This window comes from Cyprinodon tularosa, unplaced genomic scaffold (genome assembly GCF_016077235.1).
Source record: "Cyprinodon tularosa strain WSP-4 unplaced genomic scaffold, ASM1607723v1 ctg310, whole genome shotgun sequence".
NCBI classification, from domain to species: domain Eukaryota; kingdom Metazoa; phylum Chordata; class Actinopteri; order Cyprinodontiformes; family Cyprinodontidae; genus Cyprinodon; species Cyprinodon tularosa.
The window spans coordinates 707557-768504 of NW_024039020.1; the positions used below are offsets into that span (position 1 = coordinate 707557).

A 60948-nucleotide genomic window follows, 5' to 3' on the forward strand; every position below is an offset into this window, starting at 1 on the left:
AAAACTCTTGTTAATACTATTTAACTATATATAATAGTTGCATAAAATAGTTGAAGGAAGTGTAAGCTGATAACATGAATATTTTTTTGTTTGACTAGGAAATTATTAAATGGAATACAGAACTGCTTCCCAAAGTTTGTTGCTTTTTTTCTTTGGTTTACAGGAAAGTTTGGGCTGAACAAAGAAATGTAAATTCAAGTAAATATACAAAGTATCTCAAATTGGGTCAGTCAGTCCCCCACCCCACCTCCACACACTGGATAAGACTAGAACCACTGGATTAGAGTAATCTTGCTATCAAAAGTGTCATTGATACAGCTAATAGTTACAGGTAAACGTATAAGATTCATGTTTGAAAGAATCCATCCACTTAGCAGCCTTTTTTGCAACACAAGTAAAGAGCAAAATTACACAATGCATTTCTGTGTTAAAAATGATCTGATAAAAAAAAAAAGTATTTTAACTACACTATTGAATTGTATTTTAACTATCACATTTGAACAACAATATTCCTTTAGCACTGTATATAATTTTAATGTTTATGCCAACTTTATGACCAGTTCTTTGCTGATATGCTAGGTAAACAGTAGGTGAAAGGGTAATGTTTTCTTAAGTGAAAAAACACATCAACTGGAGTTGGCAAAAGAAAGTAACATACATTTACAGTACTTTACAGCAGAAGTTTTACATTCAAAACATTTCTTAGTGTATATATTTCTTTTTTTTTTTATTCCGTTATTTAACCAGGAAAAGTCCCATTGAGATAAAGAATCTCTTTTTCAAGGGAGTCCTGGCCAAGACAGTGGCAAAAGAATACATTACAAATTACATTACAGTTTACAATTACATCTATCTATAATTAAAAATTCATAAAACAGTTACAAACCATAGATCTCATTTCCAAACCTTTGAGCAATCGTTTAAAATGTCTGATTGGAATCCAATCCTTCAACTTCCAGTCTTTCTGAAGATTGTTCCATGCTGTGGGGGCAGAGTACTGAAAAGCTGTCTTTCCAGCTTCAGTGCGGACACTAGATACAGACAGAAGCAAAGACTCTTGAGAACGTAGAGAATACAGTCCAGCTGCTCTTGGTTGAATGTACTCTCAGAGGTATGAGGGGAGCAGACGCAGAATACCCTTATAAATCATCATATACCAGTGAGTGAGTCTACGAGTCTCTAATGCTGGCCAGCCCACACGTATCTAAAGTTCAGAGTGGTGTGTGCGAGGCTTACAATTTGTGATAAATCGTAGAGAGGCATGGTAAACTGAGTCTAAAATTGTTAGAACTTGATCTGGGGCATTGATATAGATTGGGTCACCATAGTCCAGAATGGGTAAAAACGTTGCAGCTACCAGTCTCTTCTTCGAATTAAAAGAGAAACAAAGCCTATTCCTGAAGAAGAAGCCAATTTTCAGTCTGAGTTTCTTAATCAATTGTTCGACATGAGGTTTAAAATTTAGACTTTCATCAATTAAAATTCCTAAATATTTAAAAGATTGAACCCTTTCTATCTCTGACCCATCCAAGGTGATAAGAGGATCGCTATTTTGCAATTTTGTCTTTGTTTTTGAAAATGACATCATTTTAGTTTTATTTGAATTTAAAGAAAGATCTAGTTTTAAAAGCCTGTGCTGAACCAAAATAAAAGCTATTTGTAAAGTAGAGACACACGCACTAGGGTTTTTTCCAAAACTGTAAAAAACCATGTCATCAGCATAAAAATGGTAGTTAGTGTCTATAAGATCCAGGCCAACATTGTTCACATAGATAGTAAATAGTAGAGGCCCCAAAACGGAGCCTTTGGGCACTCCTTTAGTTAGTGACAATGTACTAGAACAAATTTTATCTTTTTTATTTTGTCTATTTATCTAAAGCTATCTTAAATCTGTTCCTATATCATAAACAAGTACAAAAAATATGCATATATATATATTTCCCCCAAAAAACATACATCTTTTTAATGTAGATTCTCACATTCAAGCATCTTTATTTTTATCAAGTAAAGGTGCATTTAAAAAATCATATTTGTTTGTACATTATTTTATACCCTCAAGCTTATCTGCTGCTTTGCATCCTCGGTTTACTTAGTTTTTTGCCACTGTACAACATAAGATCTTAAAAGTTTATTTGTCAGCATTGCTTGATTCTAAACAAAGTACCTTTTTTGTCTTCCTCCATAGCATTGTGTGCCATTGTGCCAACCATCTGGTTTCCAATTGGTGCCAACAACGAGGTTCCCCTCATGTATTTCGGTTTCTCCCTCTTCACCGGATGGGTTGGCACTGTTTTTTGCTTACTGGGTGGCGTGATGCTAATGTGCTCGTCAGATTCCTCTACGTCCTCGTCTCGCACCTACCAGGACAACAACCACTTTTACTACTCCAAACAGGGAGGTGTCAACCAGCCAGCAGCCTCCTCCAACAATCATGCCAAAAGTGCCCATGTCTAAGGATGGAGATCCTGTGTGTACATTTCTATTTACAGACATTTGCACAAAATCAAACAAAGATTCATGATATTCATGTCGGATGTAAAATGTAAAGGACAGCAGACACAGAAAACTTGAGTTATTACACAACCGAATACAACATTTAAAAGCTATTTTTTTGAGGAGTGATGTTTTTTTTCCTGAAATTCCAACTTAAATTGACATTTTACATTTATTTGTAGGAGCATTGCTTAATAAGTACCCTAAAGATGTAATCTTATGATGCCATTAGGGCACAGAAGAATTACATCTTAAATCTTTGTCAGGGTTATATCTTTTAAACCTAAGTATAATTTTTGTATTTTTTGATCTAATATGGCTTTGAAAGCATTAATCTTTGTGATATTTTATTCTATTTTTTTTTTTTTTGTGTATTGTACATAGGTTGATTTTGTCAGTATTAATGATTCAAATGTGAGGGATTGGATTCAAGCGATGTAGCACAGCTTTTTTTAATGAATTATGGTAGTTGCATTGTACCATAGATGCTTAAGCAAAGTTTTACAAAGCAGTGTTTAATTATCTCTAAAAGAATCACTTTTTGCACTGTAAAAACTTTTTATTGTATCAGTCAATTAATAATTAAAAAAACTTTAAATGTCACAATAAATATTTTCAGGCATTTTTTCTGTTTTGCATTTAACTAACAACAGTTTGGCATTAAATATTTTTCGACAGCCTATTCCATTACTGTAAATTGTGAAACCAATATTTTTTTAATATATTTAACCTGAACTCAAATATAGTCTAAAACACTGTCATCTATACTTTTAAAATTGTTTACAAATGCAAATGAGATAAAGCTATGCAAAAATTGCAGGCCTAAATATTTTATTTAATGCTGATTATGATTTCAGGCAGAAGTTGGTTTAAGGTAAGCCTAAAACAATTTTGAATCAATCTGACTGTATGATCTGGTTGAACTGTAAAGTGCCTTGAGATGACTTGTGTTGTGAATTTGGTGCTATATAAATAAACTGAATTGAATTGAATTGAATTAAAAAATACTAACCATTCCTTATACCGTCACCATTGCATATGTAGTATTGGCAAAGAAGCAGGTGCAATTTAATATCTTCATAATCTCTTCATGAATATGTAAAACTCAAAACAAGGGGGTCAGTTTCAAGTTGGAGAGACAGTTAGGTTTCACAAAATGTTTATTTAAGACGGAAGCGTTTTCGTCTAAGTAACCTATGCAGTAGGAGAACACAGGTTAGTGACCACGTCTATCTGGCAAAGGATGTTAATTACTAACCTGGTTTTACAGTTCAGTCCATCCCAGAAGACGAAGCCAGAGCCGGTGTCGAGGACGTGTGCAAGAGTCAGAACCAGGAGATCAGAGATCTGAAGAGGTATCAACGGGAAAATCCAGGAGGGTGTCAGGAATCACCCAACAGCAGCTCTCAAAGAGATATAGGTTAATCCAATGCAATAACATGAGACAACTACAGTATGCATGGGGGGTCAGTTTTATAACTCACTTTGGCCTGGGACATCTCCCTTTAGCTGCACTGTAACTTTGTTTGCATTTAACATAATGCCTTAGTAGAATAATTTTCCTTAAAAATATATGAGAGCAAATTATTATTTCATTTTTCTGGCTGGTAAAAATATGCGTGGTCAATAAATATTTTTACCTTCAAGTCCACTTGGCTGGTGAGTAAACAAGTTAATTTTCGGACCCTGGCTACCCGCTTACGTGGCAGGTAGATTGATAGTTTCGCTCGCTAGTCACAAAACTTACCCACATTTGGCGGGGTCCATTTCATGCCCTTAGCTCTTCCAAAAACAAAATTAGGTCCAGTGGTTTAAAAAAAAAATTTTTTTTGGAATGAGTATGACCTGGATGACTGATAATCTCCACAAGCACATGCCCTGAACCCATACAAATCTGTTTTCAATAATTTCAGATTACCATTTGTTGGGGGGGGGACAGTTCCTCATACCGCCCTTATTGCAAGGTAATCAGCCCTGTTCTGATCTGGACAGTGTTCGTTCCCCCTTACTTACAATAAAACAAAACAAATTGCAGACACTTTGGTTAAACAGCAACATGTTATAAATAAAGCTTAAGATAATATCTGGCTTGTTATGGGAATAAGTATATCTTGTCTACAAACATCCAAAACTCAAGCATTGTGTGGCCAGATGAAACAGGCAGACTGAACTTTTTTCAATGAGTAAATAAGCATACATCAATATATGAAATAAGAGAAATCAAAATTTTCCGAGCACACATTTGAACCATTTTAATAGTCATCACCTGGATACTGGATGCATAGAAATAAGTCTCCAAAGATATATTCAAAACCTTAAAAAATCTATAATGGATAGGTAGTTTTGTGGACTGCGATGAACTGGCAACCTCTCCAGGGTGTACCCCACCTCTCGCCCGCAGACAGATGGGAATGGCACCAGCACCCCTCGCGACCCCGCTTAGGATAAGTGTGATGGATGGATGGATGGATGGATGGATGGATGGATGGATGGATGGATGGATGGATGGATGGATGGATGGATGGATGGATGGATCCTATTCAGTTCGCTTTTAAATATATATTTATGCTGAGTTTCATTCATTCAGGCCTCAGAGCTGTGAGGCTACAAGGTGTCATCGGCTGTAAATAAAAATGATTCTTTCTTAAAAACCAAATCAGCACAAACAACAGTTTTACCTGCACAAATGAAGCAGCACTGAAAAGGTAGATGATTTTGATTAAATTCAGAGCTTAATGAGGGATAGGTAACCGCTGGATGACCTAAAAATAATCTTTAATATCTCCGAAAAAACAGCAGCATATGTGATATTATTTTTTTGTAATTATTTTTCATTTTACAAATGTCTATTTTAAATTCACAAACCTGCACTAATGAAGCACTAACCATTCAGTCTCTATGCTGATTTTATTTTATTTTTTCCATCAGTGGGGTATCAGCTTTGATCCTATTTGATGATGCGGATCAGGGTGTAAACACTGCATTTGAAAAGCAGAGTGGCGAAATACCTGCATGGACACCATGTTTGGTCTGATTCCACCATATAAGCTCTGCATGGGTCTCTGTGTGTAGGTGGATGTGTGGGTTTTACATGTGATACAGGTTGGAAAGTCTATAACGTAGAAACATCCAAAATAATGAAAAACGGGAAGCTTGATGGACCAGTGCTTAAAGCATTGTAGCCTAGCAGAAAGACTGGCAGCTATTGATAGATCTCCTCATGTTTGGTGGGTTTTGCCCGGTTGCTATGGTTTTTAACTTTAATTTGCTGTTTAAAATATCTTGTGTGAGTGAGTTAATGTTTCCTCTCTGGAGAGTCGCCAACTTGTTATGGTGGAGAGGCTTGGGTCCAAAGCTCCTGCTAAAGTCAGTCATTGTATTGAGAAAACTAATTTTTCATCTCTTGTTTAATAGCAAGTCTGGTTTTGTCTATATTGATTCAAGAGTTCCACTTGGTTAACAAAAAACTCAAAGTGGGTTGTTTTTAAATGCACAATTTCTCAGAGTGCATTTTTTTTTAGCTTTATTTTACTAATTCTTTTTATGGTTATGAAAAATCACTTCACAAGCAGGCTGAAAGTGACGCATGTGTGAGCAGGGTGGCCAGATGTCCGGCTTTAGGGTGGACAGTCCGGATTTTCACTGCACTGTCCGGCGTCCGGCGCCGCATCCAGCCGGACGTGTATTTGCCCTCCTTTACCCCCAGATTCCACATACTCCGTCAGTGCTCCGCTCCGCTCAAGTACGTCGTGCGGAGTACTTGTCTGTCATGTAAATCAATGAGAGCTGTTCCACATCCTCCACTACTCCTTCGCACGTCTCTGTCCACGTACGTCTTCTCCATCCTTCACCGTCAAAATACGGAACTGAGCTCTTTTTGGCTCCGCTCCCGTCAGTCCAGATCAAGACCCGCAATTGCAATCGCACCAAACAGGATAAAGAATGTAGAGAAGACCCGGTTTGTCAAATTAAATTATAGTAAAAACAGGTCGGTTACTAGAAATTAGAGCATAGTTCGTATATATTCCCAAAATTAAGAGCAATTAATTAAATAACTGGATGCAGACTATTGGTGCTTCAACAGACCAAAAAATTCTTATTGCAGGAATGGATGAAGAGATGATGAGTTTGGAAGCGGAGAACAAACATAGTTCATACAAACTATGGATGATCCTGTTTATTCCTGTTACAAAAATCCACAACAGAAAGAAAATATTTGGGCAGAAACTGAACATCTGCTGGATGATGATGGGGATTTTTTTTAATATGTCATATTAAATTAAACGTTCACAGGGTTTATACCGGAATGAGGAACTCTACTTTAATGCTCTTTTAATGCTATTAGAAATAATTTTAATTTCATCAACAAGTATCATGTACACAAGTTATTAGTATACATGAAAAAGGAGCTGTAAGCACAGTTCCATGACTCAAGTTTGTGTATATATATATATATCTATATATCTATATATATAGATATATATATAGATAGATAGATAACATGGTGAAATCATCTTTACTCTCGACAGGCTGCAGCCATGTCACGAATTCCTCTTTTCCAGCCACTTTTTGACATTTGTATTGTCCTATTCTCTAGCTCTCTCTCTGCCTCAAGCTTATTTTCCATACAACTGCTTTATGATCAATTGCAGCAGTTCTGCTCAAATTAATCGTGTCAAAAAATAGTTTTTAAACACCACAATGTATTAAATAAATACAAATGCTGGGAACCAATTCTTTTTTTACATCTCTTTAATATTTTGTTCTATTCAACTACACAAGCATCATCTTTAAACTACTAAGAATTGTACTATAAATGTGACTTTACCCGATTCTTATGTACACCGTAGTAATTTATTGATATGCCGCACAATGTCCTCCTTTTTGGTGCTATAGAAATGGCCACCCTATGTGTGAGACAGGAGGTAATGTGACGTGCTATGTCATGTGATAAGTGTTCAGCTGCAGCTCAGGGTCTCGGACTGATTGTCTTACCATATATTGGTGTTTGTGCGTATATCAGCAATGTGGAGTCAAGCTGAAACAACAAGAAAATATGTGTTTTGCTAAAATTATCTCTGTGGCCTTGACTAAGATAAGGACAGAATAATCTGTCCCTCGCACTCAGAGAACCTCCCATTCTCTTCTGGTAACCACACACAGACACAGTTGGAGATAACTGTTCCCAGTGTGTGCAGTCCTTTACCCAAATCAAGGTTGGTGAGTCATAGCACAGATTAAAAGGAAAACATAAACAGACACCAACACACATCTGATCTGAGCACCTCATCCAACTGTGATTCATTTCGCCTTGTCAGATTAACTTCCTGTTATGCATGTGACTGCAGCTGTGTCATCACCATGCTTAGTGCGAATTACCTGAAAAGGGACGCTGTTCCTGGTAGAAGAAATCTTCTGATGGAACGATACTAAGCAAATTAGCTGTTCTGTATTGACGAAATATGACAGCATTACCGTATACAGTATAACCTATAATAAAACATCTGATAGAAACTGTTCTTGATATTTCTGCTTGAGTATACAGTATCCATATGCAAAGGTTTTTATTTGTACTGCATCAGAAAAGTTACTCACTGGTCACACTATTCAACCTATATGTCATTTTGAAGAATTTACATGCTTTCTTATTCTTATATCATTTACTGTACAGTGTTTTGCTAAACTGTTCAAACACTGTACCAGTTCTCCCCATCAAGTCACATTACAACCACCATTTTCCATGAATTTATTTAGGAATTTATGTGACAGGTCAACAAAAACAAGATCATTATTGTTAGATGTAAGAAAATGTATAACCTTTTGAAAATGATTTGAACAAATAAAATGTAAAAACCCATCTTCAGCTCCCAAGTCTCATTACTTTGTGAAGAGTTTTTAAAGCAAAGTTTTACAGCCTTCGGAGTAATTTTCTACTAGCTTTGCACATCTAAAGACTAGAAAATTTTTTTAGCTGAATTCTTTATTACATGTGTTTCATACCTAGTTTCAAAGGGCAAGAAGCGTTCATGTGAACAAATTCCTTCCTAAATCGTTTGTACTAGTGATTTAGAAGAATCTTTCGCATTCACCATTTGTCTCCTATTTTAATCCTCTCTCAGGTACAAACACATTTTAAGAATCCTCCAGACTTGATGTAGGAGTCTCAGTCAACAAGTCAACCTAGTTTTTCACAAAATGACTACATTTGTTGATTAGAAGCAAATGGAGATTTTATTACTGTAGGCTACGGCATTATATACTATGCAATTCTGTAATTATAAATTGCATTCTTATTTGCTGATGACAGAATTATCTGTCACTACACCTGCAATGTCCCCTGTATACAGGAGACACGGGATTTGTTGTTGTTTTGTGAAAAGAAAGATCAGTCAGTGAGCTCTATGTGAGATTAAGTCCCTATTGAAATAACATCTGTAGCAGAAAATGGATCAAAAGTTAAGAAAGACATAAGACTTTCATTCATTTCACTTCATGGCGCTGCCTCCGCTTGGTTTTTACATGAAATGTGGACCATTTGGGTTTGGATCTGTAAGAATTTGTCCAATCTAGTTTCTCCGTTAACCTTTTTTATGTTTATGTATGAGAGAGATGGAGAGTGCAATGAAGAGATGGCAGATATGGTCTGGAAATGTACAGCATCCATGCAAACTAAAAGGAGGTTTAGTAGACTCATTTTACATCACATGTTGCACCTCTTTCCTCCACCAGTAGCCTGAATTTTGGTTCAAAATGATTTTTAATTCCATTATAATTATTTTATTTCATTTTTTTACATCTGTAACAGTGCAATTACGTAATATATGGCTCTTGTAATTTATTGCTCACTACTTGGCTTTTACTGGTCTTCAAATTCCCCTGCTCAGCTCTCAGAACCTCAATCTCTGAACTAGTAGTTTTTCTTCATTTTCTGTGCCTTTTGGGAATGGCAAGTAAAAAGGAAAAAGAAAAAAAAGGAGGAGCATGGTGGAATTTCTTTGTTTTTTTTTTTGGAAGCATCCATAACCTAATTATTATAGTCTATTAACCTAAAGCAATATGCATAGTATGGTTGTTACTAGGGGTGTAAATAATAATCGTTTTGTATCGATGCATCGATCCAAAAGCCGACGATCCGATGCATCGACACGTCCGCAAGATAATCGATTCATGTTTTTTTTTTCCTCCGGTCTATTTTTATCCATTTACTCCTGGGCGTAATTCTCCCTCCCGTGCTGCGGTGCCGCTAAACCTATTTTGCCCTCCTACCGCGCTTCCTGGTTATACTCTCACAGCAGTGTGTTGCAGCAAGCTTCACACAGACATTTTTAAATTATGCTCAGTATTGAAGCGTGGTCTGGGCTACACGCTGTGGGTCTACATACGGCCGAGGCGATGAGGAAGTGGGGGCGAGTTTAGTCCGACGACGGAGGGACAATGGGGCAAAAAGAGCGGAGATCCAGGTGGAAAAAGGGTCCCAGCGTTCTCGCGCACCTCGCTCTTCTAGCGGGTCAAACTTCACGAGTTGTTTTCCGCAATTTCGGTCATAAAAACAAAACAAGCCGGCCTCCTGTCTGGTGCACTGTTTGCGGTCAGCTACAATCTGGGAGAGGTGCAGCGGAGCGTCTCTCAAGGGGGCGGTGACGTCAACACTCTGGAGCCTTCTTCTTCTTCTTTTTTTTAATGGCGGTTGGCAAACAACTTATAGGTGCATTACCGCCACCTTCCAGAATGGAGTATGGACCAGACAAACTATTATATTCTCCCTAAAATACCCGCTCTTCTTAGAAAATTAAAAATACTACCAAAAACTACATCCCCAGATGACCTTTGAAACAATACCCTTATATCTAGTTTATTTTTATTCCTGTCTAACTCTCTACACAACATCTCTCTTTCCTGAGTATATTTATTACATTCTAAAAAAATATGTTGGACAGTTTCTCTGGAGCCAAGGTATTGCATTGAACTCATTACACTGATATTGTGCAGTATTTTTGCAGTATTTTTTGATGCAACTTTTCTTCTGTTATTTGCTGTTGTTTCTAAAGAAAATGCATAATGATATTACAGCTTTCATTGATTTATTTCAAACTTGAAACTTTGTTTACCCTGTAAGGTGTAAAAAAAAAATTATAATAATAATAAAAAATTAACCGATTAATCGATTAATCGAATCGTGGTGTATTCTTGAGTATCGAAAATAATCGAATCGTTGGGTCAGGAAATCGATACTGAATCGAATCGCCATGATGGATGTGATTTACACCCCTAGTTGTTACATGTCAGGTACGCCGGTCATTGACCTTGACCAAAGCACCTTACAATAGAACTGCAGTCAGTCCCTGGACTAGCATGGCTGTCACTGCCCCTACATACGTAGTTAGGGACTAATTTCCCACTGGGATCAGCTTCATGATCATGGTAGGCCACTTCTTTGATTTTATTTATTTTGCTCAGGCTGCTAGTAAGCCCACAGCCCACCAAATGTTGAAAGGGCAATATTATTGCCTTACTATTAATATATAGTAGAAATGTTACACATTCAGTAATAAAATGTCACAGGGGAAGGTATGGGGGAATGGTGATTTAAGAAGGTGGATGCCATCCCCCCTCATCCTCCTTAACTTGAGTAGTGCTTGTATGGCATTATTATTATGCATATTTGCTTTTCTCTGGAACACACATTCAGTAATGCACAGGTGGACTGCATCAGGTTTGCAAGTATCATTTACAATAATTTACTGAAGTTAATAACATTTATGAATATGAACATAAGAGCCCTGAGTAGGAGAAAAGGTAAGAGAAACTTATTGCAAGAATACTTGTCATGCTCCAGGCCTGGGTTCAGGGATGGGTTGTCTCTCTCTCTCTCTCTCTCTCTCTTCTCTGCAGGGTGGACTGGCAGGTGCTCCTCATCACTGCTGATTTCAGCCCTTCTTAAGGAGCAGAGACCAGGAGGAGGGCGTCAGTTCTTTCTCGCTTCCAGCGTGGTACATGACCCAACAAACTTTCCGAGTTTCATCCGAACCAGACTTTATATTTTGTCTCTGTCTTTTCCTCCTTAGAACCTGAAATCCAAGCCAGAGAAATCACAAGCCAGGGAGCTGGACTCCTCTGATCACCTGCCTGTCCACCCTCAAAAACCATCTGCACAAGAGAGACTGAGGGAACCGCTGGATTGCACCGGACCACAGACTTCACCCCCCCTGGCTCCGGGCAAGCCTCCCACTCTGTGAGTTTTGAGCTCTCCACATTCTTACTGCCACAGGCTGTTTCTGACCACCTCCTTCGCCCTCCAAGCAGGCCAGAAGATACCAAACCAGTCATCACCTGTCTACCAGCACTTTACAATAAACCAGTTAAAACTAACTGTCTGTCTCCGGGGTTGCTCTGATCCTGAGTCGTTCTTTTCTATCATGACAGAAAGAACTGACCAGCCTGACTCAGGGGCGCAACTTCGGAGCGCAGTTTCCCACCAGGGGTTATTGCTAGGACAGCATGAGGCTCTATTACAATCTATGAGCCAACAGCAGGCACAACTTTGTCAAGCCATGAGTTTACTGACTCACGAGATTCAGGACCTAAGAGGACAATTAAGCATGAATCAACCTACCTCTCCTTCTCCCCCAGCTGTCCAACCTCCCGCTGATATCGCGCCGCCTTCGACCTCTGGTGTCGGGGTGTCCGCGCCTTCTCCAGAACCTTTCTTTGGTGAGCTGAGTAAGTCCAGGGGTTTCTTATTGCAGTGCTCCTTAGTCTTCTGTCGTTCCCCCCAGTCTTTTCCAGATGACGCTGGGAGGATTTCCTATGTTGTCGGTCTCCTCAGAGATAGAGCCTTGAGTTGGGCGGAGTCATTTATTGATGAAACGAGCATCCTCAGTCTTAGTTATGCTGACTTCCTCGCTTGGTTCAAAAGAACGTTCTCCTCCTCGTTAAGCGAGGAGGAGGCTGCTAAGAGACTGTGGTCTCTGAAACAGGGAGGCCGCTCGGTAGCCGACTTTGCGGTCGAGTTCCGGACCCTGGCTTCTCAGACAGGTTGGAACGCCCTAGCTCTTAAAGCGGCGTTTCTTAATGGACTCACCGAAAAATTAAAAGATGAATTAGCCACCCGAGACAAACCATCAGACCTAGAGGAACTGATCGGTCTAGCCATTCGGGTGGACGATCAGCTCCGTGAAAGAGCGCGTGAGAGACGGGGACAGGACCCTCTTCCAGCGCGACGCCTCGCCCCTCCCTCCTCGGTCACGCCTCCTAGTTACCGTTCGGCTCTCCCAGAGAGCCAACCGTTGGACGAACCCATGCAACTAGGCAGGGCTCACCTGTCCCCGGAAGAAAGAGACAGGCGTATGAGGGCTAAACAGTGCCTCTACTGTGGCACCTCTGGCCATTTTCGTTTTGACTGTCCCGTCCGCCCAAAAGATCCAGCCCGCCAGTAGTCCAGGGGATACTGGCGGGCGCGTGTTCTGAGACCCCCGCTCCCTGGTTTCTTTTACAATCTGTTATTTGTTTCCAAGAGTCACAACATCCGGTCTCAGCCCTCATAGATTCAGGCTCAGAGCAGAATCTTATTGATCCAGCCTTGGTTAACAGACTTCACATACCTGTTCGTTTGTTACCATCTCCAGTCTCAGTAGTTGCTTTGGACGGCAGCCCCCTAGTCACCATTACCCATCAGACACTTCCCCTTAAATTCATTTCTTCTGGTAATCATCATGAAGACCTCTCTTTTTTTGTATTTCCCACCAAACACTCTCCTGTTGTTTTGGGCTATTCGTGGTTGGCAGCCCATAACCCTCTAATTAATTGGAGGGAGTCACGAATTGAAACATGGAGCACCAGTTGTCTGGCTTCGTGTCTGCAGTCAGCCCTTCCCCGTTCTTCAGTAGACCCTGTTTCCCCAGAGGTTCCTCCTGATCTGTCCCAAGTTCCATCTGATTATCTTTACCTCCGGCGTGTGTTTAGCAAGGATCTAGCTCTAAGCCTCCCCCCTCATCGTCCCTACGATTGTTCCATCGATCTCCTCCCAGGGGCTCCCCTGCCGTCAGCCCGTCTTTATAAACTGTCTCATTCTGAACAGGGAGCTATGGAGAGATATATAGCAGAGTCACTGAAAGCGGGCATTATTCGTCCATCATCCTCCCCTGTTGGGGCAGGTTTTTTCTTTGTCCAAAAGAGAGAAAAAACACTACGTCCCTGCATAGATTACAGAGGCCTCAATCAGATAACTATCAAAAACAAATATTCCTTACCCCTTCTGGCTTCAGCCTTTGATACAGTACGTGGAGCCACAATCTTCACCAAACTGGACCTCCGCAACGCTTATCATCTGGTCCGTATCAGGGAGGGAGATGAGTGGAAGACGGCTTTCAAGACACCGATAGGCCACTTCGAGTATCTGGTCATGCCTTTCGGCCTAACTAATGCCCCAGCTGTCTTCCAAGCCCTCATAAATGATGTACTCAGAGACTTCATTAATCATTTTGTGTTTGTCTACATAGACGACATCCTCATTTTCTCTAGAGACCCCAAACAACATCGGCAGCACGTCCGCCAGGTCCTCCAGCGGCTCCTAGAGAACCGTTTATTTGTCAAGGCAGAAAAATGTGAGTTCCACCGTGAGTCCATAAGTTTCCTCGGCTTCATCTTTGAGGCTGGACAGGTGAAGACGGATCCAGCCAAAGTCAAAGCTGTGGTCGACTGGCCCACACCCAAGACCCGAAAGGACCTCCAACGCTTCCTTGGGTTTGCCAATTTCTACAGAGTGTTTATCAAGGACTATAGTGTCATTGCCTCGCCCCTCTCAGCCCTCACTTCCACCAAGACAATCTTTACTTGGTCTCCTGGAGCCGATCAGGCTTTTCGTTTCCTCAAGGAGAGGTTCACAAAAGCCCCCATCCTGGTTTACCCTGATCCTTTGGCCCAGTTCACCATGGAGGTCGATGCCTCGGATACCGGGGTCGGGGCCATCCTGTCCCAGATGTCTGTCTCTGATGGCAAGCTCCATCCCTGTGCTTTCTTTTCTAGGCGTTTCACTCCAGCCGAGAAAAACTACGATGTGGGAGATCGTGAGCTGCTGGCCATTAAACTGGCTCTGGAGGAGTGGCGCCACTGGTTGGAGGGGACAGAGTTGCCAATTATTATCTGGACAGATCATAAGAACCTTTCCTACATCCAGTCTGCTAAACGCCTGAACTCTCGTCAGAGCCGTTGGGCACTTTTTTTTTCACGTTTCCATTTTACCATCACCTACCGCCCTGGCTCCAAAAACGTTAAACCAGACGCACTGTCCCGACTGTTTCCTGCCGCCCCTGATTCCACTGATCCAGAGACCATCATCCCCAAATCCTGCGTCATTGGGGCAATCGCCTTGGGATTGGAGAAACAGATTCAACGGGCGCTGGAGAATGAACCTGATCCTGGAGGCGGCCCTCCCCGCCGACTCTATGTCCCTTCTGCTGTCCGTTCCCAGGTAATCCGCTGGGGGCATTCATCTAGGTTCTCTGGTCACCCTGGCTCCAGTCGCACCATCGCCTTCATGAGACGATATTTCTGGTGGCCGTCCCTAAACAGGGATGTTTTTGAGTTTGTTTCTGCCTGTCCTGTCTGTGCCCGCAACAAATGTTCCAGCAGACTACCTTCTGGCCTCCTCCAACCTCTACCCACGCCTAGTCGTCCTTGGTCACACATAGCCCTGGATTTCGTCACTGGTCTACCCCCATCCAATCACAAGACGGTCATCCTCACCGTCATCGACAGGTTCTCCAAGGCATGCCATCTGATACCACTGAACAAACTTCCATCTGCTCACCAGACTGCCAGACTTTTGTTCAACCATGTGTTTAGACTCCATGGCTTGCCGACGGAAATTGTGTCTGACCGTGGCCCACAGTTTGTTTCCCAAGTTTGGCGTTGTTTCTGTCAGTGCCTAGGGGCTAAGGTCTCACTTACATCTGGATTCCATCCCCAGTCTAATGGTCAGTGCGAAAGGCTGAATCAAGAGTTGGAGAACACCCTCCGTTGTGTCTGCTCCCACAACCCCTCCTCCTGGAGTCAGCTCCTTGCATGGGTGGAGTACTCACATAACTCGCACATTTCAGCAGCCACTGGATTGTCCCCCTTTGAGGCATCCCTAGGCTATCAGCCCACACTCCTTCCCTCTTCCTTCCCTGATCCAACCTTTCCATCCGTCAGGTCATACCTTCAGCAGTGCCGCAAAGTCTGGGATCAGACCAAAGCCGCCCTTGAATGTACCTCCATTCGAAACAAGAAGTTTGCTGACCGCAAACGCATCCCGGCACCTATCTATTTCCCTGGACAAGAGGTGTGGTTGTCTTCTAGGAATTTTCCCCTAAAGGCTGTGTCAAAGAAACTGGCCCCTAAGTTCCTCGGTCCCTTTAAGATCGCCCGCATCATCAGTCCTACAGCAGTCCGGCTCAGGCTTCCGCCTCACCTTCGTGTACACTCTACTTTTCATGTGTCTCAAATTAGACCTGTCACCTCTAGCCCGTTATGCCCTCCTTCCAGACCCCCTCCACCCGCCCGGATTGTGGATGGTCACCCTGCCTTCACGGTTCGACGCATAGTGGCTTCCAGGCGTCGTGGCCGCGGCTTCCAGTTTCTGGTGGATTGGGCGGGGTACGGCCCTGAGGAGCGGTCCTGGGTTCCTCGTTCGTTCATTTTGGATCCCGGCCTCATCTCAGCCTTCGAGGCCTCCTCCACTGGACGGCCGCCAGGGGGCGTCCGTTAGAGGGGGGCTGCTGTCATGCTCCAGGCCTGGGTTCAGGGATGGGTTGTCTCTCTCTCTCTCTCTCTCTCTCTTCTCTGCAGGGTGGACTGGCAGGTGCTCCTCATCACTGCTGATTTCAGCCCTTCTTAAGGAGCAGAGACCAGGAGGAGGGCGTCAGTTCTTTCTCGCTTCCAGCGTGGTACATGACCCAACAAACTTTCCGAGTTTCATCCGAACCAGACCTGATATTTTGTCTCTGTCTTTTCCTCCTTAGAACCTGAAATCCAAGCCAGAGAAATCACAAGCCAGGGAGCTGGACTCCTCTGATCGCCTGCCTGTCCACCCTCAAAAACCATCTGCACAAGAGAGACTGAGGGAACCGCTGGATTGCACCGGACCACAGACTTCACCCCCCCTGGCTCCGGGCAAGCCTCCCACTCTGTGAGTTTTGAGCTCTCCACATTCTTACTGCCACAGGCTGTTTCTGACCACCTCCTTCGCCCTCCAAGCAGGCCAGAAGATACCAAACCAGTCATCACCTGTCTACCAGCACTTTACAATAAACCAGTTAAAACTAACTGTCTGTCTCCGTGGTTGCTCTGATCCTGAGTCGTTCTTTTCTATCATGACAATACTTGCATGTTGCATGAGGCCCAATGTTTAGCTGGGCGGTAAATCTTCCATTCTCAAGATTCCTGCAGCCTCTAACATATGAAGGACCAACTCTGCCATATTTAAAAATAAATACAGAAATAAATAAATGCTCAATAAATGTATAAGCATACAATTAATTGCCAACAAAAAAGTGAGACATAAATGTATATAACTCTTAATTAGCTTCTTTATTTATTTGCCTTTGTAATATTTACCTTATTTATTTTTCTGTCCTTTATAATCTTCAACTTTATTTTTTAATTACTTATATTTTTAAGTATTTATTTATGTGCATGTTATAATATTTTTGTCTGTTTTATTCTTCCTTTGTATTTTTTTTACCTTAGTTATTTCTTCACCGCTGTTTATTTCTCTCTGCCCTTTTTACATTTCTGTATGCTCTTTTTACATTTCTCTATTCATTTCTGCCTCATTATGCAAATGAGGAGGGGTGTGTCCTAGAGAGTCAACTTCTGCTCATTGGTTGGCTTGGCGGTCCATCTTCTTAACTTACAGAGCTCAGAGTACTAAGTTAAATGTTCTCTTTTCTGTTGCTGTTGTTCAATAAAAGTACGTTTTAAGATCATTTGAGGCGAGAACCTTATACTTTTAAGCATCACCATATGGCCCATTCACAGATTTAATGCGTAACGCTGGTTGCCACGGTCCTCTCAAGTTCGTCACATTTTCTTTTAAATTACGCATTAAATCTGTGAATGGGCCATATGGTGATGCTTAAAAGTATAAGGTTCTCGCCTCAAATGATCTTAAAACATACTTTAATTGAACAACAGCAACAGAAAAGAGAACATTTAACTTAGTACTCTGAGCTCTGTGAGTTAAGAAGATGGACCGCCAAGCCAACCAATGAGCAGAAGTTGACTCTCTAGGACACACCCCCTCCTCATTTGCATAATGAGGCAGAAATGAATAGAGAAATGTAAAAAGGGCAGAGAGAAATGTAAAAAGGGCAGAGAGAAATAAACAGCGGTGAAGAAATAACTAAGGTAAAAAAATACAAAGGAAGAATAAAACAGACAAAAATATTATAACATGCACATAAATAAATACTTAAAATATAAGTAATTAAAAAATAAAGTTGAAGATTATAAAGGACAGAAAAATAAATAAGGTAAATATTACAAAGGCAAATAAATAAAGAAGCTAATTAAGAGTTATATACATTTATGTCTCACTTTTTTGTTGGCAAATAATTGTATGCTTATACATTTATTGAGCATTTATTTATTTCTGTATTTATTTTTAAATATGGCAGAGTTGGTCCTTCATACTAACAGGTCTACAGGGAGGAAAGAAATCCAATTCTTCTCAAACTCACCTTTTGACCTTTTTATATAATCCATGTGAAAATGACTCCAACATTTTAAAAAGCAGCTAATTATTAATTTAATTCAATTACTTGATTAATCCTTTTCAGTGCTTGAAATTTAAACCACGGTTAACATGCATGTTTATCATATTTGGGCCTAAGATGTAAACTTCAATATTAAATTATTAGGGAGTAAATAATTACTGTCCTGTGAGTGGAGAGCATGACATTAGCATTTATGTAGATCAGTAATTAATCTAAATTACTGTGTTTTAATATATTGTAAAGGATCAGGCCAAAGGAAGCAGAGAAAAAAAAAAACAACAAAAGATCAACAAAGATACTTCACGTGTTTGTTGTTTTCTGTATTAAAACTGTAATGGTTGCTTAAAACATGTACACAGTAAGGCTTCTCTGTTTAATCTTTTCAATCTGTAAAAAGCAAATTCTCATTTTTTGTTATCTGTTTGAGAAACTGTGTGCTGCCTGCTACATTCACTTACATCGTTTGGATCACCTAGAGGCTTAGTTCTCCCATCATTAAAATGCCTCTGGAGAAAATAAACCATAAATTTATATAAATGGCCCATTTGATTGTTTCGAATTAGCTTGGTGTTTTATTTGTGATGAACCCCCTCTCTACATTTGCTGTAATGGTGCCATTTGTACTGTGTCAGATTGTTGTGGATTTTTTCGCTCTCATGGCCTTGTTTTTTTCCCACAGCTTTTGTTGTGTTTGTCTTCAAGTCTCAAATTGTGCAGCTGGCTGCATTTTTATGATTGCTTAACCTATTTTTTTTAGGTTTCCAGGACCTTTTGAACAATCGTAAAACAAGTATAAAATAATGTGAGATACTGATAATGGAATATGAAGACAATAGGAAAGAAATACTTCACAGAAAGGGTAATACCTTTCCTGTTGCAAATAAGGAGATTAAATGTGGTCGAGGCAAGTCAATGCATGAGTTAGATTTGATAAAGAATTAGAATTACATTCTTAACAATGCTCTTATTCAGCATAAAACAAGCAATGTGTGTGTCTGTGTAACTCAGCAGCACCCAAAAGTAGGCAGTATTAAATCAAGATAAAATATAAAATCACAGTTTAATCAGGTATGTTCCAGTTATTGTTTTTTTAAACTTTACCAACTGAATTTGATGCGTTTATTGGCTATTTTCAACAAATACAATTTATATTATGTTAAGATTAATCTTGGTTCATGCCATAAAAAGAAACATACATGCAACTGTCTACAAAGTTTCATTGTAAAATATAATTGAACAAAATTCAAGATATTATTCAGTCTGAATTCAAAACCAATGTGTCCTGTATAGCAAATATGGACAATCTCCACTGTATTAACAGATAAATCTGAAATACTTCAAATGTTGCACTCACATTCTGTTGTGCTTTACTATTTAGCACTGAAAGTCTGTTTTCAACCTTAACCCTTTAAAGCCCGATCCAAGAATAAAACAAAACAGAAAATTACTTTTTTTTGGTTTGAAGTCCTTATTTGGCCTTTTAACAAAATATGTAAAAAGAAAAAAAAAGAAATACATTTTTGATGTTAATAATTTATTACTATGCGATAAGTCAAGATTATTTTTTGTGTAGTCTTATGCCCTCTGTTATTAGGTATATCTGATTGTGTACAATAGGATTTTGAGCAAAGTTTTTACCATTAAATTATGCAAAACATTTCAGAAACCGTATGTATCAAATATGATACATTTGGCATTACAGGGTTAAAACATGGTTCAACACACAAAATGTGTCCTTGATGAGTCATATGAGTGATTTGCAGCTAAAATTGTATTAATATTAAGATATTATTCATATAAAAATATTAATATAAAAAATGTATAATTTTGGTAAAAACAACCGTAATCAAAAATCTATTAATCTGAAATAACCTGAACATCTACTTGATAAAAAAGATCATTTGCTCACCAACATCCAGTCCTTGCAAGGCGCAAAAACCATACAACCTTGCAAGGCGCATAAATAATCTGGTACGGTGGTTCTCCAGTTATCAACTGATTGGGGGCCTTAACTTTATCTTAGAATTAGAATAGAAGAATTACAATTCAACTTTATTGTCATTACACTGTTACAAAGCACAAGCAAAATTCACTCTCTACATTTAACCCTTTCCCTTTAGGCAGCAGTTGGCTGCCATTTTGAGGCACCCAGGGAGCAGTGGGGGGGGGGTTACGGTTCTTGCTCAGAGACCCAGAGTGGCAGTCTGTGGGAGTGGGGCTTGAACACAGAACTTCTGGGAGCCAAGCACAATGCCCTCACCACTAGGCCACCACTCTCCACCACTCCTCATCTTCAAATAGTTATTATAAGTAGTTTTTGTTGTTATTTATTATGGTTTTGATTTATGAGCATATACTTCCAAGCCCACGTCTACCTTTTTACAACTCAGTTTGGATATATGAAAGTTCCTCATTATAAAAAATAAGTGGCTGTAAAAGGAAATCTGAATGAGACAAGATCTGCATGATCTGAGAATGATGGAGGAAGATATAACCACTGGTTTAATGTTCATTTATTATGCTGTTTTTACTTGTAGCTCCAAATATTGTGGTGATTAGTCTTTTTAGTATTTAATCAGGTGAGATAACAACAATAATAATATTAATAATAATAATAATATGTATGATGAGATTAAATATGTTTGGAAAGGATTTTGATTGTATCATGTCCCTGTTTTAGATTATTGTAAGATTGATAGAAGAGGCGAGGAAGAAGATTAGAAGACTGATCAAAAGAAGATTGAATGAGAATGGAGGAAAATAGGAACACTGATTGAACACTTTAAGAGAAGAATGAAAAATCTATTTACAAGCTTTAGACGGCAGGCAGAGATGCTAGAAAGAAAAGAAGATGGAGAGGGAAGACAGAGAAGGCTGAATGACCAGATGGTACCAATAAAAACTATCGACTGATTAATTTTATAATCTTAGGAAATAGGAGAGGCACATTCCTGGATTCTACATTTGATTTTTGTTGTTTAAATATTAATAAATATGTAAAAGTCAATGAAAGGATCACTATCCCTGTTTTCTATTTTAATTTTGATGTTTTGTATTTATTTTTATCTAAGAGATGGAAATGTACCCAAATAGAATTTCAGAAATCTGGTCACCTTACTATGGGCTGTTGTCATTTTGTGTTCTATTCAATTCCCAGCCAGCTGGAACTTTTCATTTCTTATACTTCAAGATGTTTTTTGCCCTCCCTGGTAGGGGTGGAAAATATCTTATTTAATCAGATATTATTTCGGCTGTTATATATTGTTTATGAACACACGCCCTACTAGCTGTATGTTAGAACAATAGATAAAAGAGTGATTCGAGCACTAATCATGGTCAAACAGTTAATTCTACACATAAATGGAATAAATTCATCACAACTTCTGTTCAAAATATGAGTTTATTAACAAATCATTCAGCTCCAAGTCAAACATATTTTCAGTTTAACACTCTTAACTAAAACAAGTAAAATTCAACTAAACTAACTACCAGTGATGGGCAGTAGCGCCGCTACATGTAGCGACATGTTACATTTAACTACATTTTCCAGTAGCTTGACCGTAGCGTCGCTGCTTTATTTATCAAGTAACTTTCCTGTAGCGACGTTATTGTTTTGATCAAGTAGCGACGTAGCGTCCACAAACGCTACAAAATCCGGGGCAAAACTAAGAAATGAAACCAGGTTTTCTATTTTGAAACAACAATCAGCCACAAGCTACTGTAAATAGCAGTTTCAGCTGACGCTCTTATTCAATTTTCAATTCAATTCAGTTTATTTATATAGTGCCAAATTCACAACACATGTCATCTCAAGGCACTTTACAGTTCAACCAGATCATACAGTCAAATATATATATAAGTGGCGTAGTAGCACAGGCACACTCAGAAGGGTTAAACAAGCGAACCCTTTCCGAGGCTGTCGTTCTATTGGCTGGAAAGGTTGCTAGACAACGATCCAACTGCAGTCTGAGAGAGCAAAACAAATCCGCAAGCAGAGCCTACGGGTTTGCGAGCGTAACAGAGCGCGGTTTGTGCGCGAAGAGAAGGAGGCAAGCGAGAGGAGAAAATATCTGTGCAAGAAGGATTAAATCTGAGAGAAGAAACAAAGAGAGAAGAGAAAATATTTGAGAGAGAGCGCATGTTTTGAGTGTGAGCATTATAAGTTTTGAGAGCAAGAAGATGAAATTCTTTTCTCAAATTGAAATGATGTGCTCTTGCATTATAGCAGGATAATTCTCCCATATCTATGTGCCGCTAAGATACTCTAATTAGAGAGCAGTAGTGAAACTTCCATATTGTGTTCATGGCCTAGTTTACCTGACAGGATGTTTACATAAATCTGTTTTTAGGCTGTGCACAGATAAGATTTTTTATGGAGGAACAGCTCTACCGTATATAAAATAAATACATAAATAAATAAATGCGCAATAAATAAATAAATAAGCATTCAATTAATTGCCTCCAAAAATACAATGAATAAATATGTAGGTAGAAATTAAATTAAATGGTGAGACATATATATATGTATCTCTTATATAGCTTCTTTATTTTTTCACCTTCTTTTGTAAACAGTTTTGTTTGTTACTTGAATCAACTGTTTAATTGAGGTCTTTTGTAGGGTTTTGTTTTCCCTAGAGATGTCCATTGAATGCAAACTCATAGCCATGTCTCGGTGTGTAGAACACTACACAGTACCTTTAATTTGGTTCTAATAACAGCAGATTGTTTACTAGTTTGTCTACTAGTAATTACTTTAGTTTTTATTTTAATATGCTGATCATAAAGCAATGTTTACACTGTGATATGTCATTGGCTGATCTTTAATAAATATTTTAACTAGTGTGTCAGACTCATTTTGAATTGACATTAGGTTGGTACAACGTTAAGTAGCTTCTGATGTAGTTAAGCTACTTTTAACACATTAGTGTAACTTAGCTTGCTATAATTCTTTAGGCGGTAGCTTTTGTGTAGTGAAGCTTAATTTATTGTTGAGTAGCTAATAGCTTAGCTCACTACAATGGACAAGTAGCTTGCCCAACACTGCTAACTACTATGTACAAAGAGGCAGGGGAAACATGGTTGAAAAAACATATTACAGTTTAAGATGGATTTCGTGTTTGAAAACCAACGTTTATCTGGAAGAATTTGGGATATGATCAAATTAGCTTTTCACTAATTTAGAGAACTTGGAATGTTTTCAGATTAATTCACAATGCAACTCCATGAGGTGAATAAAACATTATTTGGCCAAATAATGTTTTATTAATTGATTTGCTTAATCAAGAACCAATAACCTTTAGTTAAATGATTCTTTATCCACTTTGAAATACCTAGCAGCGAATAGACATATCGATTCCATTAAATGACTCTTGGTCATACTTGGTGATTGAAATGTAATGAGCATTTGAGGAACACATGAACACTAATGTTATATCAGTGTTTAACCCTTAGTTAAATAAAGTTTGTCCAAGCTTCAGCAACAGCTCACAACATATTCCTGTAATGTAGCGTAGCATGCAATCTATCCTGTTAGCTTATTCTCTACTCATCAATAAATACATGAAATGATCAATATCATCAAAATACATATTGCTTGTTCTGTCCCTAATTGTGCCAGACCTGCAAACCTTTTTGTCCATGTCCATTGGAAGGCTTGAGTTTCATCCAGCTGCAGCTCAGCAGTCAGGGCAGACTCTCTTTTGGCTCAGTGGCTCACAGCAGGGGTCCTCTTTGTCTCAGTGGCTCACCAAGGCAGGCTTCTAGTCTGGCTCTATAAGTTCCGAAACTCAAGAGAAATGTGTCGCAAAAGATCTGTTTTGCAGCAGTTTGGTTCTGAAAGGTTACCACAATGACCCACCCTTGATGATTCTGGAGATCTGGGTGTTTTTGGGCCCAGATCTCCACTCTTGCTGCCTCCCCGAAGTGCATCCAGGCAGCTCCATGGGAAAAGAAAGAGCAGGAAAGAGTGTGTTCTGTGCTTTTTTTCTGTCCTCACACAGAGGGGGCTGGGAAGTCACACCTCTGGGGGCTGCCGTGTGACTTGCCTGTGACTGCTTTGGCTAAAAAGGGGGGTAGCCGCAGCGGTCCCCCAACTGTTATTCACCAATGCTGCGTCCTCTTCTGTGGTCAACATGTCAAGATGAAAATTGGACACCGGTTCCCAATGTCCAAAAATGGCATATGGCACAACAGAGCCTATATGCCTATTGAAAATACAATAAATAAAAAGAAATAAATAGATGGAGATTCACTACTTTATTGTCATAAACACTTCAGTGTCTCTAGGTATGAATTTTGTTTCTGACTCCTTTAAGACAAAAAAAACACAAAATCAGATTAGTCTCTTTCAGATAATGTAGCCTCTGTTTTCTAGCAAGCCAAGCCAGTGCAACAGAACGTGAGAAATTTTCTCAACACTGTGCAGGAAACAGGAGGATGTTGGCTGGAAGGGCTTTGTCAATACCCGATCTGTCCAGGAAGCCCGATCCGGTCTGCGCATGCGCCATTAGCTCATTTGCGTATGCGCATCCAGATATACGTCCAGGTCGTCCTGGATTTTATTTTGTTAAAAATACCTAAATCATGTTTTCCCTCCCCAAAAATAGTAAACGTTTTAAAATATAAAGCGTTAAATGTTAATAATGAACATTTAACGCTTGTGAATAATGAATAATAATTTCCTGACAAAAAAGATGCTTTAAAATCCTTTCTGCTTTATCACTCGTCTCTTCCCGACCTGTACCAGAAATGGGATCTTACACTAGTTCCGGTCTGCTGCAGGCGGGGGGCTGCTGCAGCGCCTGGGTGGCCTGCTGGTGGCGGGGCTGTCACTTCTGCTCTCCCCAAAGAAGTTTGGAGGGAGGGGTGTGTAGTGGCTGGGTGAATTAGTTAGTGTTGTTGGGGGGGGCTCTGGTTGGGTGGCCTGTGCAGGGCATGTGGGCCCCAATCCCGGGGGAGCTTTTGCTGGGGGTGGTCTGGTCCGGGTGTGGGGTGGGGGGCCAGGTTCGAATCAGGAATGAGATGGGTTGGTGTGGCGGTGTCACCACTCCCCTCCAAACCCTCCCCACCACCATCCACCAGATTTCAAGTTCACTTATTGGGTCATCCGGTAATCCTGGGACCAACCACTGGTGCTGCTGGGTCTTTGGTCCTGGTAATATTGGATGTGAGTGTTATGTGTGAATGTGCGTCCGCATTTTTTTTTCTGTGTGGTGTGAGTGGGGGCACTAGGGTGGGAAGGCATGATTGAGACTGTGAGTTTTTTTTTTCTCTCCCAGTTTGGGGTCTGAACTGCTCCCTCTCCCAAGCACATCTCAAGTCTCTGCCAAGTGCGGAGCCCATTCCCCCCGTCCTGCTCTCCCTCCGCTGGCTGGTGCCCTAGGCCCGCCGGTGCACTGGTGGAGCTCGGGGTTTGGGGGTGGATGCCCGGGTGGCTACTGGCTCATTCCTGGCTGCTTTTCCGTGGGGCCTGGCCGGCCGGGGCCTAGCTGGGGCTCCTGCCGGGGGGTGGGGTGCCCCTTGGGCCCCGGATTCACTTTGGGGTGGCTGGCTGCCGGCGGAGCCTGTGGACTCGTCCCTGCGGCTCCCGGGGGCTCCGGGATTGCAGTGGCTGGGGGACTTCCTCGGGGCTGTCTCTCCTCCTTCCTTGGTGGGGGTCGGATTTCCTGGACTGGCCCCTCCATGGTGCCTTTGCTCTTGGGGTCCCTTTTGGCATCTGGGGTTTTGGGTCTTCGGCGCTGGACTCAGTGCTCTGGGAGGGCGCCTCTTCAGCTCTCCACAACCACTATTGAGCATTTTTTCTTTGGATAAACTTTACATGCACAAGTGCACTCTCACAAACAACTACAGGTGCTTGGTTCCAGGTACTCAGAGATTCACTTCCATACAGAAAGCCCATATTCTTATCTTCAGGTAACACAGAGTAAATGTCAGATTAAATAATACTACTTCAGTGATAGTATCTAGGTGTTACTTTATTGTATGTCTCGTACCATGTCTGTTGGTTGTGCTGTTCTTTTTATATCTCTCTGCAGGTGATGAGGCATCTCCCTTTTGTCTCCTCTTCTTTCATCTTTTCTCCTTTTTTTCTGTTTTTCCTGTTCTGATCTACTTATATTGCAGTGTCCATATAATCTGTAAAACTCCCTGCATAATTATAAAAAAAGCTATTTATATGCATGAAACAAGCGGAACACTATGGCAATAGCCGTGCTGCTCCACTTGTGAAAGTAAAATCTGTTGGGCTCTTTTTGGCATCAAGACAATTATTCTTATTGCTACATTGCCAGACAGGACACTGTAAAAAAAAAAAAAAGATAATAATTTCATAAAATATTCATACAAAATGTATAAACTGTGCAAATAATTTTTTATACATTTAAAAAAAAATCTCCCTCTTGCTACTAGCCGCCCACTTCCCGCGGCCATGTGTCAGGGTAATGGCTATCTGATTTTCTGAAACCAAACATCCAGGAGATGCATGTAAATAACCTAGAGCCTATTGTCACTTATCCCTCTTTCTGAAAGGGGGCCTTGGTCCCATTTTTATGTGAATCACTAGAACTGAAAGAGGGTGTACTTTTCATCCTTTGGTTACATTTTCCATTTATTGTATAAAGTATGTGAATAAATGACAAAAATAAAACTCTCTTGGATCTTTGCAATCAATATATATATTGTTTTTCATTTATACATGGAAGCAATATGAACAGTTCAGCAAAAGACAGTGCACCAAGGAAAATTAGTAATCACAAATTGGAAAGTAACTATCGAAAACGAACACAACAATAATATACAGCTTGGTGGCAAATTTACAGAACAACAAAAAGTTATATTTAGTGCAAAAGAAACCAATCTTAACAAGTCTTACACACATGGACTGGACACTTTGCCACAAACATAGAACATGGAATTCCTTCTCCGAAAAAAAATAAGCACAGAGTAGCTGACTTTAAAAACAACCATGAAGATATTTTTTTTTTTTTTTTAGTTTAGCTGTTTAGATTGATAATAAAATAATTTTAGCATTTCTTTTTGTATCTCTAAATCATCTAAAGTCCTATGAACCTCTAAAGCAACCACATCAAATTCATGTAATAGGATTCTTACAAATTAGCTCTATATTTCTAGCAACTACATTTATGCAAAAATATATTTTAATAGTTTTTATTAGGCCTACTTGTGATCAAAAAATCCATTGTGAAACAGAGCCTAATAACCTCACCAAGCTCAGCACACCCACTGCAGGAGGTCTGTAGAAGGGAAACAGCTATTTAAAAAATACACTTGTTTTCATTCACTCCCTTTTGCACTGTACTTGTAGTCTGTCTCCTTGAACCCCAGTCGGCCTCGGCAGATGGCCGCTCACACTGAGCCTGGTTCTGCTGGAGGTTTCTTCCTGTTAAAAGGGAGTTTTTCCTCTCCACTGTCGCTACAAGCATGCTTAGTGTGGGGGATTGTATTTGAGTCAATGAGTCAATGCAATCAACTGGTTTTCCTTAGATAGAAAACTTTGTATCAAATTGACTGTATGATCTGGTTGAACTGTAAAGTGCCTTGAGATGACATGTGTTGTGAATTTGGCGCTATATAAATAAACTGAATTGAATTGGATCATTTGCAAGGAGCACAAAACATTCTAAAGAAGTGACTCCAGTCAAGAAAATTAATCAATATTCTTAATAAATCATCAGGAAATATTAGCTGTCTTGTGATTCTCAAATGAAATAAATTACATCCACTTGTTATGAAATAGCTTATAAACTGATAATACCAAGAAAGTCAGCTCAAAAGAAGATTAAGGAACAAGCTCAATGGAAATGAAAAAAATAAAATAAAATGTACTTTGGTTTGGTTGGGGTTTAGGAGATAGATGCAAACACATACACACACACCCACGCCTACACACACAACCCCCATCTCCCATACACACTCACACACACAAAAAAAAAAAAAAAAAAAACCAAAAAAAAAAACTGCTGGGTTATTCCTTTAATCCAAAAGGTGTATTTATGTTGTTTGGTATAAGATTGGTAGCAAAACCAATTTGATAACAAAAAACAATAATAAAAAAAAAACCAGATAACATAAAGTATAATAAAATAAATTTTATTAGTAAGATAGTAAATTACAGCTTTGCAATGATTTTAAAGTTAGTTGGTGGTATTAATGGAGTTTGTTTACTAGCAAAGCACTCAGCTCTGAAGCTGGTTCTGTTGGAGTTTTCTTACTGTTAAAAGGGAGATTTTTCATTCCACTGTTTCTACATGCATGCTCGATGTGAGCGATTGATGAACAGTCAAACACATAATGCAGGTGAATATATTTACTATCACCACATGCTCATCAAGGAGGGTCATGTACTGCAAAATCAATATTTCAGCTTTTTTTTCTTAGACAGAATTTTTTATCCAGTCTGGCTGTAGGATCTGATTGTAAACTCTCCTAAGATAACATGTCCCATGAACTGGTACTAAATAAATAAATAAACTGATTAGTTATTTTGACTTAACATTCCCCCTTTACCTAAGCTAATGCTAACTATTGTGACATTAACCCTTGAACCAATGAACTGGATTGTTTAGATATTAGTAACGGCTGTCTCCGAAATTTCTTCCAAACTTTTTACCCTTCACAATTATATGAAGTTTCTTACATTTGTGCCCGAATGTATATCAGGTTGACTTCCAATCCAACCACTACATCTGTAGTTTTTGCCTAAAAAGCCTAACATGTTCTTTAGAAACTAGGGGTTAAAAGGATCTTGATTAATAATTTGATAAAGTAACTACTAAACTGTAACAGACAAAGGTTAAATGTTCACCTGTAAAATATAAAACTGAAAAGTGAGTTTTGCACTTACTTCTAATCACTGCCAATTTGTTTCACAAAATTTTAAATGTACAGTAACCCAGCCTAATGGGCAAAACCCCAAACCTAATCCTGACTTGCTGAATCGATTCAGGGCAGGTCTGATTCCAGTTTGACACTGGACTGATTTAACAAATAGAGACCCAATATGGCTGTTTCAAACCCAGCAGATTTTTTAGAATATTTACAGGAAGATTGATAGATATCTGAGAAAGGGTGAGAAGGGAGTCCGTCTTGCTACATAGTTTTATCAAAGGGAGCCATAGCTTCAGATGTAGTAGAGTTAACAAGTCAGTTTTACCAACAAAATTGAACAAAACCCTAAACTTTAGGTTTAAATTGAAAAATAGAAATAAGAAAGCCCATAAAAAGACACTTTGGCAATGAACAATAAATAGGCAGTGTTTTCAGATGGATAAAAGCAAAGACTACCATTGATCATTAAAACCAGGTCTCCAAGGCAAAGAAGAACTAAACCTAAAATTGGTTTCATCAAATTTAAACAACAAACTTGTATTTCCTATTGAGATCTGTAATAACATGCAAGAAAAACATATAGAAACTCAGCCTTGTGCACAAAAACATGCTGACATCACCAGACAGTCACATTTGGGCGCGGACGTTGACCACAAGTGGAAATCTGAACACACAGATACATACATCTTTACTGCACATGCATTCATACAGTAGGTGATTCAAATGTATGATGTAATTAATTTGCATGGATTTTTGGAGGGGCTGTGACTGCAAAAACCTCAAATAGTGTCCAACAATAGAGAAAAGAGGTGTTATATTCATGTAAGAAATGCTAGCTGAGTTAAAAGTAGAGGGGTGGGTGTTACATTTGAAAAGTATTTTTTTATTTTCTTTCTCAATAAGTTCTTGGTTAGAGACCATTTCTAAGCAGACTACATTCAGGTTGCCCAATCTTCTTAATTTGTGCAAAGCACAGTTGACATTTATGGGTACATACTTAAAGTTTGATTCTAAAGGTAGAAAGAAACAGTACAACTCAAGTAAAGCACACTCTGCTACATAGGTGGGATGTAACAGTGCTAAAATTTTGTACCAAAATTACAATTTACAATCATTCTTAGTCTGTCTAAACGAATCTCATTAATCAGTTTGATGAAACCAATTGTTACTATCAACATTGATATATTGACTAAGAAATAATATATATATTTTTTAAATGTCATACCCCTCTCTTCTGTATAGTTATAAACCTGTCATAAGCAAAGTACAGTTTGCGTTCAAACCTCCCATACAGGATGAAACATTCTTGGTATAATTCTAGAGCAAAACTTGAGACCATGGGAAAGCATGTTATATTATTTAAAACTTTTACCAGATAAGAAAAAAGAAAAAACTTACTATTCCATAAACACTATCTTTTGAAGCTAAAGGAAAATATGGCAAAATTAATTAAAATTTAGTCAAATATTTTTGCTAAATGCAGGTTATCTGATCAGTTTGTAGCTTAGTTTAACACAAGTATTTAAATATTTCAATGCACCTTTTTTATAAAGGGCATTTTCACACCTGCTTTTGGGTTGTAGGTAGTAATTGTTCTTTTTCTTGTAATCTTATAAACCATTAAATACCATTTTGTCCAAAACAAGAGAAAATAACATCTGTCTAAAATCAAAAATCAAGAGGTGGTCTAGGTCTAAAGTAAGGAGGTCTGGTCTAAAGGTAACTAATTAATAAAACCAAGGAAAAGCAAAGGACTGATTATGCCTTGTAAAGGATTTCATCTTTCTGTTTTAACAGATTGATAGCAAGCAACTGATTCATCAATATATACCTGATACATTGCCCAACCAAGTAATATACAAGACAAAAAATTTTCTAATGTGTGCAAATATGTTGAATTACTGATAACTCTTTAGAACTTCAAATGATGTTCCCTTATGATGTATTTAATCTTATTAAAACATAGATACGAGTTGCTATTTTACAGTCAGTTTCAGATTGATTTTTAAATCTTTTTCAATTTTCTTCAAAAATTATTAGAAACAAGTAAAGCCTGACCTCATGATAAACCCGATCATCGTGACTTTTTTATCTTCAGCATAGACATGCCGCAATTTCATATGACAGTAAGTCCATGCGATGTAGGGCAGTCTTCATTTGCATATTTGTAAGACATATATCCCAGAACAGCAATGAAAGAATCTTAATTTTTCAGTTTTTAATGATTAATGTAAGAGGAAAGGTAGGGTGGTAGATGGATAGTGAGTTAGCGTGGCATCCTTAGATTTAGTGCATTAGACAAATAAGGCTTCCCCGATAGGGACTAATGCAGCAACACGGGGCGCAAGGAAAAGGCAGAGGTGCAACAATGATCAGCATAGACGACAGCACCAGAAGCGACTGAAGGAGCATTCCTACCCCAGTAGAATAACAGTGTGCTATTTGGTGTTAGTAAAAATTTATCTTACTCTATTTAGAAATTGCTCTGCATAATGCTCACAATGTTTTTGATGTAAAGCTATTCTTTGTTTTGCCTTTTAGTTTTAACTGCAATAACAAGCCCATATCTTGAATGCCAAAGTTAAATTCTTGTAACTCTCTGTATGTGCAACATATATAAAAACTGAAAAGGAAATGGGTAAAAGTCAATTGCAATGGAATGAGACCGGGCAAAAAGTCAAATCCGAACTAAATCAATTCTCTGGTGACAAATCAGACCCAACTAAATCAAATTGGAGCAAGAGAATTGACAGATCACTGTTACTTTTCCAGGGTTCAAACTAATCTTTGGTGTGCAATTACTTCCAATGGATACTCCCAAAAAACACAGCCTGATTGATAATAAAATGGCAAAGGGGTGATGGAGGAGTTAGGATGAGAAAACAAATGTGGAAACTTTGAAGAGATAAAACATAGGAAAAGAAGAGGACAGATTTAATTTTGTTTCTCTTTTCTTGTCACTAATATAATAAATAACCAAAATGGAAAAAATGAAGCTTTCCAGACAATTAAGAGCCACACAGGAGAGACTAAAAACACAGCAAGTTGTCAAATAGGATTCTATCTATTCTCTCCTTCAGTGCATCAGCTATGTTTAATCCCTAAATCCTGTTTAGCTAAATCATTATCAATTCTCACTGCATGTGGATTTTTGGTTAGAAGTGGATTGATCTGATGTTCATGCATGAAGTTATAACAACAACACAAGCTTACTTTTAAATAAATATTCTGAAGATCCCACATTGTACAAACACGCACAGAGAAATTCATATAAAGCTTGAGATTGAGTGCATATCGTGTACAGTGCCTTGTAAAAGTAAGCTGACTTTTTTTTTTTACATTTTGTTATGTTAAATCTGCAAGCTTCTGGATTTTAATGGGAATCTATGCAATGGATCAGCAAAAAGTAGTGCATCATTGTGAGGCTGAATACAATTTTTGTTTTTTTCCAGCATAAATTAAAAGTTTGACATGCATTTGTACTAAACCCTATTAATTCGATTAAACATAACTTAAAACCAGTGCAACTATTTGCCTTCTAAAGTCACCTAAATAGTCAATGGAAATAGGTGCTTTGTAAAGGGCTGTCCAGAGACCATAAAGGAGCAAAGAGCATTAATAAGATAAACAAATATAAATACCAGAGATCAGAGAAAAGGTTGCAGGGATGACAAAAGCAGGGTTATGTCAAAAATAGCTAAAGCATTTAAAAATTACATAGATTGACATTTAATCTATCATCTGAAAAAAGTAATGCATGACATAACTGCAAACCCAAGCAGGCAGGGCACATCTACCAGAATTGGAATGGAAGTATTAATCAAAGAAGTATCCATGAGGCCAAAGAAGAAGCTATTTTCTAAAATTAGGCAGTATGGAGTCAAATTTTGACAGATTGCTGTCAGACTTTCAGGGAAAATACCAAACATATGGAAGAAGGTGTGCTGATCAGATGAGACCAAAAAGAAATATTTTGGGCTAAAATCAAATAAAGGTAAAAAAAAATAAAATAAAACAACTGGGCTTCATCGTTGCATTTAAAGACATTTCACTCTTCATCCAAAGAGCTGACATAATTCATGCTTAAAGGGGGGGGGGGGGGGGGGGGGGGGGGGGGGGGGGGGGGGGTTCAAAGCTTTTAAGCTTTTTTTTAGATGTGCTGTTCTGTAAGTTGAAATTAATGGCTGAATGGTAAAGCCCATTAAAGCTTGGAATGCTAATCCCACTAGCTTTGAACTAAGATAGCTCTTTGGATGAAGAGCAAAGTATCTTCAACTATAAGAAATTAAGTACATCATCTTTTTCCCCCTTATAATGATCTAGATGACTAAGCCTTTTGGCCTGTATGCAACTACTGTCCTGTGCAATAGCATAAACAACATCCTTGTGGTAATGATGGTGGTGGCAGTAGAATGCTATGGGAATGGTTTTCTTTAGTAAAGCAATTGTAAGAGTTTATAGGACAGTGGATGGATTTACTTACATGCATGAGCGAGAAGCAAAGGTTCACTTTCTAGAAGGAAAACAAAATGTTCAACCAGAAATACCCCTATGTGTTGGTGAATTCCATGAAATCCAAATAAAATAGGTTAGTGCTCTTCAACATAACAAAATCTAAAAATGCTTTTATGAATGCTTTTGCAAGGCACAGTACGACAGACCACACATATACATAGGCAAAAATCAAACTAGGGATTTAAAATAACCAGAAAAATACACACAATAGATGAAGGCACTATTACAAGCAAAGTCCAAGTAATAGTTGTCACAAAAACATCAACACCCTTAACCACAAATCCCTGGTGAAACCCCTCAGGCTAGATGCTCAATTTAGGTTTAAGAGTAGGTTTAGGATGTGTTTTCACGTTTGTACAAAAACTGTCAACACACAAAGTCGACTTTGCCATTGGAAGGCATTTGTATCCATCAATCTGTCATTAAACTTTCCTGTCTGTCTGCCTGAGGTGGAACAGGAAGACAGTTGCTGACTCATTTGTCCACTCTCACTGCCCTTTTCTCTCCTGGGCCAAAGCTCTTGACTTGTAAAAGTTTCTCAGTAAAGCATGTCATTTCTTCACATAATCACTATCTTATCTAGGCCTTCGTTCACACTTTCCTTACATGTTTTCCTTTGTTTGGGAAGTTGGTTCAAAAGCCAGATCCTGTGAAAGCGTGAAGACATTTGTGTGAGGGGCAGCATGCCAAGCAGAATGAGTATTTTTAAAAGGGAAACCGTTTCCTTACCCAAAAACAATCTAGCCCAGGGGTTTGAAACATAAAACAAATACACACTCGTGCAAGCATGCAAACATCCTTTCACACTAGCAGTCAGTCATGCACTCGCACACACACACCCTCCCCCCCAGGCAGCAGACAAGGCAGTACATTCAATGTATCACAAAAGTCATTCCTTTCAGAAATCCATTGGGTCCTCCTCTGCAAGGCCATTGTTAGCAATGGTTCTACTTCCACCTCGTGAGGAAATCCCATCACTTTCAGGTTTTGCCTTCGGAGGTGGCGCCCCCCCTGAATCCCCCTCATGTGCATCCCAGGTGTCAGTGGTGGGCGGATAAAAATCGTCTTCGAAGCCACAGAAGCCTTCGTCCACGCCTTGATCGTAGCGCTGGTAGGTGGAAGCATGCACCTCATTTTCTCTAGCTGTAATCTCCAGAGTGCTGTTCCACATGCCATAGCCAAAGTAGATAAGTACACCTGGAGGGAAACGGAAATGCATCTCAATAAAAAAAAGACAAAGTTAAGCAGCATGTAGAAAAAAAGTGTGCAGAAAGTACAACTTTTCAACTGATGTCTGTAATTAAATCAAATTAAGATCAATTACAAAAGATCATTTGATCCAGAGTCTATTTACTTTATTTGTAAAAATAAAAAAGTAAAGTAAAAAGTATTCATATTCCTTTAACACATTCTGTCACATTACACCCACAAAAAAATTTATCTCTTATGACACAAAGTATCAAAATATCTGATACAAAATACTCCATATTTGTGAAGTGTGTATATCCAAGTGTGTTGAGATTTTGTAATTTTTTTCCCCATTACTCTGTTACCCGAACCAGTGCAATCTCACAAACACACCAGACAAGCCAGTGACTGTGTTTGGATGGCCCGGTCAAAGTCCAGACTTAAAGGCACACTATGCAAAATTTTTCAGTTAATTAATGTGTTCCATAACGTTATGGATGATTAAATGAGTCATTTCAGGTTGAACAAAGGTATTCTCGGCCGCCCTGGTGGTCTGTGGGGGAAATACTGCACTTGCAATTGCAGGAGCACCGACCCGCACCCACAGGCTCAGAAGTCTCGTGAGAGTCAGTCTTGCTTTACGGCGAGAACTGCTACACGCCCCCAGTTAAAAGCATTCTCGTTGCTAGCACAGTGGCAATCTTTGTGCAGTTATGCTACGTTCACGCAGCAAAAGCAGCAAAATCGCGTCTGCTGCTTCGTTTTTGCTGCTTGTACCAGTTAGTTCTGACACGCGGCTGAAGCAGCTTTGCTGCTCTGGCTGCATGGTGCAAAAGTGTGTCTGAGGCGCATTGGGCGGAGCTTCACTATCCTTTCTCTGCCTTGCAGCTATATTTGCTGTGATCAGTGGGAATAAAGTAGTTTTAATATGTGTTTAAGTGAGAAAATACACCTGAAAACGTAATCAGTGCAGTCAGTTCATTCAGATTATTATCCTGCCTTCAATATTTTTTCTGTCGGAGCCGCTCAGACCCCCACATACCAGGGATGCGCCGACAGTATGGATCCCTTCATCAGCAGCGGTTCACCGGGCAGCTGGTAGGTGTTTTTCATCTAAATAATCCAAACTGCATATTCTGCCGGCAGATTTCTGCATTTTAAGTTCATTTTTATGCGTCAATAAACTGTTTAAGAGGAGTGATCATCAGCGCTGTGTCTCTCTCCCTGCGTTAAACGCACCCGACGCGCTGCTTCAGCTGCTCAGACGCGCTGCGCCTGCTGCTCAAAACGCGCCGCGGGACCTTTTGCTGCGCCTTGACGCGCGTCAACCATTGACTTTGCATGTAAACTCGCTGCTTCTGTCGCGCCAGCTACGTCCAGTGTGAACGCAGCATTACTCATTCGCTGCTAAGCTCAAAACAACCGCGCCTGGCTTGACGGAGAAACCAGGAGAACAGCTGAGCATATTTACGACAGTGCACTTTTACTTTCGCCCTCTGGGGGGAGCCTCGCTGGAAAATCAACACCGGTTGCATAGTGTACCTTTAAATCCAATTGAATATATGTGGGAAAATTTGAATATTTATTTTCTCAGATGTCCCATCCAGTTTATTGGGGATCAAATTATTTTTGCATTAAAAAATAGGTGCAAAACGGGTAGAGCCTATCCGACCAATAATCTGCACTCGTAACTATCGTCAAATGCGATCCTAGAATGACTCGGGGCTGATTACACACGTGTACCCAACTTTTCACATTTAATTTTATGAAAAGCATACCATTTTCATCTTTCATATAAAAATATGCATTGTGTAGTTTATTTTGCCGTTAAAGTTTGTGGTTGAAATATGACAGAATTTAAAATAAATAAAAATAAACAAAATCAAACCCATTTGCATATGAAAAGCTAAAGAAAACAAAAAGAACTACAACTACTCCTGAAGGTGTTACTCAATACAAGGATTATTTTCCATTTAATCTAAAAAATATGGCTTTGTTGGAAAAGTCAACCATCTAGTAAACAATTCCTTGCGTTAATAAAGGGGATATCAGGGGATATTGCTTAAAGGTGATTAATTTTTAACTGTTTTGGATAACAGCCTTGTTCTGTGTATTACTATTGTTTTCTTACAAATCAAGTCTAAGAGAAATTACCAACGAGGCACCAGATTGAGAAACGAATCCAAGTGATGGCAGATAGTTTAAGCATGAGGTAGATGTTGACCAGCATGGCTGAAGCAGGTACGAATGGCACACATGGCGCCATGTAAGGGAGCCGCTTTGGGTTCTCTGGCTGCTGGAGAATAATGATGATCAGCAGAGCAATGAAGATGATGAGGAGGATTAGTAGCAGCAAGGCCCACCATTGTCCATCTGTAATACAACTTGCTCCTGAAAGAGATTAAACAGAGAATGACTGTATATTACAGTATTGTTGTAACTTGGAGTAAGGTGTTGCTGACGCGTTCTCACCAAAAATGATAAAGGAGCAGAAAGCAAAGAACAAGATGAACAGCAGCAGCACACACACAGTGACGGTTTTCCCTGTGACTGGAGTTGGCCTGTCCATTTTTCCAGGAAGACCAAGACGGATTCTCAATGTATAGTAGCGAGGTCCAATCAGCTTCTTGAGCCTCCGGGACATCCCTCCTTCAGACTCCTCAGCTTCGATGCCTGTGGTCATATCCACTGTGCCGTAGTTGGGATGGCCTGCAGTGTATGCAGTTTTATCCGGTTTTCCGATCAACATCTCATTATCACCCAGGGATGGCAAGTTTTTGGCCCCGCAAGTGTTCGTGGGTGCTCCTCCATACTCGTCCACCTCACTTGTCGGAGAGCAAGCGTCTTTTTCGCACTCAGCCAGAATTCCTTCTTTTTTCTTCTTGCTCTGCTCCTCAGAGAGAAAGTTAACAAAGCCATGGATGTCGCCCTCAGGTTGGTAACGTAGCAGAAGCACACAAAGGCTCACCTGTGCACCATGAGAAAATGAAAGTGAGATGGTTTTCTATTTGCTTTGGTAAAAAGACATTTAACCTGAAAAAGATTTTCTGTAAATTGTATGTTAACATGAAAATGGGCTGTGCTTATGTCTTGTCACATAAAGGACAGTGGACTTTTGTGTAGTTCCTAGGTGCCAGATAGGAACATCGGGATGCCCCTATGCTAATCTGCTTTGACAGCAATCATCCTGTCTCCTTTTCTAGCATTGCCAGCCATATTCAGACACCACCAGCTGATCTAAAATGGAAGCACGGTCTATACCATCAGCTCATTTGCATATGAGCAACCCACTATTCATCCTGGCCGCTATAAATAACATAATTAAAGGACTGCAATTACATATTTATATCCTTAAATCACCAAAAAATACCAAACTGCATCATATAAAATTGAATAAACAAATTTTCTAAAAGAACTTGGTGCGTTAAACATCCTCTCCATTATATTGCTTGTCTGCTGTCATCTAAGGATATGCTCCGATCGGATGATGGGAAGCTAAAGAAAGATATAAAAATGTTTATTCTCTCAGAATTAACATTTGACAGTCTTGTGCAGTTTTTTTTATGGCTAGGGAGGGAAAAAAGTAATAATTAGTTTTTTATAAAACAATCGAAGGCTACTTAAAGGCAGTTGAGCTGATGGTACAGATTGTGCTACCGATACGGATTTAGGATTGAAAAGAGCTTATTATAGCAGCCGTTGGGGGGGTAGGGGGGGGTGGGGGTGGGGGGGATTCTGAAGTCAACGAGTCATCTCTATGTCATATATTTCTTGTCCAGCCACAGAACAACGCAAGTCCAATCTACTCTAATGGACTTTTACGCTGAAATGCACTGGTGGTGATCCTAGATAAAACTTAAAGTAAGCTAATTTTATTTGGTTCTCACGTGCTATACCCACACAAAGCCGTACATACTTGTATAGAGAAAGAAAACCTGTGTCTAAACCTGTGCCTACTTTTGAAACATATTTTCAAAAACAGAAATTTGCATGTGAAACCTCTGTTCTGTCAGGACTCGAGTCTGTGTGTTTGTTTTTTTGTGTTGTTCTCCCTTCCACCAGCAGGAGGCGCCTGGTTCTGGTTCGCCTCCTCACACACCTGATGATGGTTACCTCTTTAACGGAATGCTCTTAAGCTGCTGATTGCCACTACCTTGACACCAGAGTGTTTGCCAGTTTTGGGTACTCTAGCCAAGCTGAGTTTTTGCTGAGTAAGACTGAGTTCTTGTCTACCTGAGTTTTAACTTCGTTTTTGTCTTTGCGTCTCTGCAGAAAGTCATAATGCAAACTAGATCTTTTCGGACCTTCTCTTCCTGGAGGGATCAACTGAGCCTCAAACCGAGCTGGGGATTCAAACAGGAGGTTTGGCTCCTGTTTCCTTGAGAGGACGTTGAGTTTACTCTGAGCAAGGGAATCATCTCGACTATGACCCGTTCAAATAAAGCAGGGAATCTGAGTGGCCGTCAGTTTCTCCGTTCACCAACAACCATCCGTGTTCCGGGTAAACCCTGTTCCACCCTCCACCGAATCAGAATAACACTGGAAAACAGCACACAGATTGGAGTCAAAGATTCTACAACTTCTCTGGAAGCGTTAGTCAACAACCAGATCCTCTTCTCCAAATCCACAAATGAAAATTCCCACTGAGCCTGAACTAATCATTTGTCTTCCCTTCACCTTCCAGTTCATATTGAGCTAAGTTCAGAGCAACTCTGCACCGTGCCTTATCTCTTCAATAAACCTGTTAAACCTTTCCCCTGGTGTCTCTCTGAATTGGTTTCTCGGCATGTGGGTCCGAGCTTTAGATAAAATCATGACATGTTCTTTTAAAATCTTTTGGAGAATGCCTATGCATGCTTTGCAGCGAGGGATTTAAGTTTATATATTGACTGGGCCATTTAATCTGCTACTGTTCCTGTAATTTACATGACACCACCTGTCAATCACACCAGGAAGCTGAGTAATCAGTACTTGTGATTTGTCTCAAAATGGAACGTTCCTACCTACAGGAGAAGCAGCCTCCTTCTCTTTATAAAAACATTGCTGGGATACTGCATTACAAAAGCATTGCAGACATTTCTTTTGGTTTAAAAAAGACATCTAATAAATGGCTACATTTTATTAGTGGGTATTCATAGTATTTAGAAGTCAATTATGAATCTAAAACCAAAAAAGATTCTTGAATAAATCAAAGATCAAAGAAAAGCAACCTCAGTCCTGAACAGCGGAACACAATAGTGATTGAAAAGAGTTAACAGCTGTTTGTCTGTATGAAGGTAACGAACAATTCCTCCATTTTTTTGTCATAATTACATTTGATACCTATATATTAAGCTTGAAAAAACCTTGCTTTTCTTAATTAATCATGAACACCCTTAGTAATAAACTGCACCGGCTACTAATATTCATACAAAGATACAAGATAAATTAAATGCATCAGATTTTTTACCTTTTTTGTTATATTCACACATAGTTTTGTGACTGAAAAAGGCATTGGACACTCTTTTTCAGTGCTACTTGAGTTGATTCTCTTATTAATTCTCTCCCTGCTCCAGCATATCAGTTTAGATTAATGGGTCTATCCTGGTAGGTTTCCAGCTGTAACTACTGTATAAAACTGCTTTTTTTTGTGTAGATGATGCACCGAGAAGTTCTCATATTTTCAGTTGTTGTTGTTATATTTTATAATCACAATATAAACACAATATATGGATTTTGGAACACACTTCACATTGTATATAAGTCAGTCCGGTTACAGAACCCAAAACATTTAAAGAAAGTAAAATATAGGAGAAAACAGGAAAGCAATGCATTTTTGCCAGACTCACTAGAGTATAGGCCAGCAAGGTGCCTATAGACATCATCTCTATGAGGTCTCTGAGGCTGACCAGAAGGGACAAAAGGGCAGCAAGAAATCCTGATACGACACAAGCCACAGCAGGGGTCTCTGTGTATGAAGAAACACTGGCCAGAAACCTAAATGCACACACAGAGAGTTATAAAAATCCACAGCACACATCATAAAAATTAAACAGAATAAGATTAGAGTATAAACTTACTTAAACAGCAGACCATCCCCTGCCATGGCATAGATGACCCTTGGCATGGGGAAAAGGGAACCCAGGAGGGACACAGTCAGTCCAGCTATGGACCCAACAGCAACTATGTACTTTGCGAACATACAACCATGCAAGGAAAACATCTCCATCAGAGGGGCATCTTCATCAATTTCATTGTATGGGACCATCAGCGTTAGTATCACAGAAACCTGCAGGAAAGGAACACTTTAATGCAAAAATGCCCCGAAAATAGAGCAAAAAAAAAATCATAAAATCCTTATTTAAAAAAGCAAATATAATAGATCACATGGCTTAATTTAAGTGTATTTTGTTATCAAGTAAATAGGCTTTAGAGGTGCTACTAAATTCCCACAGTTAGCTTTATGGAAATACTGTTTTCACTTTTCTCTTCTAATGCAAATTGTGCATAAGTCATGTTTCTCTATCTTATTGTGTGTTTGTCTGTATGTGCTCTTGTTTTTATTACATTGTGGGGCTCATTTTGAGAGATATTGGCACGTTGTAGGGAACGGCTGCTCCTTGTGGGTGAAATGCCTGGACCCAACGGGGGAATTGCTGTTTTTGGTTCAGGGGTCATGTTAAGGACCCAGCTGTTAATTAAGTTTTGGTCGGGGGTATGGTTAGGAATTAACCATTCAATGGTTAGGGTTAGGGTAAGGGTCCCAGTTAGGCTGTAGAAAATGGATGGAAGTCAATGGAAATTGCCCTGTAAATATAGTGAGACAAGCTTGTGTGTGTGTGGGTGTGTGTCAATGTTTTTGTCCTTGTGTCTGATTTGTGAAATCATGAAGGGCCATCTGCCACATTGGCTGTGCTGCAAAAGATCTGGATTTGCATAACTGCTACAAAAGAAGAAAGTGATTAAAAATATGAACCCCACAGATGAAATAAAGGAATGTCTTTCAGTTTTATAAGTAGCCTCCTGTCAGGGAATGCCATTAGCGCAATTTTAACAAATGCTGTCTTTACAGTTTATTAATATCTTTATTAATATATATTGATGTTGGGTTTAAAATGTTAGTTCTGTCTGCATTTATCATCACCTTGGGTAGAGATGTGTTAAAGTAGTATGTATTTTTAAATTCCTGCATCTCACACTGTAATTTATTTAAAAAAAATGCTCCAATTTGCATATCCAATGTGCATGCATTTATTTATAAAATAATCCTTCATAACATATATAAATACTGGCACCCCTTTTTACATTAATTTTTTAAGTCATGCTTCATTAATTACAGTATTCCTACAGCATAAATATACAGAAGTATTCTTCATAGCTACTCAGAAAGTAGAAGGGAACATAGCAAGTCAAGGGGTTTGTGTTGCTCATTTTAAGTCATGACATGAAAATTCAAAATGTATGCTTTGACTAGGCAGCTGTGACAAACAAGGCTAAATAAAAAACGGTGTTTACCTCATGTTAAAGAAAAATGATTATTTTTTAGACTTTATTACAGTTAATCTTATGGCATGTGTAAACACTCTCACTTGAACATATTTCTTAATTTTGAACAAGGCTGTGTTAATGATTTAAAACTACTAATGGGTAAGTATTCAAAGCACAGGAGGCCCCCCGCATTCCACAAGCTGTCTGTGAGAGCTTATCTTGTGTTTTATGACTTTAGGAATTCTAGATGCCAGGACAAGCTTTCCGCCTTTTCTTGTTAAAACAAAGAAGCAAATGACCCCAGATGTTTGCAGTAAATAAGGGGAAGCCCTAGCAGTGTCAGAGATGGCGTTTGGTTGGAGGACCGAGGGCCAGCCCTTTTTGAATGGATTAGATACAAGAGGATAAAGCTTTCTAAATAGAAGAAAAAGATCAGATTTGCCCTTGCAACTCTCCAAAGATGTCTCTGTACTCTTTGCTTTCTTTCCTCCTATGTCAGGTAATGGAATGTATGTCTCTGTTGTTCTGCAGTTTCTGGTGTAGGTTTGTGCATTGTCTTATTTCTAAAGTGTATGCATTGTCTTATATTGGATTAAACTCTGTAATTCTGTGACGTCAACACGCAATGTTGGTTTTATTACCAAACGCAGCTCGCCGAGTGGACCTGGGGAAGGGAAGAATCAGAAGCCAATCTTTTTCCAAAGTTAACTATGTTAGAATATTTTCTTCCTTTACAATTGGGGGCTCGTGCCGGTTCTGGAGTCTCGGCGGACGGCTGTTTGGTCCTGATTGATCCGTTTCGGCCCGACGCTTCGGTGTGGTAAGACAGTATTTGATTATTTTTTTAGTTGTCTGAAGCGCCGTGTGGTCGGACCGGGGCTGATTTGCTGTGTGCGGCCTCACAGAATTCAGATGCTGCAGAGGTAGATAAAATCCCTTCTAAAAGAGTCAGTTGTTTAAGGATTTGAATAAATACACATTACAGGGAACTGTGGCTAGTTCAAACAGAGCCTTTACGTTAACTCTGACTTAAGCTGGGTTTTTTAAAAGAAGGTTTTATTGATTGATTAATTAATTAATTAATTGATTAATTAATAAAGATTAATTTATTCTTTTTACCCTGAGGAGCAATGCCTGGGCCTCTAAAAAAGTATTTTGGAAATTTGTGTATTGGTTAGTTTTGGCTTGTATCAGCCGGAGATTTCGACTCATCTCCAGTGGACTTATAATTATTTGGGTTAATTGGATCGAGTTGTATCACTCATGGAAAAGGACTAATAGCAGGTTAATTGGACCGAGTTGTATCACTCGTGGAAAATAAAGGACTAATAGCAGGTTGGATCACCTTTCTTTGGCACCCTTAAGCGGGTTGCTTATAGTATAAAGGACTAAAATAAATTATTTGATTTAATACGGGTTCAATCGCTCTCCCCAGCTGAAAAAGAAAAAACCTTTTGTCACTGGGCGGATTGAGTGATCGAATAAACTAAATTGAGGCTTATTTTCGCCTCGAGCTTGACCCAGCTCTGAAGTGTAGGACTGAGAAGTTGAAATGAGAATAAAAGGGATTTGTAAAATTGAAATTGGACAATTAAAAGATGCGTCATACATTCTTTTAGCCGGCTCCTGACGTTTTCTTTTCTTTTTTTTCTGTCTTTTCTTGACTGAACTACAACGTTGTCTGTGTTTCTGTGTTTTGTATGTTTCTTTGTGTTTGTGGCTGTGTGTCTGTCTTCCCCCGTTATACTGTAGCCTATGTCCCACCACGCGCTGCTGTCTATTCGTCTGTCTGTGTCTGAATTGTGCTGAGATTGTGCGGAAGTGATTTGTGTTTCAAGATTGTGTTCTGAAATATTGTTAAATATTTTTGCTGGATGTTGTATTACTAACTTTCTGTTAAAATGTGCTTCTGTGGGACAGCGGTGTCTCCGTTTTGGATGCAAGTTTTGTTTCACAGCGGGGGGACTGATTGACCCCCCTTATTTGCATTTTGGGAGTGCTTCAGTTCTGTGCTATTTCCAGCTCACGCTTTCAGGATTCTTGGATTTTGATGTGAATTGCTTTAGGACTGTGTTTTGTGTTGAAATGAAAAGTACAAAATAACAGATTTACAGATGTTTTTACTTTCTCAGCGGGTGAAATGTGTTGCATCAGTTCCAGGCTTGAGCACTGGAATGATCCAATTGTTTATTATAATACTGTAACATTGACAATCACTTAAATTTCTAGGTTTCCTGACAGGATGGAACACCCTCACTGATTGTAAGAGAACAAAAATGAGAACATATGGATGTTTTTCTGCGTAACAGTGTTTTCTACACTGTTAATGTGGGACATGTTGAAACGCTAATGAATGACTTTGTTTCTTGTAGGACGATCTTCGTGTGCAGCCCATTTCGCATATTACATGACCACATGAACGGTTTTTGGGTTTTCCTACAGGGGGTATAGGTAGCCATTTAATAACAGTGGGCTATCATGAAATACGGTTGTGTGTATAATTTGGAGTTTTTAAAAAGGTTCACTCAAAACTGAACAATATTAGAACTATTGGATAATAATGTCTTTTTATTATTTTTTTCAACCATGGTGTTATAATATTTGTGTTTAAGACTTTTACAGGATGAATTTTGGTTTGAAATCTGGGGTAACATCCTGCATCTTTCTTACAATGGGGTGTTGATGAGTGCTTGAGTGTGAATGAGAGTGAATGTGTAGGCTGATGGCCTTTGATGGGTTTTAGGATGCTCTATGTAAATATGACCTCAGTTTAGTGTGTAGCTGTGTGATATTTTTCTTATTTTAAACTATTTAGGTACACTGAAGGTTTTGTTTCATAAATATGTTTTTATTACTGCTTTAAGGGACAATTTTAAGGTAATGACGATTTCATATTTTGGTGTCACAATCTGGTTGAAGCTGAATCTTCTGCTTGTGCAGTGAAATTAATATGAAACGAGAATTCAGCCTTGGCTTAAAGCAGATAGATGTAGTTATTAGGAAATTGTGTTATCCACTTTGACTAACAACACTAACAAACTAACCTAAATTCTAACTAAATAAACTTGGTTTATATTTCATATGGGTGACTGATTGGACATGTTGAAATTTTAGCATAATGGGGGTAAGTTCTTCCATTTTTGTTTTTCCACCTCTAAATTGTTTTTCTTTTGGAAATAAGAAAACACAGGGGGATGTTATAAAGATAAGACATTACAGATGGAACTTTGAAATTTACATAATCTCAGTCTAGTTTGAATACTAGATGGAAGATTTGGAGAAATGGTGGAACATCTTATGATATTTTGGTTTTTCAGCAAATTATTATATAAAAGTGACATAGATTCCAAATTGTTTTCAAAATGGTAATTTTATTATATCAACAGGGGGAGAAGCAGAAGTAGACCCTAATTCCTGGTAAATTTTTGGATATGGTTAATGGTAAATTAGTTAATCAATAATTTTGATTTTTTCGATTCAACAATAGTGAATTATGGATTTCTTTAATGTAGAGTCATATGGCCTTCCTGCTTTACTACAATATGGTGTATGTGATATAGAAGCTTCTACTAAATTAGATTTGATCATCTCAAATTGAACGGCTTCAAATAACATCTATGCCATGTCTATTTACATTTAAAATTGTTGATAGATTTTTGCATCACTGCTGACTTTGATTATATACAGTTGGGTGTAAATTGTTAATTTTGAGGAAAATTTTGGTTAAAACTGCTATGAAATTCAGATAAAATGTAAAGGATTTCTGAAATTTTGAAATAGGACTTTGTCTTGAAGCGTGGGACAATGATAAGGATGTTTGGTATTTAGTAGAACAATATGCAATTCATAATTATTTGACCAAGGGCAATTCCATCACAACTTTTATAAGTATCAGTACTTGGACATTCTAGAGTTTGTTCTAATTCTTTAATGAGTTTGTGAGGTTGTGATTTTAGAATTTGTAGTTGATATTTGGCACAAGCAGAGTGAATGTCATCGAGGTGTTGACGTTTATTGATTTTGAACAGTAAGTGTCATTATTTTCTTAATTCTGGCACATCCGATCGTGGACTATTTTAACAAATTTCTATCTATTCTTTTTGCAGTTCAGGATTTGGGGCAGTTGGCCGTTTGTGCTATAACAACAACAAATCTAGCGCCACACGGGAGGAGGCATCACAAGATAAATTTTATTTATAGTAGTGAAAGTAACAAAATGTGGCAAATATAAGTTTTGCTTTTTAATTACTTTGTATTATTTTTTCTCTGGCAGTTCTCCTTCCTTCTGACTTGATGGCAATCTTGGGGGAAGGGTCTTTTGAGCTCAGAGATCATGGGAAGATGTATTTGAAGGGATCTTCTTGATTACCGCATCAGGCCGCTGTTGTTGCTGAACAAAGACATGATGATGCTGAACTGTGCCCATCTTCTGCTGGACTGCTGTATGAAAGCCAAACGCTGTTGAGCGATTACGAAGGTCAGTGAAGGCGAACTGTTACCTGGCAACAGATGTCTCCTTTGACTGTTGCTTTTCATGCCTGGCTGAAAACAAAAGGGACTCAGGCGTTATCTGTGGGAGTCTTCTATGGCTGGAAATCAGCAGTGAGTCGGGACCACAAAGATCATAGACAAACCCGGACGGGGGCTTCAGTAGATGACTGGTCTGCTGGTTTCTATGTCCTGCTCTGTCGACCACGAAAGGCTGACCAAAGTTCATCAAAGCGGGACTGTATCCAGATGTTTCTGCACTGCTGGAATGACTGCTTCTCTAGACACGTTCTGATTCAGCAGATACAGAATTGGGGCATGGCAAGTCGCTCAGCGGTGGTCCTGTTGTGTGTTCTCATGTTTGATCCTGGATTCTCACCTCTGATCATGTGACCTGGGCGCCAAGGCCCACTCCTGGGGTTCCCTTCAGTCTGCAGGTTGGAGACGAAATGGGTGCCAACACAACTTGGTAGTGGTGAATAAGTTCTTTTCTTTAAATTTTTGTAGTGTGTGATGCCATTGTTCTCTTCTTATTTTAGATATAGCACTGAGGCGCCCTGTTTTCTTCACGTCCTGCAGCCCTGCAGTGTAATTCTAGGTGTTGAGGACAACCCCATCTCCTGGGGTCAGAGGTTTTACGATGCAGTTAGGGGTTGGTGTGCACCAACTGTTACGACACTGCATTCCTCCATGATTCACTCTGTTTGTCTCACAAAATGCTAGTGTGTTTTTTTTCCTTTCCTGCCTGAAAAGAATGGGCAGGGACTAACGATTGCAATTACATTCTTTTTTAACTATAGCTGAATTGCATTGTGTGTTACGCTTCATCTACTAAGGAAGATGATCTAAATTTTTATTTGCATAGTACAGTGGCTACCATTCAGTAAAACTAAATTTAAATTTAAATGGAATTTGAAATTAAGGTGTTAAAGTGGATTGGGTGTCTATAGACTGACTTACTGAGCAAATGACACCAAGTTCTGTGTTGATTTCATAAATTTAATCAAACATTAAATTCTTTGCTTGAGGTGTGCAGATTGTAACAGCATCTGGGACACCGTGTTTGAATTGCATCCACCTGTGTTACATGAGGCTAAAGTTAGTGGTGATAGCGGATTTCATAACATTTGTTCTGTTATAGAAACAGGGGGACATGAATGGAATTGATCTGATAGGCAAATTTTTAGTTTGGATCTCTGCATTTACTTTTCGGAAAAAGAGGTTATTGAAGTTAAATCAAAATACATTAAATGTTTTACGGTGTATTACCAGCATTAAAGATGAGCTAACTATTTGGATATGAAATAAGTAAAATGTATAAATTGAATATACTAAACAAAATATTGACTATCAAATAATTTACATAAAATAGTGTTCTTAAACTAAGGAAGGTGATCATTGGATTGTTGTATCTCTATTCATATGTTTTAAAATAAGTTGTTTAACTAAGACATCCAGGAAGGTCTAAACTAAAGATTTACATCATTTAATAAATTTAGCTGTATTGAATCTCTCTCCAAAACTGAAAAGGCATTGATAATTGATAAACAATATAAAAAGGGTAATACATTATTCAATTAAATATTTTATAAATAGGTTTTCAAATGAATAAATGGATCAAAGGTAAAAATGGTTGAAATTTTTGGGATTTAAAATATGATTGGAATAAAGTAGGTCATTTTTGATATTTAGTGACTCATGTAAAGCAGGCTGATCATTCTTTAAGGTTTTAAAAAATAGAAAATATGATGATTGAAATTAAATTGGTCTAAATTGGAAATTTACAAATTAACAGTTATGGAACTGCTTCTAAAATACAGTTAAGTTTTGGGTTTAACATGATAGGAAACTTTCATTTCTCATGTAGGCCTTATATAAAAAGAGGGTCAAAGGATTGATAAAATACAACTCCAAAGTAGCAGATTTATAATACAAAAGGAAGACAGTGAAGCTGTCATAAAGTGTAGGATCAATCATTAACCAATCAACAGGGTTCTCTCCATATGAGCTCCAGACAGGACGGATGTTTCCAGGACCTGCTACCCGCATTCCAGGATGGAAAGGTAAGCTTGCACATTTATCTCATAAAGATTTCTTCAATGAGTTACAGGTCCTGGCAGCAGAATTTACAAAATACCAGACGTCACAGGAACGTCCAGGCTCGGGATCAGTTCGGGGAATCGACTGGGTGCGCCTGATGGTCATCAAAAGAAAGTGGTCTGAACCTCGCTTCGCCAGACCATACCGAGTCGTGGAGAGTACATCTCAGGCTGTCCGTCTACAAGAGAGAAGGAGACACGTGGTTCCATTGGAGTCAGCTGAGGAGCCACAACGCACGCTGCAGGGCATACAGGAGAATCTACAGTCTCAACCTGCGGTCGAGGAGTGTCTGAGGGCCATCACAGCGCGGAGGAGGATCTGCATTTCCGGGCAGAAGTCTGCCAAAACCACTTCATTTTCCTGAATTACAAGGCTTAAAAGGCCCAGACAGGCACAATAATCCTGTTCCGGTGTCCTTCCATTGAGAAAAGGAGATTGCACCCTCTCCTTAAACTCACTGTTAAATTGGCATAATACTCCAATTTTCAGTGAGCAACGGACACTCAGGTGGAAAACCTGAGGTTTACAACCGAGGAGGAACACGTGAAGGATCCAGCTACAAGATCATCATTAACTTATCTTCTTTTTATTGCGTGTTTTCGTTTTTGCGAACTCTTCAAGAACATTCGTTTCTTTTTGCGCGTATTTTTGGATCGTTTCCTGACGAAGAATTCATATTCATTTTTGAAAGACTATCGAAGGAGCATAGAGACGAACTCTAACTTCTTATTATTGAATTGTGAAAAAAAAAAAAAAAAAAACTATTTTGTAATTTTTATGTGTTTATGCTATTTTGTAATTTTTATGTGTTTATGATGTATTTCTTGATGTTGTTATTGTTTTTTATTGACAAATTGTAGTTTTTGTGGTGAATATTGTCTTTTAAGTCTGCTGAGCATTTTTTAGTAATTTTGAGATATCTTACTTTTATTTTTTATTTTTTATTTCATATTCTGGGCTGATATTCCTATTGTGTGTTTGCTTCTCTTTCAGATAACTGAGTTTTATGATTTTTCATATTTGATAAGTGAAATGTATTTTTAGTTTAGTTTTTACTGGTTAAAATTTTGTGGTTCATCAGGTGAGTATTAAATTGTTGGACAGCGCAAGATACATTTGATAAGTTTAGATTATGGAGTTCAGCTTTAGACACATGGCCTGGCAGGGGACCTAGGAGGTGCTGTTTAAAAAAGGGGACTGTTATAAAATTGGGCTAATGTTTTAGTTTTTTAGTATACTAAATAATTTTTTGGTTCCTCTATTAGAAGGCTTAATCATTTTATTTGTGAGGTCTGTATGTCTCAGACCTCAAAACGGGGACTGTTAAAGAAAAATGATTATTTTTTAGACTTTATTACAGTTAATCTTATGGCATGTGTAAACACTCTCACTTGAACATATTTCTTAATTTTGAACAAGGCTGTGTTAATGATTTAAAACTACTAATGGGTAAGTATTCAAAGCACAGGAGGCCCCCCGCATTCCACAAGCTGTCTGTGAGAGCTTATCTTGTGTTTTATGACTTTAGGAATTCTAGATGCCAGGACAAGCTTTCCGCCTTTTCTTGTTAAAACAAAGAAGCAAATGACCCCAGATGTTTGCAGTAAATAAGGGGAAGCCCTAGCAGTGTCAGAGATGGCGTTTGGTTGGAGGACCGAGGGCCAGCCCTTTTTGAATGGATTAGATACAAGAGGATAAAGCTTTCTAAATAGAAGAAAAAGATCAGATTTGCCCTTGCAACTCTCCAAAGATGTCTCTGTACTCTTTGCTTTCTTTCCTCCTATGTCAGGTAATGGAATGTATGTCTCTGTTGTTCTGCAGTTTCTGGTGTAGGTTTGTGCATTGTCTTATTTCTAAAGTGTATGCATTGTCTTATATTGGATTAAACTCTGTAATTCTGTGACGTCAACACGCAATGTTGGTTTTATTACCAAACGCAGCTCGCCGAGTGGACCTGGGGAAGGGAAGAATCAGAAGCCAATCTTTTTCCAAAGTTAACTATGTTAGAATATTTTCTTCCTTTACACTCACTAACATGAACAGTGAACCGTCTCGCTAACCAGCAGTCTACAGACTGACCAACTTCATCTATCTCCACTCCACCAGCAGTTTCAGGCCTGGGGGGAAACAGCCCTATTCTTTGCTCCTGTTGATGCATATCTATCAAAATTCAGCGTTATGTTTCCTGTCGAGGTCTGAGCACCAAAGAACAAGTAAATGTATCAATAAATTTCTTCTAATTGTCTTTTCTCTTCATGTGAGTTTTTCAGATTGAATTATCCTTAAGTGGGATTTTAATTGAATTTACCCTGAAACCTACTATAGAGCATAGATGTTAAAATCCAAAAACTATTGCGGATTTTGAACATTGTGGATAAAGAGATTTGCATCTTAGCCTTTTGCTAAGTATATTGCAATATTAATGTCACCAGAGAAAGAGTCAACAAATAACTAGAAACTGAGATATGGTAAGTGCAGGATCCTCTTGGAAGCAGGAAGGTTTCTCCAAGATGCCGGCATTGGGAGAAAGATCAAAGACAGATGTTAAAAATAGGCTAACATTTAGGTAATGTTACCCTATTTTTTCAGGGCTTTGATGGCTGTTACCTGACAGATTTCACAGCAACCGCCACTCACTATGCACAACACATCTTTAATGTTGTCTGAGCTGCATACATAAGGACTGATGAGCAGATACACTGTGTGACATTAATAGTGCAGGAAGTGGATCGATTAATCTAACCTGGAAAGACAGATTGTTAATGTGTAGCACTAAGGTTTAGTTCTACACATGTAGTGTGTTTGTGAAATCACAAATACCACAAGTAAACAGCTTGCATACAAAGTAAGGGCTCATATCTTTTTTTAGAATTCCACATTTAGGACAAACTTCTCAGTTTGTTCATGAGATAGCAGATAGCTAATGATTGGAAAAGTTCAAATTCAGGTGTGAAGCATAAGAATAACATGTAATAATCTAAATATAATATTTTGTTGTTTAGAAAAATGGGCCAAAAATAGAAAATTATAAGCCTGTAGTGTATTTTTTTTTTACAATTTTAGAGATACTGATGTTCAGTCTTTAGTTATAAGCTGACAGAAAAATAAAAGTATGTAAATCATTAAAAAAAATATTTTCCTGAAATCAAATAAAAATTAAATTTTGCATACTTATCGAGACCTAATTAGAACAACCATGCTCCTCACTTAATTTAGTTTGGTGTACTACTGACTGTTTAGGTGAGGGTAAAATCATGGTGATATTAAAATAGCTGCCTGAGGCCTTCACAAGAAAATTACAGCAAATAATGAGTTTGTAAAGGAATAACCAAGTTTTAAAAGAATTTGGAATCTGCTATTTAACTTTACAGAAACATCATTAATAAGTGGAGGATATGCAAAACAAGTGTCAATATTCTTACTGTATTTCTGGTTGTCCAAGCAAAACCCCCTAAAGTCAGACCAGAGTATGCTAAAAGAATATTCAAATCACTGAGAGCTCATGGTACTATTGATGTAAAAGAACATGCAGATAAAAACATAAAGCTCCTGCATACATTTTCATGGTGATGTTACGTAGGTGTGCAGTGATAAAACCTTTGCTTATTACTATAAGAAGAACATGCATGCCAGACCAAAGCGCAAAAAAAAACAAAAACACAAATTTTCAAAGATCTAGATTTCTGTACAGACTCAGAGTTGTCAGGTAACAAAGTACAAACACTTCATTACCTTAATTAAGTATACACTACTTCTATACTTAACTTGAGTAATTATTTTTAGACCGATTTTTACTTCTACTATCACATTTTGTTGCAATTATCTCTACTTTTTTCTCCTTATATTTAAAAATAGACTCATTAGTTTTGTTTCATTTAAGCTCATTCTCATTATACAGTAACCTCTTGGTATAAAAAATAAATAAATAAAAACCACCATAATAATTAGTTTCATCCAGACAATTAGGATTTGGTACTGCACCAACGTGTTCTTCGCTAAATACCAAAATAAAATCGCTTTTAAAGATGATTTAAAGTTAAATTTGACATTGTTGCCATTAGTTATAAAACTAAGCTGATTAAGCATAAGGATATTACTGTATCATTCAGAATCGTAGAAAAATTTTCTTTTAATAGGGTAGTGCATTAACCTGTATGAGTTTAAAAGCATCTGTCCTAATTTTTATTTTCTTGCATTTATTAACCCTAACCCAACCCTATTAATTTAATACTTGAAGTAGTTTTAAAAGTGGTACTTTTATACTTTAACTTCAGTAAAAAGCCTAAGTTGATACTCTTAACTTCTACAAAAGTGTTTAAACAGTAGAATTTATACTTCTACTTGAGTAAAAAGCATACATATTTAACACCATTAAACAGAGTACTACACAAATACAGAATTTCAGGAAAATAAATTATAAATGCCAATGGTGGGGCTGCATGTGTCATGGTTTGTGGACGCTTCGGTGTAGTTAAACCTGTCCTATTTAACATCCTGAATTCTAAAGACAGACAAGGCCTCTTAGAAATAAATGCAGCAACATAACAGTGACAAAAAAATCTACAAGTGTGGATCACCATAAACTGGGTGAGGATTAATAAATGTCTTAGGCTGGGTAAAAGCTCCCATCTCGAACCCATTAGTGTCAGTGGGGTGACTTGAAATCAGGTGAACACACAGGAAACCCCACAAAAAAACTGACTGGTGTGAGAGACTCGAAACTGGTTACAATAAGTACCTCACTAAAGATGTTTAAAACTATTTACCTTTGATTTAAAATGTGTTAATAAAGAACTAAATGTTAAATAACGTTGTTTGTACATAAAACTGAAATAAAGTGTTAAAAACAACATATACTGTAAGCTAAGTAAAATGGAAACAAGTTTTTTTTTATTAAAAAAAGAGATGTGATCTCTTATTAGAAATGATTTGTACTGAAACAAAACATCTGTGTTACCCTAAAGCCCAATGTCATAGTGACTTTAAATTAGAAACACTTGTGTTTACTGCAGTGAAGAAATAGCAAAAACTAAGTCCAAAATTATATTTAACAAACCCAAAAATAAGACCAACTTACAGAGACATAGGCAGTGAGGCAGGTGATAAGTGAGGCAGTGATGGCGTACGGGATTGAGGTGTTGGGGCTTTTGGCCTCTTCTCCTGTTGTAGCAATGATGTCAAACCCAATGAAGGCATAAAAGCAGGTGGCTGCACCCTGCATTACCTACATCAAACAAGAAAAAAACATTAGTTATTGAAAATAGAAAAAGGTGGCTTTGCATGCGCTAAAACATTTGGAATAATATACGTGGAAGTCAGATTTGTGGGCACCTGTGGAAGACATCTTTTAAAAGCCTATAAGTTGAAAGAGTTTAAGGATAAAACCTTTAAATTCACAACATTTATTCTGTGATCTAAAAAAAAATCAATCTGTTTTTCAAAAACCAATAAAATAATATGACAAGATGGTTGTTACCATTTTTCCAATGCAAAGTATTTAGCCAGATGTTTCGATCATCTTGAAAAATCCACTGATATTCTGCTTTAAATGTTAGTGTTTTTTCTGGGTGTTTTTTTTTTTTTTTGTTTAATGTCCTTGTATTTGAAGTTCAAGCTCACTCCCAAATAGTGTCTTGCCACTTATTGCATTTCTATGACAGGAAAATCCTACTATTTGGTACTTCGCTAATATTTTCTTATCTTTGCATGGTGGGATTGTAATCATGGTACCTTCCAACCTTACTTTTAGAGGCAAAACAGCAAACAAAAAAGAGCAGGCCTCTGTATTACATCACACATGTACATAAATCAATCAAGTAAAAGTAAACATGGATGATCAAATACAGTCCTCCAGAATTTTTAATTATCTTAAAAAACAGATTCATTTTAATAAATTTTCACTCTTTTTTGTTCTAAACGGGTTTTCAGGTTTACTGATAACGGTGGTTCAAGTGTCTTGAAAAAAACAAACATTCAATGGAATATGATTTTTTCAACTTATTTTAAAGGCATGCTATGCAACATTTTTCAGTTAATTAATGTGTTCCATAACGTTTTGGATGATTAAATGAGTCATTTCAGGTCGAACAAAGGTTTTTTCGGCCGCCCTGGTGGTCTGTAGGGGAAATACCGTACTTCCAATTGCAGGAGTCCTCGGCCCGCACCCACAGGCTCAGAGGTCTCGTGCATTGCGAGAGTCGGTCTTGCTTTACGGCGAGAACTGCTACACGCCCCCAGTGAAAGGCATGCTTTTTGCTAGCGCAGTGGCGATATTTGTGCAGTTATCATGGCGGAACCAGCGAGAAAACAGCGAAATTTTCAAACTCGAAAATTGGGACAAAATAGTCACTTACCGCAGTAGACATGGTGATTCGTTGCGTTTGCCTGTCTGCTAAGCTCAAAACAACCGCGCCTGGCTTGACGGAGAAACCAGGAGAACAGCTGAGCATATTTACGACAGTGCACTTTTACTTTCGCCCTCTGGGGGGAGTAGGGTTGTCAAAAGTATCGAAACTCGAAAAAGTATCGATACTGAAACGTTGTATCCGGATACAATACTGTTTTTTTTAAAGTATCGATACAGTGGCACCTAAGCAGTCATTCATCTAAAGTACAGAATAGAGGACAATGCACTTTCAGAACACTGAGTGATTGAATATTTCTGTAAACTTTTCAGTTTCAGACTTTTTTTTGTAACAGGTGCAGCTGCTGAGAATTCTTTTTGTTTCTTAACTGGTTTGGCTAGTGTCATTGTTATGTGTGCAAAGCATAGCCAAGGAAGGAACACTTAATTTTAATTTTATAAGTTTTTTATCACGCTTGCATAATATTGTGCACAGCATACAACCTTTATTGTATTTATTTATTGTATTTTATTTATTAATGAAAATATTTCTGTAGAATCTTGAAGTCTTTGTTTTTCTCCTTGTGGTATCGAAAATGGTATCGAGTATCGAGTATTTTCCTTAGTATCGGTATCGAGCTGAAAAGTGTAGTATCGTGACAACCCTAGGGGGGAGCCTCGCTGGAAAATCAACACCGGTTGCATAGTATACCTTTAAGATTCACTAACAGAAATGCTTTTTACGCATCTTCTCTACAGGTGGAAATAAATGTGTCTGCTAGTGCTGGCATGCTTACCCCTGACCAGCCAAACGGCAGGAATCTTCCTTCATCCCAATTCTCTCCGTTGACAAAGAAGAGTCCAGCGATCATCATGAACACCCACACGATGAGGTTGATGATGTTCAGAGCGTTGTTGAAGCCGACAGAATTTTTCACTCCTAATGCCACTATCACTGTAACCAGCAATGCTATCAGCAGAGCCAGAAGATCTGGGTAAGACTGCTCCCCTTTACCTAGAAATAAAACACAAACACATGTCCAAAAAAAAGGAATGGATGCATTTTATAGAATAAAATTAAAATAAATATAAAATATTATACAGAAATTTTTATCACATTTCCTAAAATAATGAGTCCAAGTTCTCCTCACCCATGCCTGAATTTTCTCAGAATTTTGACACAAAATTTTAACTTTTCATGGTTTTTAAAAATTAAATTAGCCTCAAGTAAGTTTATTTATGTGGTGAAATTTCATAACATGTTATTTCAAGGAACTTTAGAAAATCACAGCGTATTTTGTCAAACCTTTATATTTGTGTGTTAAGGACAAAGTATCATTAAAATCCCACAACTAATAGGATGTTCATGTACTTCAGGATTAAACAGTCCTCACCCGATCTGTATTTTTTTAGCAACATCCCACCACCTCCCTTGGGTGGAAAGAAAAATTCACCCACTGGAAACGGAAACAATAAAATGTGGATCAGCTGGCCATGCTGCAAGCCATGGGACCACTCCCACCATGTTGTCAGCATTCACTGTTAGATTCAGCTGGAACTATGTGCAAAGGGAAGGGCACTTCACAGTTAGCCGTTCAGTTAAGGTTACTATGGGACAAATGATGAAACTGGTTTTGTCTGGTAATATTCATAATCATCATTGGTAACATAATATATGATAGTGACAGTGAGGATGAAATAGTGCTGGCTGAGAAACGCATGACTGCAACCTCGAAAGCTTGGTTAGTGGATTTTATTTCTACAATCCAAGATGGCTCTAGAGAGGCTATTTTTAAGAATGTCAAGGCTTTCGAGATTAGCAATGAGATTCATTTTTAACTTATATATTTTTTGGATTTTTTTTTTTTTTTTTTGCTGTTCCCTATGAAAATGCAATATATTTCATTTGATTAATTTTGGGTAGTAATACTGAAGAACATGGATGAGTGTCTTCAAAACCTACTCCTTATAGTTACACTTTTTGAACTGAAGGTGAGTTATTAAAAGTTGAGTCAAGTACAGCGACCCAGTTTGTCGGGCTATAGAAGAGACAAGAAGGAGCCTCAGGGAACAATTTTGGACTGATCAGCAGTGGACTAAAGGACAGTGTTGGTGTTTTAAGAAACCTAGACAAAATAAAATATGTCTGTTTTTAATGTTTTCCTGGTATTAAGACCAATTTAAAATTAAACAAAGAAAATTATGCAAAAAAGGACTAGCCTGAGTACTTACTAATCCGACTACAATTACAAATCTATATTGACATATGTATTCTTAATTTCACTTAAGTTTAAACTGGGCCTCAATTCTGTGAACTAGATTTTCCCTATTAGTTAGATATTCCCCTTTCTACCCAAATTTAGCTGTTTGACAATTAAAGTTTTTTTATGACTGCATCTTGTTTCAGTTGTAAGCGTATTGTACCCTGGTGGGTGACTGACTCTGCTGAGTTTACTTAGAAACATACGGCTTTTAATAATTGGCTTAATATTTAGTATAGCTTACCTTTATGATTGCCAGAAAAAAAACGAATTAGAAAAAAAAAAAAAGAAGAAAAAGGAAATAGATTGATTCTCTTAAAATGATGAATCAACATAGAGTAAAACCCAAAGAGTAAAAAAAGCATTTTTTTTTTTAAATAAAAGAACATCTATAATCCAAGATTAGCCTTACCCAAGCCGTTGAGAGTGCCGATATGTGAAATCATGAAGTTGCTGATGGTGTGATTGGCCAGAGAGTCTGCCATGCTGCTGAGAGCTGAAGCTCCGGCTGCTGTGCCAATCAGATACTCCAGGATTAAGTTCCAGCCGATGAAAAAGGCCACACACTCTCCGACGGTTACATAGCTGTATGTGTATGCCGAACCTGTGGTTTTAGGGACTCGGACCCCAAACTCAGCATAACACACTCCTTTAATAAAAAGAGCAAGAGAGACACAGGATATAACTCTGAATTACTGCAGGAGTTAAAAGCTGGGAAGGGTTATAGTCAGATATCCCTTGAGGACATATGAAATTAGAGCTACCATGGCTATGTGCTCGTAATAACTTGTATGCTTTGGAAAGACCAGTCATAAATCAGGGGGGTTTAATAATGAATGTTAATAATGAATGTCTGAACCCTGTTCTGGTTTAATTACAAAGGTGTTTATGATATAAAAGGAGACATAGCAAACGACTTCTTTAAACAACAATCACTCTTCCTCTCTTACCTGAAAGTATGGATGCAACAGCGGCGATAATGAAGGATACAATAACTCCAGGGCCAGCCATCTCCTTGGCAACAAGCCCTGAGACCACATACATCCCTGTCCCTACGCAGCTGCCCACCCCAAGTGACACTAGGTCCACAGTGGACAACACTCGAGCCAGTCTTGTGCCATGCGAGCTGGTGCCCGACACGGCTGAATCCAGCATGGACTCCACAGGTTTGGTCCTCAGTACACGGGATGTAAAGGTATTCCATGCCGAGCCCCACTGTATCCTGCGAGGGTCCAGTTTCCCTACCAGACCACTCATATTGAGGTTGAGAAGTCGAAGAGCAAAAAAAGCTTATGAGGAAGACTGTAAGTTATCTGTTCTTTAATGTTTCTCTCTGAAATCTGTAGTTTCTCTGTAGACAGCTATGTTATCCTTCATCCAAATAATGAAAGTGGATCCGGTTTTCTGCTGTTGTCTGGGGCTCTCCTAGCATCCTAGCAGTCTAGCGGAAGGCCTTGTTTGGCTTCACCCACATGGTGAGACAGAAAGTGACCTGAAATACAAAAGAGAGAATATTTACTTTTAGAAATAGTTTTTGTTACAACACATGCCTAAAATTAAGGTGAATTTTCACTTTGACTGCAAATGATTTGCACCTTTAAAAGCAAGCAGCCTAATTTAAAGGCCTTTCCCTGTAGCTCCGTTGCTATGGTAGCCAAGATCATCTAAGACAACCACAGTTCATAATTTCCTTTTATTATTTGGGCCAAGAGGAGAACTAGTATTTCCAAGCTTCAGTGTTACCAAAAGAAAAAAAAGCTCAAATGAACCTGACTGTGTTTTGCTTGCTGAGCAAGCTGAACTTAAAATATTGTTGACATAACATTGTGGTTATAAAAAGAAAAAAAATAGCTTGCAAAACATTCAGCCGAGAACATTCACATGCTGATTTCTTGGTTAAAATGTTCAATTCCTGATAAAACTGAGATAGACTGATAGCATTACACATACAGATAAAAGCAGACATTTATGGAAATTTATATGCTATCAAATCACAAATCAAACTTTAATACCAAGACAGAAAACCCACATAGTGTTTTAAAAATCAAGCTTCAGCAATCTGAGGTTGTTTATTAGTCCTAAGGTTTTCCTAATGGTTTATATCAGATATGTTTCCCAAAGCAAACCTCATCCTAAATAAACAGGTGGTGGTACAAGGTCAACAAGAAGTTCATACTGCAAGTATTACAGCGTATTTTTTATTCAAAATGCTAAATCTCAGATTCAACTTGCTGCATTAAAACTCAGCATATCACTGTACCTTACACTCCACTTTTCTGTTTACAAATTAATACATGATAATGGTTCCCTTTATTTCATTTAGATTTTATTTGATAAACCAACACAAGATTGGAGTGTAGAATAATAAAGTGGAAGGGAAATGGCAGATCGGTTTAAAGAGATGTTGCACATAAAAACTATGCTGTGTATTTATTTTTTTACCGAATCAACCAAATGTCTCAGTGTTTACAATGCAAATTGTTCGGTTATGAACATCTAGATATGGAGACTGTCCCCCATTCTTCTTTATGAATTAGCTCAAGGTTAGTTACATTTGGCAAATAATGTTTAAGAAAAGCTAGTTACAGGTCTAGTCACAGATTATCAGATTTAGGTTTGGACTTTAAAATGACCATTCTGTCATAAACAAACTTTGATTTATGTTAAAAATTTTGTGAGTGCACAACCTAGAGTAATTACTACAGTCCCCCACATGAGCTTTGTATTTTCGCAGCTCATTCAGAGTTACCATCTCCCTCTTGATGGACACAATGTACACTGTATTTATTAATTAAGTTAATTCTGAGGACAGTTGAATTTTGTAAAGCTTTTGGATATCATGCAAAACCGGGCTAAATACAAATTCATGTGGCATTGTTAAGTTGTTTTATTTGTTAACATAATAAAACCTAACACTAAGCAGTATAGTATAACTATCATTTAATTAAGGCTAGGCTTAAAACTTTCCTTTTTGATAAAGCTTATAGTTAGGGTGGCTCAGGTTATCCTGAGCTATCTCTATATTTATGCTGCTATAGGCTTAGACTTCTGGAGAACATAGGGACCCCCATTTCATCATTGTGCTTCATTCTCTCTCTGTTCTCCTATTCTGCAGAATCTGTTAGTTCAATCTCTAACGTTCTGCTCTATCTGCTTTTCCTCAGAGTAGCTTTGCCTCGTCTGTTCCTGTTTGGCTGTGACGTCATCCTGGAAAGAAACATCAGCTGTGCTGCTTCCATCAACATCCTTGTTTATAGATGTTGGAGATCGGCCTGTTTTCCAGTGTGGTCCTGTGACTGGGTGGATGTGCTCTCTTCGTCCTCTGGCATGGGAGCTGCTCGGAGCTTGTCTGCCTGGCTGTGTGTTTCCTGGACGGGTCCACCTTTTACAGCTGCTTTTTGTTTCTCTGCTTCTGTCTCCTTGAACCCCAGTCGGCCTCGGCAGATGGCCGCTCACACTGAGCCTGGTTCTGCTGGAGGTTTCTTCCTGTTAA

At 38.5% G+C, this 60948-nt stretch overlaps 2 protein-coding genes across 2 annotated transcripts in view; one reads left to right on the forward strand and one right to left on the reverse strand.

Moving 5' to 3' along the window:
- The window catches only part of cldn11a (claudin 11a), a 4974-nt gene extending 1871 nt beyond the window's left edge, over window positions 1–3103 (forward strand). The window contains exon 3 of the mRNA XM_038292329.1: window positions 2186–3103. Coding sequence (XP_038148257.1) covers window positions 2186–2454 — 269 coding nt within the window. The 3' untranslated portion in view covers window positions 2455–3103. The remainder of the gene's footprint in view (window positions 1–2185) is intronic.
- Window positions 3104–33221: 30118 nt separating this feature from the next.
- Window positions 33222–58887, reverse strand: slc7a14a (solute carrier family 7 member 14a). Its single transcript, XM_038292373.1, has 9 exons — window positions 58406–58887; window positions 57868–58104; window positions 55992–56209; window positions 53929–54075; window positions 40856–41064; window positions 40625–40772; window positions 37269–37764; window positions 36951–37187; window positions 33222–34805 (listed from the first exon to the last, which is right to left on the reverse strand). Exons 1-9 carry the CDS (start codon window positions 58710–58712, stop codon window positions 34507–34509), a joined length of 2298 nt encoding a protein of 765 aa, XP_038148301.1. The 5' UTR covers window positions 58713–58887; the 3' UTR covers window positions 33222–34506.
- Between the last annotated feature and the right edge of the window lie 2061 nt (window positions 58888–60948).

Coding starts and splice junctions, on each gene's coding strand:
- slc7a14a (XM_038292373.1), bottom strand. CDS start 58,712: ATGAGTGGTCTGGTAGGGAAACTGGACCCTCGCAGGATACAGTGGGGC. Junction 58,105..58,405: donor TGTTGCATCCATACTTTCAG/GTAAGAGAGGAA, acceptor TTTTTATTAAAG/GAGTGTGTTATGCTGAGTTT. Junction 54,076..55,991: donor TGCCGTTTGGCTGGTCAGGG/GTAAGCATGCCA, acceptor TGTTTGATGTAG/GTAATGCAGGGTGCAGCCAC.